The sequence below is a fragment of the Sander vitreus genome, chromosome 5, assembly GCF_031162955.1.
Source record: "Sander vitreus isolate 19-12246 chromosome 5, sanVit1, whole genome shotgun sequence".
Taxonomy (NCBI): Eukaryota; Metazoa; Chordata; class Actinopteri; order Perciformes; family Percidae; genus Sander; species Sander vitreus.
Window position 1 is genome coordinate 26,451,178 of NC_135859.1, and position 50,885 is coordinate 26,502,062.

Below are 50,885 nucleotides of genomic sequence, written 5' to 3' on the forward strand. Positions count from 1 at the left end.
TTGAAGAGGCCTTGAAGAAGGAAAAAACAGCCAAAGCTCAACACAAAGGAGCACTGAAGCAGGAGCGAAAAGAAAAAGACGCTCCTGCCAAGGCTCTGAGGAAGGAGCAAGCTTAGAAATGAAGAGGACAAAAACGTGATTGAGAAGCTCCAGAAGGATCTGGAGGCGTCCTCTTGTCAGCAAGAAAAAGAAATTACAGAGCATGATAAGGTGAATTGTGCTGAAATCAAGGCACTAAAGGATCATACACACAAACATTGATGATAGGCTTACTGGCCTATAGGTAAGGTAGCCATCCACAGATACAGTTAAACTTAAGGATTCCACATTTTAACATGAAAATATAATGAATAAATATATGAATATGTCAGGACAATCAAATTCAATCCCTGCATCTCAATCTTCAGAATCTTCAAAGCGATATTGAATCCAAGGACAACATGGTTTCCTCACTGCAGCAGAAAGTGAACCAGTGGGCCTCAGATCTCAAAGAGGAACAAACTAAAAACTGTTCACTCCAGAGGAATTATGAAGCCGCTGTCTCCCAGCAGCAGAAGGAAGCAGAAGAACTAGACCATCTGACTCATGAGAACCAACAACTCGCTTCTGAAAAAAAAAGGCTGCAAAGTGAACTTGAGGCTGGTGTAAATGAGCGTCAGCTTCATCAGAAACATCTTCAGGAAGCTCAAGAAGCTTGCAGCAGACTTGAGAAGGCCATTAAGAAGGAGAAAGTTTGCTTCTCGACACTATATAACAAGATCCAGATCCAAGAGAAGGAGCTCTCTGAGAAGAGTCTGGCTTTAGAAAAGAGCCTGATTGCTGAAAGATTCTTAAGGTTGTTTGTCAAAAACGAGAAGAAGCATTATGAGCAGGTGGTTTGCTGAGAGAAGCATCTGCGACCTCAGACCGTCTGATGTACGATATGCAGACTTTGAAGATGGAGAATGCAGACGTCAGGGCTAAATTCAACGTTATGGAGACAGAATAAGATCTAAACTCTGCTCTCTCTCTGAGCGCCATAAAGAGATGATGTTAAAGAATAATGATATCATCTCTGAGAATAAGTTCACCATCACTAAGCTCCAGTTCATGGTAGATGGGTTCAAAGAACAGCTGTCAGACAGCAAGGCAAGACAGGCAGAACTTGAAGATGCCTTAAAACAGAACTAGAAACGAAACCCAGAGTTGCAGCAAAGAGTTGATCAGATCACCTCTGCTCTTGAAAAAGTATGGACCAGGTGTGAGAAGCACCGTGTGGAGCTCAAGGAGGCTTTGACAAAGCAGATTGAAACAATGGAGGAGAAGCAGAAGATGGACGTGGCTCTGCAGAAAGCTCACGACAGCTATGCCAGGCTTCAGGAACAACAGCTGGCAGAGTCAAACTATCAGTACAGACACGTCAGTGACACTGAGCTCAGGCTCAACCAGCCTGGATGAGAGCGCAAAGGCTCTACAACACATGCAACAGGAATATACACATCTGGGGAGGAGGCACAGCGACATTAATTCTGACTATCGTGAGCTGCTCAAAACTCACAGTGCCCTCCAAATCAGATATGAGAGGCTCAGCTATGCACAAGGTAACCCACGACCAGAATACAGCTCACCTCAGTTCACAGTAAAACCCACATTTTTTGGTATACACGACATCTATTTCCAGTGGTGTAAGAAGTACTCAGAACTTTTACTTAAGTAAAAGTAGCAATATTACAGTGTAGACATGCTCTGTTACAAGAAAAAGTCATACATTCAAAATCTATGTAGTGGAGTATAAGTATAAAGTAGCATAAAATAGAAATAGTCAAGTAAAGTAAAATACAAGTACCTATTTTTCCCTGTTAGGGGAAGGGAATTTTTTTTGTGGGAGTTTTTCCTCATCCGAGTCAAGGGTCAAAGGACAGAGTGTGTCGTGTGATGTACAGGTTGTAAATTTGTGATTTGTTGTGGGCTGTACATATAAAATTGACTGGAACGTGAAGACTCTCAATCATCCAGGTGACAGGAGATGGAAAGTTTGTTTTTTAACTCTTTTAACACTTACTCAAGAGACTTAATCAGCTTTACAGACAGACCTCAGTCTGGTGCAGCACACCTTCCTTTGAATGTGATATTCTTTGTGTTTGCAGTACTACTATTGTAAGCAATTTCATAAATAAATGTGTTTAAAAATGTGTTAATGTAAAATGTGTAAATAATAAACAACACAGTAGTTCCAACAATCTCACCACAAGGTCCTTCTTTGCTTTTCTGGAGCGTTTTATTATATTACATATATGATTTTTCTGCTGTTTCCAATTTTAAGAATAAACCTTGAATCTCTTGAACATATGCCTGACTCTCTTTTTAGTTCACTTGCACATGGCACAGCGTAAATCTTGATGATTGTTTAAAATGGGTGGAGATTGGTGACCAGCAACCCAAGAAGACGTGGCAAAACAATAGCAGTAGTGTTTCTGCTTGTCTACCATGTAAACAGATTACTGAGTACACACTGAGACATGATGTGGAGTGAAGAGCTTTGGAGAACATGGTTATAGTTTGAGCTTTTGATAAGGTGCAGCAACTTCTATTTTTCACATGAAGGCATACTTACTTAAGGAGTATGTAAATAAGGTTCACAGACCATGTCTGTATTACATGCAAAAATATCACTAAAGACTTTGGTAGTATTGTCTTAATGTTTATTGATCCAGCCCCTCTTATTCTCCTTTGGTTTTAAGAAAAGGTGTTAACAGTCAAGTAGCTTGATATAAGATAATTGGCATGGTCACTGAAACAAAGTCAACACTGTACAACACATTTAAGTCTTACTGTAGGCTTACTTGAACTAACTAATAACCAATAACACAATATTAATCAGAGTGAAACATGTGATTCCTATATAATTAATAAATTAAAAAAAATGAATACTAAACATTTTCTCTTTCATGTTTCAATAGTAAAATTAAGAAACGGTAGAAAGCAAGACTAGTAGTTGTATTCAGAAGTAACCTGCACTACAGTCAAACTGTATAACATGACAGTAAATAATGTAACCACAAGGAGTAGTACAGAAAGTGATGTACTAAAGCTATGGAATACACATTCACAGAAAGATGTGGATGCTAATACAGAATATGTTAGAAATAGTTCAACATCAACACCACTCATGTCTGTGTGTTGCTGAAGTCAGGAGGCAGTTAGCCTAGCTTAGCATTACGACTGAAGGCAGGTAGAAACATCGAGCCTGCCGGGGGAACAGTAAAACAGTATGTGAGCGTTGTTAACTGTTGCTGGAGTGAACAACACTCAAATCACGTTTATTAGTTGCAAACCGATACGTTCAGATTAGCGTTCACCAAAATGAGCACGTTCAGTGAACACTCTTTTAGTGCGTTCATGCACAATACTGTTTATTAGTAAGTTTAAAATGAGTTGGTAGGTACATTTGACAGATCCAGGCTAGCTGTTTCCCCCTGCCTCCAGTCTTTATGCTAAACTAATCAACTCCAGGCTCTAACCCCATACTTAAAGACACAGTAAATAAAAAAATACATTTTACAAGTTCTCATTCTGTGCTAATTGTTCAGTTATTATATGCCAAATACATGTCAAAATGGCTTATCTTGAACTCGGGTTGGTTACAGTATATGAGGATGTCTTGGACTTGATGATCTGTTGCTACTTACAGTGATGAAATCTGGCAGCTGATTGGTCATTTTCCTGACTATTAACTAACGGGGGACTGAACACAGGTGCAGTCACTGAAGTGGAATTAGAGACTGAATTGATATGAGTGCTAGTGCCTACTGCCATTGAAGCAGTGGTTGCTGGGTAAAAGTGGACATCCACTGCCACCGTAGTAAGGCCCAAGGAGACATGGTGAGAAAGGAGCAGGGGAGGGATGCCATGTGAGATGGTGAGGCTGTGGTGGATGGGTGCTACACATGCCTCAGCACTTTGCAGGGTTAACGAGGAGCGCAGGCCCTCCTCACATCTAGATGGTGGAGAGGGGGAAGGTGAACGGGAGGGTAAGGATGACGGGGGAGGCAAGGCATCCTGGCATTGGCTGCAGTTGTCGCCTCTGTTACTGGTCCAATCCTCAGCACACTGCAGCTGGATGCTGGGCTGCGACAAGCTGCAGCCCTTCTCCTCCTCCAGAGAGGTATCAATCTGAAATAGCGTAATGATAATAATGAAAACTTAATGATCATGTATCTGATTTGATAAAATAAAGGGTAACAAGACTGGTGGCATCATGGTAATGGTCATCAATGGACTGTAATTCTAATTACACATCAGAAAACAAAAATGTTGGGGAAAAGTGGCTCGTCCAATTTAGCATTCCACTTGTATAACATTCAGACTAACGATGGGCAGTTAAAACAAAAATGTATAAAAATCATTGCAGCATAACCAAAAGTATCATCATTTGTATTGCCTTTATTCTTCTTAATCTGGCACCTACGTATATGTTGTTTGTAGATTTGGGTGTTATTCTAAGAACAGTTAATGTAGCCCCGAGCCACTAGCCTCATGCAGAGATAGCGAGTGGCTAAATTGGTCAGCTCACTTCTTTCTAACCCCCAGATTTTATTTTATTTTCAACTTGCAGTCTTCAACCCCAACTGACGCTGACTCAGTTGACAGTTGATGTCAGTTGATTTATTAGATTTCTTTTTCTTTGCTACCACAGTGCTACCTTGTTAGTTTAATTTGCTCATGCCCAGAAGACCAGAATTCGCTGTAAATTCAGACAAAAAATATCCCTGGACACATCTTTAACCCAGTCATGTCATATGTTTCTGTGTTATCAAACCTTTGTGTCAAGAATGGGCTCAGGATAAGTCTCTACAGTGACTAAGTGATCGTCTAGAGCGGGCTGTGTGTCCTCCTGAAGATCCTCAAATGTAGGCTCCATCTGCACCGTGACCAGGCTCGGTCCTGGAGGTCGGGCTCGGGTGTCTGATGTGTTGGGGCTCTGCTCAATCACTGCCACACAGTCATCGTCTTCAAAGGCTCTATGCAAGAAACACAGCACTTTGGTTTCCTGCATCTTTTACAAAGAGGCAAAATGGAAAAAAAACTTGCAAGCCATCATCTCATGCAATTTTTTGGTCCTCTATAATAGTGTATTCACCTGTTTTCGTATGTACGTCCTGCAGCTCGATGTTCGGTGTGTCGTATGGGGACCCCTAGATTCCTCTGGACTGTCAAGGACATTTACATTTTAAAGGGATAGGTTGACATTTTGGTAAATATGCTTTTTTCGCTTTCTGGTAGAGAGAAGATTGACACCACTCGCTTAAATAATAATAATATAATATTAAATGTGAAGCTACTGCGAGCAGCTGGTTTAGTCGTAGCTTGACACATAGACTGGAAACAAGGGGGCACATGAATTACAGTAAACACTTATTTTAAAAAATAACCTTTTAATTAGTGAGCATTAGTGGGGCTAGTAGGAAAATTTAGGACAGAGCCAGGCTAGATATTTCCTCCTGTTTCTAGTCTTTGTATTAAGCTTAGCTAACTGTAGCCTTATATTTAAAGGAACACTCCACCAATTTAGCAATGCATCTAGTATAACATTGTTGGACTCACTATGGACAGCAAAAAAAAGAATAAAAATTGATGCAACAGAAACCTGGCGCCTAAATTATATATTTATATTATAATTTATAATAATAATATTATAATAACAGTTCTGCCATTATGGAGTGTTATGCTAGTGAACAGCTAATCCCTCAAGCAGCTAGCCTCAAGCAAAAATGAGGAGAGGGCTACACAGGTCTGGTGAGCTCACTTCTTTTTTTCTCCACACGCCCAGATTTTCAGAGCAGAGCAACAAAATTCTTTATACAACTTCCCTTTCACATATGCAGTAGAATTCCTCAAACGCTGTAAACACACTTTGATTTCTAAAACCTGTGAGGTTCCACTTTACAAACAGACATAAGAGTGGTATTAATTGTCTTATCTAACTCTCCGCCCTAATGCGAATAAGCATATTACCTAAAATGTTAAAACAATGCTTGAAGAATAAGGATTTTCTGAAGTTTACCATGCTCAGAATGTGAAATAGTTGTGCTGACAATTGATGCGGCTGAGGATCTCTGACCTGCTCTGCTTGTTGTTGCAAGTTCGTTCTTCTGGACCACTGAATAGAAGGTAACAGTGATGAAGATGAAGGCCAGAGATACACCCACTCCCACCACGATGGGAATGTCATGTTTCTCCAGCACAGGCAACCATGATGGAGACTGCTGCGTTACTCTAAAGTGTAGAAGACAAAACTAAAGTCAAATCGGTTATGCTTTCTTTTGTTGACACTGTACAAACTCCATCTTCACAATATTTATCACTCCACCATATTTTATTTTGACCTACCTGGGATCATTGCTGGTCATAGGGGATTGGGAGGTGTTCCTCTTCAGCCACTCTTTAAGCTCTGTGTCATTGGATGATTTATCTGACTGAACTGCGTCACCTTGCAGGGTAGTATTTGGCTGTACCTGATCGGACACATTGACCTGATGGACAACAGGAATCTCAGGGTATAACGTTGAAGGATTGGATGTCTGATGTATGGTTGAGATTGAAGGCTGGATTTGAAGAGGGTCTCTGTGTTGGAACGGAAAAGTTTCTGTCTGTGGTAGGGGAGCTTGTGAGTGGAGTAGTGGATGTTGTGTTGGAGATGAAGATATGGTTAAAGTTGGTTTTGCGGGGAAAGGTTGACTGTGAGTTTGTGATTGTTGAGGCTTTGTGACTGGAGAAGGTGGAGGTTGTGTAAAAGGCAGATCATGTGGGATTTTTGATAGCTCAAGATGGAACTTTGGAAAAAGACTTTGAGTAAATGATTGTGGAGGATCAGATTTAGTTATTTGTGAGATGGTTGGTGAAAGCTGCAGGTGTGTTTTCTGGTGGAGACGTTGACCTTGGTGCTCAAGTTTGGTTTGAGAAATCTGAGTTGAGGTTGGCTCACGGTAGGATTGGTAAAATTGACTTTTTGTAACCAGTTGGTTAGTTGGAGTGTTGTGCAATTCAGCTTGTGAAGCAGAAGACTGGGTGATTGAATACAAATCCAACTTGAGAAAGCCAAAGGGTCCAACCACTGGAGGCTTTGACGTCTCAGTGAAGGGTTCTTTGATTTGACCGGCTAAAGACACAGCACGGACGTTAGAGCCCTGAGAATGAGACTCTATCAACAATTCGTCACTGACTTGATTTGATGACTGCAATTTTGTACGTGATGATGTTAATGTCAAATGGGATTGACTTTCACTGAGTAGATACTGAAGGGTTGAACCCAAAACTTCACTGGTGACTACTGATGTCTGGCTGTGTGTTATCGGTGTTTCACTGTCTGAAATCATAAGAGGATCACTAGTCAGTGGCAGTTGGGTTTGGAGATCTACTGACTGGAAGTTCGGGTGTGGAGGAGGTGGTAACATAGGAGGCTGCATCTGTGTGACTAATGGCTGAGTTGGATTAGTTGTTGGCTGATTCAGGCGGTGATATAAAAGATAGCCAAGTGATTGTTGTGGCATCTTTAGCTCAGCCACTGCTCCTCTTGAAAATGTAGACAATGTGGTCACACTGTTAGTTGTTTCATCACAGTGTGATAAGGAGCCTGGAAATAGTCAAAAAATTAGTTATTTACAGGAAAATTGGTTTTATTGCTGTAACATTAAACTCACCAAAGCAACGGCTCAGCAACATTGTACAACAAACAGAGCAGTTTGTAGAGAGTTATCAGGATATAAACAATACAACAGTGTTGCCCGATTAGCTTTCAAGTGAGTGCACTTGAAATGTTGCTTACAAACCCTTAGCTTACACAGGCAATAGCTGTTTTAGCATGTTAGCTTGCTAATGGTAGTGCTTGCTCGGCTACCCCACAGATGCCCTTGGCTTGATCCTTGCCTTGCAGGCCGTATGCTGGCCATCACGAAATAAACGGGATAAACGTGTTGTTGTACACGAATCAATAGATTAAAAACAACGTGACAATTACACAAACTGCCGTGAGACCGTGTTGGATCGAGACAGTTTGAGTGGCAATTTGGCTTTTCTCCTCAAAATAAAGTTGAATTACCCGGGAGCTTTGTTTTCAGCCTGTATGATTGTCTCACTTTTTGCTGTTGTTGCCAAGTTGTACCTATTTTTAGTGATGTTTTTACAAGATCTTGGCAATTACTCTGAGTAATAAGAAAATAGGGTATAAAGTTATCATACCCTATAGAAGGTTTTTTAAAGTACATACATGTGGCCTCCTTATTCTGCGCCTGATAATGTGGACAATGTGTTGTCTCAAGGTGTTGCTCAGCCATAGAGTCACTGGATTGGGACACTGGCAGATCTTTGCCAGTGTCGGTGCTCTAGAAAATAAGAAAAAGACTCTTAATTTCAGGACAGATATAACATTTGACACAATCAGAAATGAACTGAGCTACGAAACAAGTAATACGCATGTGAGAGGCCACAAATATCAGAGCAGTGATGTTACCCATTGACAATGGAAAGTCACCACATGTAAAGTGTGCACAATCAAGACTAATTTACAGCTTCTGGACAGAGACAGCACAAGAAAACCCAACATGGAGCGCACACTGATTTGGAAGTCAAAACAGTGTCACCACATAAGCCACAGCAGAGATTTTTTACAACGTCATTACTCACAGCAGACAAAACCAGTCTTGTCTGCTTGCCTCTAACAGCTGGACGATGTTCAGCTTAGGACAGAGGACAGCATGAAAGACAATTAGCAAGAAAAAGAAACTTGTGCATATGGGGTCAAGAAAGCATCTTGTTGTATAACTATGTACTGTAAGCGTACACCTCAAAGTACATGTAAAAATACCTTATGTAATGACAGCACGCACACTAACACACCCACTCTGATTATATAATAATATAAAATTAATATAATAAGACAATATATGTGCATGTCAATTTTTAGTAATATGAAGTATTTTTCACTCTGCAATTAAAGACGAAATAATAGTGAAATGATAAGCAGATGTCGACATACCTGTGACAGTGAGGATGCTACGTCTCTGATGTCGTCCTGCTCGGTTCTCAGCAGTACAGTAATATTCCCCTATGTCAGAATACTGCACACTGGAAATATGCAGCGCTCCATCTTCTGCACAGACCATTAGATTTCAAGTCATAAATCACATCTAGTTTAAGTATTGGTAGAATAAAGTTCATGTTTGCTGCTGAAAACAACTTCTAATGAGAACCTGGTGAAAAACCTAATGAAAATAAACAGCTCCAATCACACTTTGGACTCACCGTCAATGTGTCTGTGCTCAGTGGGACTGATGGGGGACTGTGTTTCTGCTCTGTCCCTGGTCCAGGTATATGTGATGGGCTGAATCCCTACAGCTCTGCAGGGCAGGACCGTTGAAGCCCCGATCCTGCAGCTCACTTGACCTACAAAGGTCACTATGATGGGACTCACTGAGACGAGGAAAGAGGAAAATGTTGTCATATTTTGCATTGTATGGAAAAAAAGGCATCCTCACTTCCCCTTTATGTGCCATAAGATCAATAAAATAAAATTGGCATAATTTAAACACAATTATATCATTATTGTACCAATTTGAGCAATATAATAAACGTCTATGACATGTGGCAAGCATTTTGTACAAGGAAATACAATTTTGTGCAATTCGACCATTGTTTTGTGCACAAAATGCACTTTAATACAATGTTACATTGTCTTTTTAAAAGGTCTGTAAGGTCCAATGTTGTATAAAGTGGAGAAATGCAATGTATTTGACTTATTTTGCTCCCACAAAGACTATAGAACAGATGTTCCTCTATCAAAATAAGCCAACAATACTGCTTTATATTTATATTCTAAAACCTGTATAATGCAAAATCCCACTTCAGGTTTCTTAGCCAACACTTGAAGTATATTGAAAATTGACAATTGACAGTACAGCATCTTTCTGCCTCCAACATCATATCATGGTTGAGTCCATGTGGTCTGCGTTCCAATTGAAGCCAATAAAGCTATGTGTTTACAATTTGCAGTTGAATACAGACTTTGTTGAGTAGCAATGAGCTCTATGCAGTGAATTGTGTCTTGTTCCTCACACTCAAAGTGTTCACCACAAGATTTAAAGTGAGAACTGTAATGGTTTTTCAATAACTTGAATCTTACTTCAGGCATTTATGCCACAAACGTCAGTTCTTCAGACTTCACCTGGACCTTAATTATTGATTTGAGACGTAGTTAGTACCTTACATTGCACTTAAGTTTGTGGAAAAATTACCAGCAACTCTCAGCATTGCTGTCTTATGGCTGTGGCCCAGAGTGTTGGAGGCCTCGCACGCATACACTCCCTCATCATAGCTCCTGGCTGAGTGGATGTAGAGCGTGGCATTTCTCAATCTGTATGAGAAAGATGTAAATGGTCATATACTACAAGGCAGTTGTCGATGTACTTCATGTGGTTTTGCTAGTGCAGCCACAGTGGTGGTCAAGTATTGTAATTAAATACAATTGTGAGGTACTTATACTTTAATTAAGTATATCCAAGTTATATTACTTTATACTTCCACTCCACTACATTTCAGAGGGAAATATTGTACTTTGTACACCACATTTATTTTACAGCTGTGGTTACTTTGATTTTACCACATACCCTCAGGTGTTTTCAGTTATGTTGCTTATTAGACCCATGTCCTTATAATAATGATAATTGCTCCACACCTAGATTTTTAAACTCTTCTATTACATGATAATAACTTGTGTGTACAAATTATTATCTTGTGTGCATAAGATAAAAAATATATAGCATCTTTTGGGGCCTTGAAGGATCCAAAATCTAACACTCTGAAATGGGCTATTTTGTATAGTAAGTACCTTGACTTTTAATACTTTTAGGTACATTTTAATGGTAATACTTGTGTATTTTAACTCAAGTAGAATTTCGGATTACCTTTACTTAAGTAAAGGATCTGAGTACTTCTTCCACCAAAAAAGAAAAATCTAACGTCTTTCCTTTTCAATAAAGTCACAACACATTAACGTACCCCAAAATGATCTTGCCTCCAGTCTGCTTGGAATGGCCTCTCTTCACCCAGTTGATGGAGGGTAGAGGGTGACCGGACACCTGACACTCCAGCACCACCCGAGTACCCACAGGCACCGTCAACATCTGGGGCCACAGTTTCACTGATGGAGGGGCTGCCAGGAAGAGAAAAAAATTACTCTTATCATACAAACAGATGAAGCAATGTTTGAGTGTCCAGTGACACATTATGGTGGGTCTATTGTAATTTAATACCCAGCACAGTCAGAGTTGCTCTTCTAGAGGTGATAAATCTTTGAAGGTGCATGTTGGAGGCCCTGCAGAAGTAGCTCCCACTGTCATACTCCTGGACACTGCAGAGAATAAAGTCAAGACACGCGCTTGTAGAAACCTTGAAAGCCTGAAATGTGGTGATGAGTTTACATTATTATTAGGAACAATATTGCATATTGTCATGCTCTCAACTACAGTACACCAATGTACAAACTACACGTGTCTTTAAACACATGCACACACACACGCACGCACACACACACACACACACACACACACACACACACACACACACACACACACGCACGCACACACACACACACACACACACACACACACACACCTGTGGAAGAAGAGGTCTCCATTGGGCAGCACGGTCTCATGAACTGACTGAGTGAGAAGTTGGTTGTTTTTAAACCAGGACACCTGTGCGGCTGGTCTGCTGTATGGAGGCCTGCAGGTGACTGTAACGTTTTCTCCTCTCTTCACTGTCAGGTTTACAGGCTGCTGGACGAAACTCCAGTCCATCTCTGGAAACACAACATGTGCGTCACTTACAGTAAATGTACATGTGCCGATCCTACTGTATATGTACTTTCACCATTAAACCACCAGCATCAAGGGTCATGTCCTGTCACTCACTTAAACTCACTCACTGTTATAAAAATGCGACATTAAACAATTTAGTTTACTGCAGACATTGGCACACAGTACCGGCTGGATGGAGGAAGGCTGGCTGTGACTTGATTGACTCTTTCTGGTTGGATGCTTCACAGTGATACGAGCCCTCATCCTCCCTGGTCACGTTCCTGGAGAACACAGCCAGAAATGAGACTTTAAATTCTGTCTGGCAGGAGTATAAAGGCTCCAGACAGCATGGATCACAACTTGTTACAAACGTGATATATAAAACATATTCCTGATCAAACCCAATGCAATATATGCATAATTTTTACAGTGTTAGTTCTTGGTTCATCATTACAATTTGACAATAAAGGATTAATATTCCTCTTGTCCCGTTCAGTGTTGGACCTGAATGTGAGCAGCTGTCCATTGTTCTGGAGGCTGAACGAAGCCGAGCAGTTCGACAGGAGGCAGCCGTCTTTGAACCAGTGCACCATGGGAACAGGGAAACCACGAACAGCACAGTGCATGGAGACCTCTGTTCCTATAGTAACAGTGATGTTGTTAGGGCCTTGGATGATCCGCAGCCTTCTAGGGACCCCTGCAAGGTAGATTGACAATGCTTTAAGATATTAACGCCACTGCAGAAAATATATGTACTTAAGCTTTTTAAGCAGTTTAATGTAGCACTGGGTTTTGAAAAAACTAGAAAAAACATCATTGGGAATGGATCATTTTTCTTGCTTCCAATTAGTTTTTCAGAGATATTTTCAATTAAAGCAGCATTTTTTGTGATACTAGTGATCGGCCATAGTGCAGTAACTGCTTTGAAGAAAGAGGAATTAAACACATTTTTCAGTGACATTGGTGTTTATTTTTGATGAATCCGAAATCTGGTTTAAATTGAAAAATGTAAGTATAAGTAAAAATGTAATAAAAAAAACTCACCCTGCACAGTTAGTTTAGCTGGGTTGCTCTTTTTGTTGATGTTCAGTGAAGGATTGTGTGTGACACAAATGTATATCCCATCATCCTCTAATGTTACGTTGAAAAGATGCAGAGTGCCTGAGATCTTCTTCTGGTTACCCCCTCCATACTCACCCTGAACATGTGAACAACACAATTTGAAGCATACGGTAACAATACATCTGGCCTGGGTCAAAAGGTACAAAAGAAATGTTTCCTACAGGGAAGTAGTATTCGGCGCCCTTCTAATAAGCTGTTCAAATCCATTAAATTGATCAGTCCAAAGCTGCACCAGTGCTCACCTGAATGTGTCTCCCTTTTGTGACCAGTGTCCCATCTTTGAGCCAGGTGATGCTTGCTGGAGGTGAACTTTCCCCTGACACACACTGGAAGAAAACTCCCTCTCCTTCTCTGACTGTCTGGTCCTGTGGACTGAAGAAAACATCCTCCAAACCTGGAACACACAGCATAAAAGGAAATGGACTATGAATCACTCTGTTGGCACTATGCGTGATGTTTAGGGACAGCAAACATTTAGTGGTTGGACTAACTTATAATAAAAAAAAGGTACTTAGACTCACCCATTTGGGATGAGACTGCCAAGCACGGCAGGATGAGTAAGCACAGGTGGGAAGTCATCTGTGGGAGCCTCCAGATGGAGACACAGACATGCATCCTACTGCAGAGCTCCCTGAGAGGCATGAGGAAACCACCATACAGCATCATCCATGGTGTCAGCTGGGAAAACGTGCACACATAAAAGACAAGGCAGAGTTTGAATTCGAAATGTGATCAATTTCAACCCTTGCTGGACTTGCTTTTTGACAGTTCTGTAGTGTCTCGTCCTAATCACGCAACTGACAAAACTAAAAATGAACCCCAAAGCACCCATAGCATGGCTAAGTAATGAACCGTTTAATGCATGTGGTTACATATCAGACACAGAGGTACACAGAGATACAGATGCAAAGAAGAACTGTTGCATCATGTTGAAAATGACATGTTGCATTGTTTTGATGGGTTAGTGTTTTTCATCAGCTCTGCACTGTAGCCACACACCCCGGTGAGCCCAATGTAAATACTTCTATCAGGAAGCAGTGATTTTGGTCAGCAAGTGATTTTGGTCAGAATCATTTTTCACATACTAAATATTACTGGGTTCAAAATAGAGCCAATTTAGGTAAATATAGCACTGTTGCATTTTTTTTTCCTCATATTTCTGATGGGTTATTAATATGGTTATTTTGACCCAGTGTTACACACACAACAACAAGTTTTACATTAAAACTGTCACAAATTAATTTAGTTGTGCATTTGACATTTAGAACTGCAATACACATATTCACAACAATCAGCAAAAGGTAGTGACTACACGAGCTGTAGTAGATAATAACAGTTTTCAACCATACTAGCTATATTTACCAACATTTAACCCAGTGACTTTAAGTCTGCAGCATGATGGGAAAATATGTGAAAATGTTAGATATTCTCCACTGATATGATACGACTTGATCCCTCTTTTTTTCTCATAAACACTCACTGCATTACCACATCTTATACAACAACACCACTGAAGCTGCCGTATGCATAGATTCAGTTTGATCAGTTTCTAACAATGTGTATTCAGCAGATGAGCCCACTCTCTCTCTCTCTCTCTCTCTCTCTCTCTCTCTCTCTCTCTCTCACGTGCTCGCTCTCCCGCTCTCTTGCTCTTAATGCCCCCCCCTCCCTTCATTCCCATTTTGGTTGTGAGTCTGTATCACCACAGCGAGCTCAGCTTTGTCCGCTTTAGTCTCTTGAATTGGCCCAGCCAATTCATAGAGCTCACACTGTGGCCCTCCACTCAATGAAAGTGACATGAAAAGAAGCTTTGTACTATGAAGATCAGTTATTGGTCCTCTGCAATGAAAGCTACCGCCTGATCACATAGGCTTTTATGGTTCTCAATATGGCCGTGTAAGGGCTGATCCTTTATTGTTTTGAACGTGCCACAATTTTTGCGTAGGCCTATGCAATGCTGAATTTGCACAAGTAAATATTATAGATATTGAAACATGCCAAAGACATATTTTGATCTCAATACGCTCATTTATGATTCAAATTGAAAGGGTTAAAATTGAATGTGTAATGATGAAAGTTAAAAGGCTTGGTGTGCTTTGCAAGAATGTGAACGATGCAAAGAGAGCAGGAAAAACTGTATTATCAGCCAAATGTAGCACACATTTTAACTAAAATTTCCAGAAAATTAGTAAAAGAAAATGCAAATTCTCTTATGCACATATTACGAGTTGAGCACATGGCTGGAGACACTAAATAACTAATCTAAAGAACGCCAACCAAACCTCAAACTGTGGAGAACCATGTAGAAAACATGATAATATGGCATCTATGTTTGCTACATGATTTAACTTTTATTTTTTGAATTTCCAGTATTTCCACTCCGGCATTGAAAATGCGTACAAAAACAAGTGGATGGAAACTCACTTATTGTGTAGAAATCTGTTGTCAAAACTTAAACGTTGTCTCCGCTGCAAGGTCTTAAAGGCTTAAATACAATTAGATGTTACAAACTTCAGATTATTTTCAAACAATATGATTTGTTCTTAGACAATATCATCCATCTCTAAATTAGATTAGAATTGTATTATATTACTAGCAATCATACCCAAAATATTGAAGTTTATAGTTATAAATATCACCACATTGTATAATTGTCACCTGGCCCTATATGCATATTATTCTTTTAGAGGACAAAATAAATTCCAGGTTTGAAAATAGGTGTAAAAATAAATAAATAGTGGAAATAGCGAAACCAAACTCCCTTCAGTGATGACATGCTTGAAAGCTATCTAGCTTGTGGCTGGTTATACTCACATAATGTTAAGAGCCTGTGGGTGTGTATTTGTTTGACTCACAACAGATCATTTACACTGTTTAGCATGTCATTACGATGTTTTAGCCCACATACTGACTCATATGCTTTTTCTTTAATTGTCAAAAGCATTTTACAATGTATTTAATTGTCAAAGGCATAATATCGCCAAAGGCATAATATTCATTATTGTCTATTTATCATATTGTATAAAATAATGAGTGGAGATGCTGAATTTGTATCATCACTGAATGCAATCCAGCCTATGGCATTGTCCTGTGTGATACTGGGACAAGATGTAATGCTTATCATGTTGTTGCATTTCTCCAAAAGTTGTTGTAGTCTTCAAATAATGCAGAAATATTCAAATAAAATAAAATGTCACTGTTGGGTCAGTCTCTGGCAGGTACTTATAAGGAAGTGGTTGCCTGTAAACGTGACTAAGATGGGTTCCAGCTCCAGTGAATGAGCTGAATATATCACTTCAGATGAAGTGGTAGTCATCTGGAGATATAATTTCTGTTTGAGCATCCATAACCTGAACCTCATCACCAGCATTAGAGTACTGTTCAACTGAAAAGCTGAAACTATTTTTAATTCTTTAAAAGCAGATCTCCATTCATTTTTTTCTCTCAATATGGAGGTCAAGTGACATAAAAACAATGAATTGAAGGTTTTGCGTTTGATTTTGTCTTGTTTTCACAATTTTCATTTAAATGTGGCACTATTGCATTTATTCTAATTCTAAGTTATTATGTAATTTATTCGGTTTGGATTTGTTAGTAGTACATATTTGAAATACTCTGTCTTTTATTACCTGTAAACCTCATCTGGTAATTATTTTTCTTTGTTTAGTTCTATTGTACAAAGGGTACTCAGAAAAAAACATTTACAAACTATTAGCTTCTATTGGTTTGAAGTGTCTTTAGTCTATCCACACTACTACTACAGTTTAAGCACAGCACCAAAAATGAATTAAGCACGGTATACTGCTTGCATGCATTCAGTAGATAAGCAAGAGAAATATAAATTCAGTGCTGGTTTCTATGAAGTGCATTCCGTGCAATTAAATGAGAGCTGCTTTTGGATGCTTTGCATGGTTGAAAACAAAAAAATATTAACAGCTGAATAAATACAGCACACTACACAGAATGACCAATGGACTACTACTAAACTAAACATTGTATGCTATTTCACAAGATGTTAAATGTTACAACACTTTGTTATCCACTCCAAAGAAAGACTAATGATACTTACTCTTATGTGTCCAAAGATTGCTTCTGTGTTGCTTTGCAATTAGCCCATTCGTCCTCAGTCAGTTTCTGTTTGTCTCTAGTCTGTGGACAACCTTTTTACTCCTGATGCATTTGCAAAGCTTCCAGCTGGGAGAGAGAACAACAAGCAACAGCTGCACGCATGTGCTAGACAATCTACACCTCCCCTTCACTCACTCACTTACTCACACACGCACGCAAGCACGCGCATGCACACACACACACACACACACACACACACACACACACACACACATTCTCATTCAAAGCCAACAGCTGTAATTAAGCACAAAACCACTAATTGTGTACTCTGTTCATTATTTCAGACAGTAAACAGAAGCATAATAAAACACGCTCAATGAATTAAAATGTGAAGCTAAACCTCCAATAATTGTTGTGAGGGAAGAAGCATGACATCATGAAATGTGTATCTTTTCACACGATGTTGGAACCTGGCTGCAGAGATGTAGCCACAAGACGAGCAATCGTGAGGTCAGACACTGATGTTGGGCAATCAGTCAAAGTTTGGTCAAGTTCTTCAACACCAAACTCTGGAAACTATTTCTTTATCGACCTGACTTTGTGCAACAGGAAAGAACCTTTCTCCACACGGTTGCCACAAAGTTGGAAGCACACTGTTGTCTAAAATATGTGCAGCATCATTGTGTGCTGTATCATTAGGATTGACCTTAATTGGAACTTAATTGGAAAAACAACCCCATAAAGGTACACAAAAGCATGTGGACTGGGGCTAAAAAGTGTACATTATTGGAATAAATCTATATTACAGCATCATTAAATGATCTACACCTGAAAAGACGTGTCAATTTTATGTGTAAGCGCTGGTTATAACTGTTTCCTCTTAAATCTAGGTTAATGGAGGAAAATAATGACTGCTGCATCAACACTCAATCAATCTATGGAGAGCATTTCAGGACAAGCATTTAGGAAGGTGGCCCTTTATGTAAAATATGTCTATCCTAACAGGTCACTCAACTCATATCAAAATCATTTTCTTAAAGTACTCTTAAACAAAGCAGTTGTAGTCCACTTGCTTGTTCTTTCTCGGTATCACACAGTCTTCATCAGCAGATGGAGTCTAAATTTTAATGTTTAAACACACAAAAGCAAAAAAGCACCACCATGAAGTTCACATTTGTGGTTCTGAATAACAACTATTGGATGGATTGCTTTGAAATTTGGTAAAGACATTGATGTAGGCCTGCACCCTTTAGGACGACATGTAAAATGGTTGGCCTATGACTTTAGCACCATCATTAGGTCAAAATCTTAATTCACAATACTTTTTAAAATACCTGAAAAACCGATCTTCAGCCTCTTTTGTGTAATTGGCAAATATTAGCAAGCAGCTAACACGCTAACATGCTAAACTAAGATAGTGAACACGTAAACATTACACCTGCAAAACATCAGCATGATAGTATAATCAAACTGAGCATGTTAGCACGCTGACGTTAGCATTTAGCTCAAAGCAGCACTATACCTTACAGCCTCACAGAGCTGCTAGCATGACTGTAGACTAGTCTCGTTTTAACCATAAAGTGACCTTTTTTTGAGACAAAGGGGGAAAGGAGCACATAAAAAAACAGATTCATGCAGTGGCTTCTGTTTCACTTATTTACATGCATGGCTGCAGCTAACATAGTCTTGCCACATGTCTGCTGGGGCCAGATGAAGTCCTTGCAAATGTAAATTGACAATCCATTCAGCATAATCAAATGGAAATTAAAGTACAAATGCACCGATTTATAATCTATGCAGGAAGGGTCATTTTAATTAAGCAGACAAAGACTGGTTTAGCAGGCGAAATGTAACATTGTTGGATTCAGGACATCAAACACATACATCCACCAAAGGAGGTGTAGTATCAGAGTTCTCCCAAATAATCTGTGTTATATAATAAAAAGGTTTTCTTTGTGGTAGACCCATTGACTCTTGTCAATGCTGAGAAAAGGTGCAATATAGAAGTAATTGTTGACATACTGAGATATATAGATTATTATATAGCCTATTATTCTTTCACGCCACATGGATGTAGAATTCTGTCTTCTGACTGCTGGATATCCTCGGCCTTGTCTCGCGTACGCTCTTCAGCGAATCCTCAACACTTGTGAAATGTGTAGATTTTAATTTTTCACATATATTTCTATTTTTTATCCTTTATATTCCTTTTTTCTAATCATTAAAGTCTTTTAGCACCGCCTTAGGAGCATGTCACATTGCATGCCACGAGGAAGTAAAGCCAATCTTAACAAAAAAACAAGAATTTAAGAGATTTATTGTCAACCAGAATTACATACCTGACAGATTAGAAAAAAACATTTAGACCGTAGGGAGAGAACATTTACAGCAGATACAGTCAAAAAAGTGAAAAAATTAGGACACCCATGCTAAAGTTGACTAAAAAGAGAACTAGAGAGTACTATACATCCTGATAAAGTTCCCTTGGCCTTTGGAATTAAAATAGCCCCACATCATCACATACCCTTCACCATACCTAGAGATTGGCATGGGGTACTTTCCATAAAATCATCTCTCAATGCAAATCAAACCAGCTATTAGGCTAACTGAAATAAAACCATGCCAATCTCTAGGTATGGTGAAGGGTATGTGATGATCTGGGGCTATTTTAATCCCAAAGGCCAAGGGAACTTTATCAGGATGCATAGTATCCTGGATCCATGAAATAACTGGCCTTTAAAAATAAAAATCTGCCTGCATCTACAGGAATTTAACATAGGGGTGTACTTACTTATGCCCCCTGTATTTTAAGGAAGAACATTTATTTATTTACGATACATTATTCCTTCACAAAGAAAATTGGTGTCCTTAAAGATTGGATTTGTCCTTTGTAATTAAGGCATTAAGATCAATTTCCTAAAGATGATTTTTTTATTCCTCTTTTTAGTCAACTTTAGCATGGGTGTCCTAGTTTGTTCACATGACTGTATAATTGAAACATTTAAGTGAATAAATGAAATGTGAAATTCTTAGATTTTCCAGAGATTGTTTGTTGCTATAGCCAATAGCATGTTTTTAGAAACCCTGGCCACATTCCTGCTTTCAAATTCATAATAATAATAACATTTACAAATACTTTCCTGATGTATCATAGGGACTCTGATATCCATGTGGAGTTTTATTGAGCTGAAAGATGTCTGCATTTTGGAGTCACAACAGCAGCAGGAGATTCAAAGAGATGAACGGTAAAAGGAAGAGGAGGAAGCCTGGAGTGATGAAGATGGGCTGGGCAGCTCCATGCAGCTTTGCTAAACAGAGGGTCTGCTCAAATGTTTGGTGAGTCTCAGCACTAATACCTGGAAAACATAAGTCTGTTGTTGTGACAAAGACATATAAACAGGATTTGTTTCATAATGTCAAACTTCACCTTACCGTGTTGGGACCATTCCTTCCAGACGTGCAGAAATTCAGTGTCATTTCCCCCCCGAGAAACTGTGTTAAATGTGAAACAAATGGCTATTCAGAACTTCCATTCAAAAAATTGACTACATCCAACAAAGAGATGACTCTCTGCTCTTACCTTTGGAGTGTTCTGTCAGCAGATGTCTTAAATCTCTGAGAGCCTGGGTGAAGTTCTCCAGTCGATGCTGCAGGTGGACGTTTTCTTCTTTCAGTATGTGGATGGTATCCTGGAGCTCATAGGCTGAGCTGCAGCCTGAAAGCTGAGAAATCAACCACAAAACTGTGGTGACTTGCAAGATGGAGAGCATTGCAGTAGCAATTGGATGTCATTCACTCAGTTAGTTAAAGCTGCTAATGTTCACAGTCCTGTTAAATCCACCTGCAGCTCCAGAATGTTTCAAAATCAGGTGGAAGTGGCAACATTATTCAAAAGCTGGCCTATTTCTGTGTCCGAATTGATTAAATAATGTGTAGCTAAATGCTCTTGCCTGCGGACCACTCTAACGGATCAATTGTTCTGTTTTGGATCCCAGAGCCCAAATTAGAAAGACTCAGATAGAGTTGTTTACGGGTTAATACATCTTCATTTCATTTCATGAAAAGCACAAAGGTTCCTTTTGATAAATAATATATTTTCCTATGTACATTTGACCTAATATATATATCTATTTATAATTATAAACCATGTTTTATTTTGATATGCTTGTTATTTACTTTGGTTATTTGAAGTGTTATTATTATTATTATTATTATTATTATTATTATTATTATTATTTCAATTTGTTTTTTTGTTTTTTTTGTTTTTTTTAACTTCTCCGGGAACCATCACCTTATCGTGGTGGAGAGGTTTGTGTGTCCCTATGAACCTGAGGGCTGTGTTGTCTGGAGCTTTGTGCTCCTGGTAGGGTCTCCCAAGGCAAAGTGGTCTCAGGTGAGGGGCCAGACAAAGAATGGTTCAATAATCCTATGAAAAATCGAGGAAGGGATGAAGTGACCCTGCCCGGAGGAAGCCCGGGGCCCCTGTCTGGAGCCAGGCCCAGATGGAGGGCTCGTCAGCGAGCGTCTGGTGGCCGGGTTTGCCACGGAGCCCGGTCGGGCACAGCCCGAAAAAGCTACGTGGCGGACATCCCTCCATCCCATGGGCCCACCACCTGTGGGAGGAACCGCTGGGGTCGGGTGCGCTGCCACATGGGTGGCAGTGAAGGTCAGGGGCCTCGACGGACCAGACCCGGGCAGCAGAGGCTGGCTCTGGGGGACGTGGAATGTCACCTCTCTGTGGGGGGAAGGAGCCGGAACTTGTGCGGAGGTGGAGCGCTACTGGTTAGATCTGGTGGGGCTTACCTCTACGCACAGTCTTGGTTCTGGAACCATACTCCTGGATAGGGGTTGGACTCTTTTCTTCTCCGGAGTTGCCCAGGGTGTGAGGCGCCGGGCGGGTGTGGGGATACTCACAAGCCCCTCGGCTGAGCGCCGCTACGTTGGAGTTTAACCCGGTGGACGAGAGGGTCGCTCCCTACGCCTGCGGGTTGTGGGGGGAAAACTCTGACTGTTGTTTGTGCATATGCACCAAACAAGAGTTCAGAGTATTCGGCCTTCTTGGAGACCTTGAGTGGAGTCCTGCATGGGGCTCCAGTCGGGGACTCCATAGTTCTGCTGGGGGACTTCAACGCGCACGTGGGTAATGATGGAGACACATGGAGAGGCGTGATTGGGAGGAACGGCCTCCCTGATCTAAACCAGAGTGGTTGTTTGTTGTTGGACTTCTGTGCTAGTCATGGATTGTCTATAACGAACACCATGTTCGAACATAGGGATGCTCATAAGTGTACTTGGTACCAGAGCACCCTAGGCCAAAGGTCAATGATCGATTTTATAATCGTTTCATCTGATCTGAGGCCATATGTTTTGGACACTCGGGTGAAGAGAGGGGCGGAGCTGTCAACCGATCACCATCTGGTGGTGAGTTGGGTCAGGGGGTGGGGGAAGACTCTGGACAGACCTGGTAAGCCCAAACGGGTAGTGCGGGTAAATTGGGAACGTCTGGAGGAGGCCCCTGTCCGACAGACTTTCAACTCACACCTCCGGCGGAGCTTTTCGTGCATCCCTGTGGAGGCTGGGGGCATTGAACCCAAGTGGACAATGATTGTTGATACGCCTCTTCAACATTGCGTGGAAGTCTGGGACGGTGCCTAAGGAGTGGCAGACCGGGGTGGTGGTTCCCCTTTTTAAAAAGGGGGACCAGAGGGTGTGTGCCAATTACAGGGGTATCACACTTCTCAGCCTCCCGGTAAAGTCTACTCCAAGGTGCTGGAAAGGAGGGTTCGGTCGATAGTTGAATCTCAGGTTGAAGAGGAACAATGCGGATTCCGTCCTGGTCGTGGAACAACGGACCAGATCTTTACTCTCGCAAGGATCCTGGAGGGAGCTTGGGAGTATGCCCAACCAGTCTACATGTGTTTTGTGGATCTGGAGAAGGCGTATGACCGGGTGCCCCGGGAGATACTGTGGAGGTGCTGCGGGAGTACGGGGTGAGGGGGTCCCTTCTCAGGGCCATCCAATCTCTGTACGACCAAAGCGAGAGCTGTGTCCGGGTTCTCGGCAGTAAGTCGGACTCGCTTTCAGGTGAGAGTTGGCCTCCGCCAGGGCTGCGCTTGTCACCAATCCTGTTTGTAGTATTTATGGACAGGATATCGAGGCGTAGTCGGGTGGAGAGGGGTTGCAGTTCGGTGGGCTGGGGATCTCATCGCTGCTTTTTTGCAGATGATGTGGTCCTCATCGGCCTGTGACCTTCAGCACTCACTGGATCGGTTCGCAGCTGAGTGTGAAGCGGCTGGGATGAGGATCAGCACCTCTAAATCGGAGGCCATGGTTCTCAGCAGGAAACCGATGGAGTGCCTTCTCCAGGTAGGGAATGAGTCCTTACCCCAAGTGAAGGAGTTCAAGTACCTTGGGGTCTTGTTCAGCGAGTGAGGGGACAATGGAGCGGAGATTGGTCGGAGAATCGGCACAGCAGGTGCGGTATTACATTCAATTTATCGCACCGTTAGACGAAAAGAGAGCTGAGCCAGAAGGCAAAGCTCTCAATCTACCGGGTCAGTTTTTGTTCCTACCTCACCTATGGTCATGAAGGCTGGGTCATGACCGAAAGAACAAGATCCAGGGTACAAGCGGCCGAAATGGGTTTCCTCAGGAGGGTAGCTGACGCCTCCCTTAGAGGTAGGGTGAGAAGCTCAGTTATCTGTGAGGAGCTCGGAGTAGAGCCGCTGCTCCTTTGCGTCGAAAGGAGCCAGTTGAGGTGGTTCGGGCATCTGGTAAGGATGCCCCCTGGGCGCCTCTCTAGGGAGGTGTTCCAGGCACGTCCAGCTGGGAGGAGGCCTCGGGGGAGACCCAGGACTAGGTGGAGGGATTATATCTCTAACCTGGCCTGGGAACGCCTCGGGATCCCCCAGTCGGAGCTGGTTAATGTGGCCCGGGAAAGGGAAGTTTGGGGTCCCCTGCTGGAGCTGCTACCCCCGCGACCCGACCCCGGATAAGCGGATGAAGATGGATGGATGGATGGATTTGTTTTTAATTAATTTTTCTACATTTTTTACTATTATTGTTATAATAATAATCATAATAATGATAATAATAATAATATTTATTATTATTATTATTATTATTATTGATGAGATCTGTCCAGAAATGCTGAAAGCTCTGGGTGTGGAGGGGCTGTCTTTGTTGACACGCCTCTTCAACATTGCGTGGAAGTTTGGGACAGTACCTAAGGAGTGGCAGACAGGGGTGGTGGTTCCCCTGTTCAAAAAGGGGGACCAGAGGGTATCACACTTCTCAGCCTCCCTGGTAAAGTCTACTCCAAGGTGCTGGAAAGGAGGGTTTGGCCGATAGTCGAACCTCGGGTTGAAGAGGAACAATGTGGATTCCGTCCTGGTCGTGGAACAATGGACCAGATCTTCACTCTTGCAAGGATCCTGGAGGGAGCTTGGGAGTATGCCCAACCGGTCTACATGTGTTTTGTGGATCTGGAAAAGGCGTATGACCGGGTCCCCCGGTAGATACTGTGGGAGGTGCTGCGGGAGTATGGGGTGAGGGGGTCTCTTCTCAGGGCCATCCAATCTCTGTACGACCAAAGCGAGAGCTGTGTCTGGGTTCTCGGCAGTAAGTCGGACTCGTTTCAGGTGAGAGTTGGCCTCTGCCAGGGCTGCGCTTTGTCACCAATCATGTTTGTAATATTTATGGACAGGATATCAAGGCGTAGTCGGGGTGGGGAGGGGTTGCAGTTCGGTGGGCTGGAGATCTCATCGCTGCTCTTTGCAGATGATGTGGTCCTGATGGCATCATCGGCCTGTGACCTTCAGCACTCACTGGATCGGTTCGCAGCCGAGTATGAAGCGGCTGGGATGAGGATCAGCACCTCTAAATCTGAGGCCATGGTTCTTAGCAGGAAACCGATGGAGTGCCTACTCCAGGTAGGGAATGAGTCCTTACCCCAAGTGAAGGAGTTCAAGTACCTTGGGGTCTTGTTCGCGAGTGAGGGGACAATGGAACGGGAGATTGGTCGGAGAATCGGCGCAGCGGGGGCGGTATTACATTCAATTTATCTCACCGGTGTGACAAAAAGAGAGCTGAGCCAGAAGGCAAAGCTCTCGATCTACCGGTCAGTTTTCGTTCCTACCCTCACCTATGGTCATGAAGGCTGGGTCATGACCGAAAGAAGAAGATCCAGGGTACAAGTGGCCGAAATGGGTTTCCTCAGGAGGGTGGCCGGCGTCTCCCTTAGAGATAGGGTGACAAACACAGTCATCCGTGAGGAGCTCAGAGTAGAGCCGCTGCTCCTTCGCATCGAAAGGAGCCAGTTAAGGTGGTTCGGGCATCTGGTAAGGATGCCCCCTGGGTGCCTCCCTAGGGAGGTGTTCCAGGCACGTCCAGCTGGAAGGAGGCCTCGGGGAAGACCCAGGACTAGGTGGAGGGATTATATCTCCAACCTGGACTGGGAACGCCTCGGGATCCCCCAGTCGGAGCTGGTTAATGTGGCTTGGGAAAGGGAAGTTTGGGGTCCCCTGCTGGAGCTGCTCCCCCCGCGACCCGACACCGGATAAGCGGACGAAGATGGATGGATTTATTATTATTGTCTTCTATTTCTAAGAATAAGTATAAAAAGAGGCTAAAATAAGGTTAAACCCGTTAAAACATTTACAAATGAGTTATTTATACATTATATTATACACATTATACACATTATATATATATATATATATATATAATGTCAGGTTTCGTTGTATGGCACCATTGCAAAACGAAGGTTAGTCCAAATAAAGAAAGCAGTTATTTCTTTGTTTGTTTGCTTGTTGGGTGTGTCTGCGGCGGAAGTGCTTCAGAAAACTTTCATCATCATCCGGGTTACTTCTGGTCACAGAGAGGATCCAAGATGGCGACTCACATGTCGAGGTATAGAAGCTGGAGTCGTGTTCAAAGGTAATGCACGTTTAAAATAAATGCTCTTAAATGGTCGCCAGACTCGAGTCATAAATACATGGAAATAATATTGTTGCAGCGTCATAACTTTTCTACGTCCTCATGGCCCAAGATTAGCTTACACGGTTAGCACGATGCTAACTGTTAGCTGTCAAACTGTCAGGCTGTAACGTTAGTCTTTATATGTCACTGTCAGGATGGCTAATGTGTTACCCATTACTGGGGAAGATTTGTTTCAAATATCTGGTGGAAAAAAAGTTTGGACCTTACCTTCAAGATATTTAATCACAAACAAACCTCGAGATGTCTGTTTTAAACTTCTTCATCGGTGCTATCCAGCAAAACATTACTTGCAAAGACTAAAAAATGGCATTGACATTGACTGCTCTTTCTGTGGAGTAGATCGTGAAATAACCATACACTTATTTTGGAGCTGTCCTTATACTGTCACTTTTTGGAAAGACTTAGCCCAATATATCTGCTGTAATTTTCTGTCAACTTTTCTCTGCTGTACAAAGACGTGCTGTTTGGTTTTTATGATGTCTGCATTCTAGAACAAAAACAGTATTACATCATCAATCTTTTTGATATCTTGGCAAAATTTCACATTCACAAAAGTAAATTCTGATAACAGAAAACCTCTATTTAAAATCTTTATGAATGAATTGCTACAATACGTACAAACTATTCAGCACTCTACAAACCCTGAAGCCTTAAAGACTCTTGATATTTGTAAATTTCTTAATTGCATGAACTGCTAAATTATTTATTGTATTTCTCGTTATATTTTTAGTTTTCTTACTCTTTCATATTTTATATACCTCCTAACTCCTGGTATATATGATTTTTTGGAATTTGACATTGTACTTGAATTGCAATAAAGATTAAAAAAAATAAAAATATTAACCACCAATACTTTAGAGGTTGGCAGATAAGTAAGTTATATTTTTGGTGATTTTCTTGGTCTTTTCATTTTGTTAGACTTTGATTAACACGCTGAGCTGAATGTTTGTTGATAGTTTCAATATTAGGTTACTTATTTGGATCAAAGTTTGAGAAGTGCCAATTCAGCTTTAATTACGTGTTAAATTCAGATTAAATGGCTTTAGTGTTAGCCGGAGTATTTTGGAGTCTGATTCTATTCTATTGCTGTGTTATATATTATGTTATACTATGTTACTTACTACCTTTCACTTACCACGTAAACTTTATCTCATGTCCCATACTTTATCATAATTGGAACATTTTATGCTATATTATGTGTTACACTGATTTTGCAATATTAATTAAACTACTGGCAACTGAGTGTAACTGCTGCACTGTTTAATTCTTTGACACCAACATTTGTTGCGCCACTTAACAATGCATAACAATGTAGAAAGTAGAGATGGGCAACACGTTTAAGGAAAAAAATAATCAAATGAGTGGAGGAACATAATGTTGCTGAGAATAGGTTAAAGAAACCTTGTTGTTGCCTTGTTGTTCTCAAAGGTTTGGGATCGCAGCTTACAGAAAGTACAGCAGTGGCGGCCGATACCCAAATATCTCCCTCTCTGCACCGCTGCCTGGGATCCCCAAGCCAGTGTTTGCATCTGTACATGGTCAGGAAAAATATGAGACCAAGATCACTACTCTAGAAAATGGCCTCAAAGTCGCCTCCCAAAACAAGTTTGGTCAATTCTGCACAGTTGGAAGTAAGTTGCAGCAGTGATATGCAAATTATAATATCCACTTGTCTTCAGGATCTTGTTGAAGTGGATAAAATGTGTTTGTTTTCTTTCTTATTTTTAGTTTTAGTAAATTCTGGATCCAGACATGAAGCAAAGTATCCGAGTGGAATAGCTCACTTCATAGAGAAACTCGCCTTTTCTGTAAGTAAAACAAAGTTAAAGACCACAAAATTAAAGGTCAAGGAAGTTGAGGTGTGTAAAGTAATGTTGTCATTGTTTTTTTTATCTTTAGTCCACAGCTCAGTACGGGAGCAAAGATGAAATTCTCCTCACGTTGGAAAAACACGGAGGGATATGTGACTGCCAAACATCAAGGTATGTAGGCTCTTAGCACAATGCCTGTCTCAATGTTACACAAATGTAATGTTTGTGTATTACTACCTTCCATGTGTGAACTAGGCCTTTCTTCTGTTGGAGAGTATGTGTAAAAAGCTGTTGTTTGTGTAATATATTGTTCATTTTGCTGTGCAGGGATACCACCATGTATGCAGTGTCTGCTGAAGTTAAGGGTCTGGACACAGTGGTCAGTCTTCTCTCTGATGCTGTTCTACAGCCTCGCCTGCTGGGTAAGGCCATTCTTATTTGAAATGACAAATCCATGGGCACTTTGCCAAATGTCTGTCTGTCTCCACTGCCTGTCTGAGATGATCTGTTTGTTTACATGCAGATGACGAAATTGAGATGACCAGAATGGCGGTACGCTTTGAGTTAGAAGATCTAAACATGAGGCCAGACCCTGAACCTTTACTCACTGAGATGGTCCATGCTGTGAGTCACATCATTTGTTTAGATCCTCCAACCCCAGCACTCTGTGAAAGTAAACAAATTGATCCATGACCTTTTAAAGGAACACACCAACTTATTGGGACTTTAGCTTATTCACCGTATCCCCCAGAGTTAGACAAGTCGATACACACCCTTCTCATCTCTGTGCGTGTCGTAACTCTGTCTGATGCCCCCACCGCTAGCCTAGCTTAGCACAGATGCTAGAGGTAACCGGCTCCATCTAGCCTACTGCTCCCAATAAGTGACAAAATAATGCCAACATGTTCCTATTTACATGTTGTGATTTGTATAGTTACAGCTTGTACAAATAACAAGGTCCCATGAGACACCGCCATATTCTAACCGTATACATACTGGGAACTATATTCTCAGAAGGCGAAGCACTGCTACTTGGGCGGGGTGATATTACTCCAACTCTGAGCGAACTCCAGGTGAACTCTCTGCTCCTCACCATGGGGCTTCTCAGGTGCTGCGAGCAAATCACTCCGCCCAAGTAGCAGAAGTAGTAGTGCTTCACCTTCTGAGAATATAGTTCCCAGTATGTATACGGTTAGAAGATGGCTGTGTCTCATGTGACCTTGTTATTTGTACACGCTGTGACTATACAAATCACATGTAACATGTAAATAGGAACATGTTGTTGTTTTGTCACTTATTGGGAGCAGTAGGCTAGATGGAGCCGGTTACCTCCAGGATCTGTACTAAGCGAGGCTAGTGGTGGGTGCGTCAGACAGAGTTACGACACGCACGGAGATGAGAAGGGTATGTATGGACTTATCTAACTCTGGGGGATACGGTGAACAAGCTAAAGTCCCAATAAGTCGGCGTGTTCCTTTAAGCATCAGGGCTGTTATTATGTAGCGCCGCTGTAACTGATCAGGTAATCGATAAGTATGCTGTTGATTAGTTGCTTAATCGTTTAGTATGTGCAATGTCAAAAATAATAAAAAAATATACCAGGCTTTATATCAACTGCAGTACATTTTCTGTCTGAAACTGAATTTATAATAATATGAAACAAAGAAATGCAACCTAATTTAGCTTTCACTGGAAAAATCTTTGTATTTAGTAAAATTATTAATTAATTACCAAAACTATAACCATCATTATAACAGCATCATTTCACACCTATTTTAAATATCGAATCACCAAAGATGCATCATAGTCATTTTGTGCTTTCTGATAGGATAACAGATCAAACCTTGCCCCTGAAAGACAAGAAAAAATAAAACCCTGATTAAATATTTGAAGAGCTTGAATGTTGAATGTCAAAGATACTGTGGTTGTAAAAAACAAATATAATTGTAAGTGTTGTACCGGCTTAATGTAGCTTTATATTTCCTTTAAAGTGCTCATATTGTGCTTTTTCCCTTTTCTTTGTTTTGTTATATATCTTTTTTGTGCACATTATAGGTTTACAGAGTGAAAAAGCCCAAAATCCACCCCAAAGGGATTTACCATCTCCAACAGAAAACACTGTTCACAAAGTGCTCCAAACAGCTCTATTGTAGTCCAGCCTTTACTTCCGTGATAAACGTGCGTCACTTTGTAACACACGTTATAATGCTCGCCTAGCTGCTAGCCTGGCACGCCCTCATACTCTGCTTCTGATTGGGTAGTAGTCCTTACCTAGGTACTGCGCATGTGTGACTCCCAACAAAGATGGACCAGAAGTGAGATGCCTCACTCTGTAGCTAAAACAGAGAGCTCAACACACAGGGTGAAAAGAGGAGCTGCAGCAATGTGCACTACAACAAATATATGGTGTTTTTTGAAAATTAAACCATGTAAACCTATTCTGATATAACCTCTAAATACAATTATGAACCTGAAAATGAGCATAATATGAGCACTTTAACAATATTGTAACGTATGGTAATTGTTTGCTTCCAGGCCGCATATCGAGGAAACACGGTTGGACTGCCTCACTTTTGTCCTGTAGACAACGTGGACAAGATTGACAAGGTGGTGCTTCACAGCTACCTGCGTAACTACTACTGTCCTGAGCGGATGGTGCTGGCTGGAGTGGGCATCGAGCACGAGCAGCTAGTTGAATGTGCCAGGAAATACCTGCTGGATGTGAAGCCGGTGTGGGGAACAAGTGCAGTGGCCAACGTGGACCACTCTGTAGCACAGTACACTGGTGGCATCGTCAAGGTGATTTCTCGGTCATTTTGTTTTATTTCCAGTTGTAAAATGGCGAAAAAGAATAGTAACATCTTCTTCTTTTCATCTGTTAGATTGAGAAGGATATGTCAGATGTGAGCCTTGGCCCCACCCCGATCCCAGAGCTCACCCACATCATGATCGGCCTGGAGAGCTGCTCCTTCCTGGTGGGTGTTTGCAGTGCCTGGCTATCCTGAAGAGCAGGTGTCTGATACATGTTAGCTTCAAGCTTCCAAATAATAATAAAAAAAAAAAAAGCTTTTCTCTTCACAGGAGGAAGACTTCATCCCATTCGCGGTGCTCAACATGATGATGGGTGGAGGAGGCTCCTTTTCTGCAGGAGGACCTGGAAAAGGCATGTTCACCCGCCTCTATCTGAACGTGCTCAACAGGTGAGCGTCTCACAAACCTCAATTCAGCATCATCAGATAATCATAAGTCACTAAAAATAACACCAGCCAGTTTCACTAATTGTCTTATGGTTTTCCTTTTATTGTAGGCATCATTGGATGTACAATGCCACCTCCTACCATCATAGCTATAAGGACAGCGGTCTGCTGTGTATCCATGCCAGTGCAGACCCCAGACAGGTTGGTACAGGTTCAGGACTGCACGGTTCAAATGTCTCATTGTACCTTTGCATCCAAATAGCGTTTTCTTTTTCTTTTTTTATTAACCAATTACTGCTTTACAAAGGGAAGTTTAAATTGTGTCAGATATCCCTCTTTGTTACAAAGTTATGTTTTCAAATTTGCATATGGCTTTCTTGTGTAAATTTTTGTTTGTCTTTGTTGATGTTTGTGTAGAGTTCTTATCATTACATACGTTCATCTCCAGGTGCGAGAAATGGTGGAGATAATAACAAGAGAGTTCATTCAGATGGCTAGCAACGCAGGAGAGGTAATAGCTGTGGCACCTTTAGCAATATTGATTATAGTTAAAGAAACAAAGGTTGTGTACAATTCTTGGAACATTTTTCTCATCCCTGTATATTTAGATGGAGCTGGAGAGGGCCAAGACTCAGCTCAAGTCAATGTTGATGATGAACCTCGAGTCGCGGCCGGTTATTTTTGAAGATGTTGGTCGCCAGGTTCTCGCCACAGGAGAGAGAAAGCTGCCACATGAACTGTGTGATCTAATAAGTGAGTACTAAAGATAATATAGCAGCCATAAAATACCTGTGTAAGAGGAAAAATTACATCATAAATTAAGAACTAGGCAAAGGCTTATTTCGCCCTAGTTGTTTATTCAGATTTTGACCTTTCAACTAATAATTTCCAGGCAACGTGACAGCCAGTGATATTAAGAGAGTAACCACTAAGATGCTGCGCAGTAAGCCCGCAGTAGCAGCTCTGGGAGACCTGACGGAGCTGCCCTCATACGAACACATCCAGGCTGCTCTGTCCAGCAAAGACGGACGTCTGCCCCGCATGTATCGCCTCTTCCGATAGAACCCCGTGGCCATCGAGCCGGGTCGTCACTGGCAAACATCGCTGTAAATAAACTGGACTGGATTACACTAGTGTTCCCTCCCACCACAGAACTCAACACACCTCACTGTGGGAGGGGACTAATACCCGGGCTCTCGACTGAACCTCTGAGAGTGGGGATTTTAAAGAAAAGTTGCATTTTACTCTACAGTAACCGTAGTCTACATACAGTTGGAGCATCTGTATTTGTTGTTTGTGGGCAGGAAAGCCATATTTCATTATTTACCAGGGTGGTTTGCAGGAGTTTGGTTTTAAAGGGACAATTCACTCCAAAGCCAAAATTAGAGTGTTAGTTTCTAATTTGAAAACCTAAATACCAACCTGTTACATTTAAGTCTATGAATGAATGAATGAATATTACACTGTGAAAGTAAAGCAGCATAGAGGCAAGAGAAGGGGCGACTAACGTCCCCAGCAGTGTCTAAACTATTACTTTTTATTGAGCTATTATTTTTCTCTGCTTGCAAACCCTCAGCTCTCTAAAATTCACAGAGCTCCACATCGATCCTTCTCTTTTCATAGTGGATGGATCAGAAAACCGTTTCAAATCTTACAATTTACACAACACAGCACTTCATAGTCTCGCTTCACATGCACAGAAGACTCTACACAACCCGAGGGGTTAACAGATTAATAAAGGCATCCTTGGAAGTTTTTGGATAAATGTGACAAACCTTACAACTGTAGCAAATTTGTCCTCAAGAAGATTGAAATCATGGTTTCTGGCATCATGGTGTCAGATATACTGTAAAGAGATTGAAATCTGTTATTCTTTTTGTATTTTTGTGAGTGTTGATGCCCTTGAAAATAAAAAAATATGATTTACAGGATAAATTAAAGGAATAGTTTGATTTTAGAAAATATACTTATTTGCTTTCTGGCAGAGAGTTAGATGAGAATATCATCTAACTCTAAAATATGAAGCTACAGCCAGTCGCCAGTTAGTTTAGCGTAAAGACTGGAAACGGCTCGCCTGGCACTGTAACAAAACCCGCCCAGGAGCATCTCCAAAGCTCACCTCTGCCATTTCTTATTTGTTTGATCTGTACAAAAACTGAAGCTCCAAAGCAAAATTCAGCCAACAAAGTTTTTTTAAACATTTATTACGAGATGTTACATCATAGGTGACATAAAAATATGCAGATAAAGTTAAGAGGTCTTGAGGAAATCAAAACAAGACCCACAGGCACTTTTCTTTTGTAGTGTACTGCTCTTCATGCTGGGAATGCAAGTTCATTAATGTGGTATACAGTTTATAGTATATATGAGGTTACACAGCAGTGAGATGAGAGGTAAGGCATTGAGTTACAGTCTGTTATAGTATTACTTGGCCTCATAAGAGAAAAAGTAGTGATAGGTGTTAACAGTGTAAATAATCTATTTTATAGGAAGTGAAAAAAGTTAAATAAGCTGTCAAATATATTTGATCTCCCTGAAATTTAACAGTAGCATGTAACAAGTAGTAACAACGTCCTGACTGTAGCGTTCATCGATGTCTAAAATGATAAATTCGACCTCCCTTCCTCAGTCGTATCATATCTCTCCTACAATACATTAAACTTAGAACACAAGTCAAATTAAAAAGTGCACCTCAATGTGCCACCAAAATTGTTTGTTAAAGTGCTCATATTATGCTCATTTTATTATATCAGAATAGGTTTACATGGTTTAATTTTCAAGTTTTGTTGTAGTGCACATTGCTGCAGCTCCTCTTTTCACCCTGTGTGTTGCGCTGTCTGTTTTAGCTACAGAGTGAGGTATCTCACTTCTGTTCCATCTTTGTTGGGAGTTGCACATACACACCTATAATGTGCACAAAAAAGATATACAACTCAAAGGAAAGGGAAAATGCCAAAAAGCATAATATGAGCACTTTAAGCTATTTGATGACAAATGTACAAGGCATTAACACTGATTTAGCATTCAGAAAAAAAATAACATTGCGGTTCATGATGCATTTAAAACACCTACAACTTTATATTTTTAAAAATGAATGCAGTTACACAGAGCCTTTAAGGTTAGTCAGTTCACACAGGAGCATGTGACTGAAGAGTAAACCGTGATGGCAGCCCCCCTTTCCACTTCATGTTGAATAACATGAAGGGGGCTGAATAAATAAAGGCCAGACTGCTGCTGTGGCTGCAAACCTCTCTCTGTGTGTCTGACCTCAAGGTCCCTGCCCTTAAGTCCTGCCAGCCGCTTACCCCACACAGACAGTTCCCAACAATGACCGACAGAGGGCGCACTCTGCTCAGTTACCGACCAGCACTGGGCTCTGTGTAATTAAGACAACTCTGGTTTCCTTTTTGTCCTTTTCTGGTTTTACATTCCACTTTCTGGCACAGTTCAGTCCAGTTGAGTCTGGTCTGGAGAGTTTGTTTTAAGGGTTTAGGAGATGGTGCAGATGGCGCTGCTACTATGGTTCTTCATGGCCTCCCTCCTCTTCAGCTCTCTGGTGATCCTCCTCCTAATTCCCTCCAAGTACAAGCTTCTGTCAAACTGTCCCGCACCGAGGGGAATACTAAACAACACAATCAAACACATTTAGTATGAGACTAGTAGTATGTAGCACCAGACGTATGAGGTCAAAATAAAGAAAAGACAAATTCAGTATTTAAATATGTAGACATTTAAGAATCTAGAAAGATTAGAAGATGAAGATGACGAAAATGCAACTTCAACTTTTAAATATAAACTAATCTTTTTACAAAAACAAACTGTCAATATACTGAATGCATCCTTAACATGATGACAAAGTATTTAAAACAGCAATGGGACTCACTTGTCTCTGCCTGGCCTGAGTTTGACCTGGAAGATGCTGATGACCGGCCGATGGTCTGAGCTCTTGATGCAGGAGCAGCTTGTGTACTTGACCACTTTTATGTCCTCAGCCTGCCTGCTCCTGAACAAGATCCTGTCCTGTGAACACACAGAGAGGTTTCACCCTGCTGAGAGCCACAATAAGATGAGTTAACCTGCCCTGGCCAGTTTAGACTTTAATTAGAGCAGCTGAAAAGTGTATAAGAGTGCCTTCCACCAAATGTCTGGCTTTTTGCGGCTTGATTTTCTTTTTTTTCTTACTGTGTATGAAGGCGTTCTCTGTTTAGAAGTAGTGTCGTAGATATCACAGCCAACGTCAAACTTGTATGTGGGGAGGAAGTGTATTGGTGCCTCTTGGAAGCCTTTAAAGATTGAACCTGGAGGGGAAAAAACACAAACACAACAACATACTTTCCAAAAACCTTCCAAAATGTTTAAAGTTTTTTAAGAGATTTAGCCACTAACATGCAAGCATACCATCTTTCATTTCCTTAGAGAGCTGGTCGTGCTCCAACAGAGGGCCCATATCGCCGCCTACTGTGCGGTTTATGATGGTCTCCACATCCACCCGGTCTTTACTCAGCCGAAAGTTAAAATCTCCAAACCAGAAGACCTGATCGAATCTTGTTGTGACGTCGGCTACAATTACAAATGACATCCTGTGATTATCAACGATATAACTAGCGATTATTCCTACCAACTTCAAAGCTTTAATCCGAAATAAGTAGATGAATAACAATACATTCTGTTCAGCACAAGACCAAAGCTGGGACAAAACAGATGGTCATGGACACAGAAACATTTTTATATTCTAATCACAACAGCTAAAAACCTTTCTGAGAAAAAGAGGGAGCAATTTGTTCAAAGATGTCTGACTGTAACCTAACAGTTACAGTCAATCCTAGTTTTATTAAAAGAAAATGTGTGAATAGGGTAAGGCTATAACATAAATTGTGAATTTCCAAGAATCCAGTGAAGGAAATTTGTCTTTTCGTAATTACTTCAATGCGTAAATTATTATTTATCCCATTGCCGGAATATAACATCAGGAACACTACCATCATAACCGTTTTGATTTTTCACATCTTTAAGACAAGGAAACTTACATGGTGTGGAGCGGTAGGGGTTGGTGTCTGGAAGGCCTTTGGGAAGAGCTAGAGCCTCGACGATTTTGTTGTAATCTAGTACTCTCTCGTAAACTTTGGCATCTCCAGCTGGAATAACAGACACAGAAATTAGAAACAGGTAAAACTGCCTAGCCATCAACGCTGCAGTTTAAATGCAAATATGTAATACAAAGAGCAGACGTAAAAGCAGTTATGGTGAGTGTAATAACTAAAACATGCCTCTCATAGAATGCGTAGGCAATGTTTAATATTCAATGGACATGCCAGTATGCTGTAGAAGTAAAAACGATAATGTTACGGTTTCTTCTCTTGGCGAGGAAAAGACACATTTTCCTTCTATGTTGCCACATCCCACCTAAACTTTAGAACAAATCTCCAACCAGTCCTATCTACAGCCATCCTGACAATAGCCTCTTGTTATAATAAATCACTGCTTCCGTCTGCAGCCTCCCTAATTTTGCGGAAACCTGTTACTCACAGGTAAAATGGGATGTGATGAAGAGGAAGGAAGTGCCAAAAAAGGTAAAGGCGATTCCCACAGCCCCTTTGGTCTTGATCTGAGAGATGATCCTGGTTGTGACTGTGGCGTGCTCCACCTCTGTGTGTGTCAACAGGACAAAATGTTGTGGTCAGTGTCAAGAGGCTTAACAGTGTAATCAGTTAGATTTAAACACAAAACCATGTGCATCTACAGTGTACATCAAAGAAATATGTCACCACATCAAAATGCTTTTATCTGCAGACTCTTTTGGCCAATATAATGAACTAGCATCTAATGCTAACATGCTTATTCAAGGGAATGTACCATCACATAACTGGCGGCTAGATGTGTAACCATGAAACAGATATCTTTCAACCACCTGCACTACGCACACGTTCTGTACGCATGGAGCGATATAGGAGGAGTTTATTACCTGAGCAGAACCAGATGAGGTCTCTTCTGACAAATACAGTGAGATACAAAACGCCATGTGATGCTGCATACAGCATGACGTAGTAAGGTCCCAGAGTCTCCTGAAGACGGGTCTCCCACTCCCTCCTGCACACACATGTACACGCAGAGTCACATACACAGAAGTATAACTGACTTTACAGCACTGATAGTCGTAATAACTCCCTTTTTCTTCCAGTGATGATGTAAACAAAACACAACATACCTGTCAGGACAACCCTCCTGGACCCCAATAATATAAAAGTCTTGTGCAAATGCGGAGTCTGTTGGAAGGAGGAGATCATCTAAGTTGGCTGGAAGCCCCTGAAAATGATAGAAACTTGGTAACAACTCAGTTGGTAGTGGGTAGTAATACAACTTTAAAAATGGTTCTTGGTCTGTGAGACGCTGCAGAGTCATGATTTACTTATTTACCTTCTCTCCCTGCATGTTCCAAGTGGCTATGTAGATGCCCACTCTTCTGTCAGGGAAGTGGCGGTCCAGCTCCTCGGCCCCAAGCAGGGCACCGCTTCCCAGCACGCTGCCCTCCAGAAAGCTCCTGGAAAATACACATTGGAAGGAAAATTAGCGCTTCTAAGGGTAGCCAACTTGCCATGTAGGATGCAGTGTAGGAAAAAGCAAGGCTGTTGTCTCAGATGTTACGTCAATAACTTAAAAGTAAAAACACTATTCCCTTCTGGGCACTGACTGCGTATTGAGACTATAGACTAGACTCATGTTTTGCCGGTCCTGCTGTCAAAAACTGTACTGAACAAGCAGCTCCTCTGATCTTGTGTTAATCCTCCTCCACTCTGCCACCTTCCCTTTTTCTCTTAAGAATATGAGCACTGCACACACAATGTAAAAATGTCTGGAGCTTTGGTTTCAGGACAAATGAACAGTCTCTCGCTGATGCTTTAACACATACTCCTGATAGTGAACCAAGCTCCAGATGCGCTATGCTAATCACCTTCAATCAGAGGGCACAATCAATACTAAAAGGCTTGTAGTGGATATAAGATACTGTATCTAATTATTGTGCAGTGCCTGAGCATAGTACTTTCTTTTGAGCAATTTTCTTTTGTTATAAGGATAAAGTAGTGAAAGCCTGGCCAGACCTCAGACTGACACGGTACTGAAAAAGTAAGCCATATGTGCTATTGCAGCACTGCATTATTGTTGCAATTGATTGAAAGTGATGCACATGAAGTTTTGAATTTGCCTTCTTTTATGTTGTCTCTGACCTATGTGTAAATAAGGGCTTTCGGTACCCTTGAAACAAACCGGCTCCTAATAGCCTTCTCTCTTTCGTGCCGGTAAGAGTAAGCCTTACAAAAGAGCCTTCACATCCAGCAGGAGGATAACTCCAGGTACTTCATCTACATGGTCATGATATGCCTACTGTACCTGTTCCTCACATCCTGGGGCCTGATGGGGCTAAGCACACTGTAGGTGGATCTCATGGAGTTGACAGAGGCACTATCCGACCCCATGTTCTCCAGAAGCCGGCTGTCGCTCAGGTTCCTGTGGAGTCTCTCCCCGAGTTTCTCTCTGGCCATCATGGCATAATCCAAACAATCCCCATCAATCCTATTAGCTGCCCTTAAAGTGGCTGATGCAAAGCTCTTCCCCAGAGCAGGCAGTGTCCCCGTGGGTTGCACCGGAGACAGACGCACCTTGCTGGACCTCGCCCGGTGGTCTGTGGGGTCGCTCTGCTGGCTGGTGGGCCTCCTTTCATACTCGGAGAGACTTCTCCCTCTGTCCCGGAAGACTGGGGATCTCGTTGTAACAGCGGAGAGCTGTCTCACGTTGGAGTCCTGGTCATTCCTGATAGTGGCAGCACCGCTGAGAACAAACCCACCTGAAGCTGGGGCTGTTTGGTCCTCTTTAAGAGAGTCTGTGGAGGAGCCAGTCCCAACTTGGTCACTTAGACTCTCCTGGCTGTTTCTTAGCCTCCTGGTTCTCACGGCCTCCTCCACTGAGACACTTTTTCTGGACTTTGACAGCCTGGGCAGTGCGGGTGGCCGAGGCTGGTATAGACTGATCTCTCCCTCTGCATTTCTATCAGTGAGTTTAAGGGCATCATTGTGTTCCTTGCAGGATTTAGCATCCACTAAAGAGGTATTGAGTGCCCTGCTGTCATTGACAAGTGAATCTCCTTTAGCAGGAGCTTCACAGGACTGATGGAAGAGGCCGTCCTCTCCATTCTCAGTCATCCTCTCGTCATGCCTGAGACCAGCTGTGGTCAGGTGGATGGAGCTTTCTCATTGCTAACTAACATACACATTAACATATAGGGCAGAAAATGATTCAGTCAAATGTTGACCTTAAAACGACTTAGTTCAGCCATGCTAACCATACAAGATACGTTTGTTGTATAATCCGTTTAGTTCCTGCTTATTAGCAATAAATACACTAATGGCAATCGTTACACGTGCAACATTAGTTAGACAATAAACATATAGCTAACGTTAGTTAGTTCAAGAAATACTAGCACCGTGAGTTAATTATGCTAATGTTAGCCTTAGCGGCCTAAGTAGCTAGCTAGAATCCAAGGCTGAGTCGAAATTGTTTTTCCCAATTTCATCGCTTAACTGAAGCTCTGTAATTTCTGCTAACTAGCTAACGTTATCATCCAGCCAACAAGTCACGCTTGAATATAACCAACACTGCTAACTTTAGCTAACGTTAACCATCTAGCTAGCATAGTAGTTACAAGCTAGCTATAACATAGCTGTCATATCATAACAGTAGCTACCGATATCCAGGCTAGCTCAGCTAACGTTACAAGCACACGTTTATAAGATCGTATAAATAATAAGGTAATGTTGGTAGTTTCCGTCTTATGGAGCTGGTTATTTCACTGTTATCATGTTGAAGTAAAGTTACCTGTGGTTTACTGATGTTTTGAGTGGCTAATTAAAGAGTAGCTTAATTACTTCCTTAGCAACGCTTGACAACAGAATTTGTTACCAAGACAAGAGATTCAGGACAGAGAGCAGAGCAGCATAGAGCAAGGGTCACAGCGCCCCCTTTGTGCTAAGTAGTGAAAGTATATGGATTACCTGTTGAGACTGTGTTGGTTCTTTGCCTCTCTGATTAAAATACAGTATGATGTCATACATTGTTTTGTTTTTTTTGCATTAAAATCATGCAGTGCCATGTCAGAGCATAAATGTGATACTGAAATGCATATACCAGCATGGCATCATTTTAGATTTTTGATTATCTAAAAAAAACACTAAACATCATCCTCACACTTAAATCATTATATGAATTAATATATTTCATAATTCATACATTTTAGTCTTGCAAAATGCATATTGGGAAAGTAACATAAAGTGACAAAAGTCTTTTTAGCAAAAAAAAATCTTTATTTTTTCTCTAGTTTTTTCTAAGTAATTTTAAGGGATGCAAGCAGCATATAGACATCTTTTATTTTTTTAAAGGAAACCTTTTTATCATTTTATTTCCATTTTCCTTTTATTTAAACTAATGTTTTCATTTAGGCTATTTAATTGTGACCTCATTATTGACCTCGGTTTTATTTACCCACACATCACTGGTTGTAATACATGAATCAACCTCTTAGTCTCTTACACAACTTTTTTTGTGTGCACTAAAAAACTCATTTTTCATACAAAGGTGTCACTGTTTGTTACATAATACTATTTTTGCCATGATTAACTTTGAGAAAATAATTATTACTATGCTTTTACATGTATGTCTATCACCGGGTGTTATCATGAAACTTACAAAAGTAAACATACAAAAACATGCACTAAAATTAAATAAATGTCAGCACCAAAAAAACAACAGAAAAATGCTGTTGCTGTGAAAACAGCGTATGTCACAATGAATAAACAACATCAAGGTGTGACCTCTGATTGTTAACCCTAAATTGTTCACCCTTTCTGTGCCCCCCTGCACTGTACGAGAAACAGCCACTGAAAGGATTTCTGAGCCCGCTGGTCCATGGATATGTGGACAATCCCTCCATATACTGTACATTTCTATGGCACTGTTGCTGGCTCAGGGGGTTTAGACAAAAGGACCAGTCTGTGGGTCAGGTATAAAAGCAAAGGGTTAAACCAGGTAGGGTACAGTTCAGTGCAAGAGCAGCAGCAGTACCAGCAGCAGCAGCCCACTGACCAGCAAAATGACTTCCACTGGAATGAACATGATGAGCAAGGTAAGCTCTCTGATAGTTTTCATTTTCATAATATCACTAAAAACTAAATAGTATCACCTGCATATTGCCCATTGTGGCTTAAACACATTGCGATGTGTGCTGTTTTTGCCAGAGATACTTTAAAGCTCATATAATCAATGTGTTTTAATAATAATGACTCAAATGACTGTATGTGTAATATGGTAAAAAAAAAAAAAAAAAAAAAAACACGGAGAATTATCACCAAACTCTGCAGTTCCCCTCAGCTAGAAGAACGTTCTTTGAGCTCATTGTTTTTCTTTTCGGGCCTGCAGATTTACTGTTTTGGTTCACTCTCACACCTCTTATGGTGTTATTTTTGGCCACAGCAGGCAGCTGTTTTCATTGAAAGAGCTCGAACAACCCTGCCTGCCCATGCAGCACTAAAAGAGGATTTAGCAGGTTAAGAGCCAAATATTTCCCTCACAAGTTGGTGAAGACCATAAACAGAGCTACAATTATAGTTAATATTGGACATCGTGTGGACAGAAACACAGCTCCAAATAAATGCTAATGTTGCTCCATATCTTCTGCATGTGTAAATAGGCATCTGTGTTGTGCTTGTTTCTGCTACCCCCAACTGGCAATAAAATCAGTTATTGTCGGCTTAAAGCTGCAATTTAAAGTAAACTTAGTAGTAAAATCCAAGCTTTATCCACTCCAGCACTACATCCAAAGAAAGCTGGATTCACATTGAAAGTTTTTCCCGTTTTTCTAAAACATAAACATGTGCAGCTTTAAACTTGATGGCACTTGTGCCTCTAATGTGCCTCACATGTGCTCAACAAAGCCTTTCCTTCTCTCTCTCTCTCTCAGATCATCTTCTACGAGGAGAGGAACTTCCAGGGTCGTTCCTATGAGTGCATGAGCGACTGCCCCGACATGTCCTCCTACATGAGCAGGTGCCACTCCTGCAGGGTGGAGAGAGGCTGCTTCATGGTGTACGACCGCCCCAACTACATGGGAAACCAGTACTTCATGAGGAGGGGCGAGTACAGCGACTACATGAGCATGCTGGGCATGAGCGACACCATCAGGTCCTGCCGCATGATCCCCATGGTAAGATCTTACACCTGGCTAGATTTACTGTAGATGACATCTATAGAAAATACAATTTTTTTTATATCAAGCCTTATAGAACTCATGTTGAAAAGATGAAATGTTCTGTGTTAAACCCACTCATCTTCTGCACCACAGCACAGAGGATCCTACAGGATGAGGATCTACGAGAGGGAGAACTTCGGCGGTCAGATGTATGAGCTGATGGATGACTGTGATAACATCATGGATCGTTACCGCATGTCCAACTGCATGTCCTGCAACGTGATGGATGGCCACTGGCTGATGTACGAGCAGCCCCAGTACAAAGGCAGGATGATGTATGTGAGGCCCGGCGAGTACAGGAACTTCATGCACATGGGCAGTGGCAGCATGAGGTTCATGAGCATGAGGCGCATCACCGACTCCTGCTATTAGACTCTCTTAGCACTGAATAAAACTGTCATAACCTAAACTGCTGGTGTGTTAAGTCTTTTTTTATTCTGAGTATGCATACTTCAGACAGTGTATACCAATCAGAGCTGCCAGACCTCTACTGCTGGCAGTAATGCACAGGGAATCCCCAAAGAGAATGGTTGTTGACAAAGATGAGAAGGTTTCTCATTTTCATTAAATTATTCTCTTCTTATCTCATTTCCTACACACATTCATAATCGACAACTTCCCAATCTCAAGTCTCCAATCTCTTGGCAGATACACGTGCTGGATTGTGGAAAGCAATCTAATACATTACATTGCACCATTTTAGATTGAAGTTTCTAATTAGATTTTTTTGTTGAAATGTATGTTACCTACACACATCATACCGTATATAACTATTTCTGTTCGTTATATAGCCTACCTTTTTTTATTTTGCAATGCAAAAGTCCGGCACCTAACCCCCGAATTTTCATTTTTACACTTTTGTACGTATATAACATCTTAATTAGTGAGCTTTAGAAGTGCTTCTAGGTGAATTTTGTTACCTTTGGAGAAAGCCAGGCTAGCTGTTTCCCCCTGTTTCTATTCTTTGTGCTAAGCTAAGCTAACCGGCTTGTGACAGTGCCTCCCAGTGCAATACAGAATCAACTTAAAAATGATTTTTATAGTCTTTAAAACACTTAATGGTTTGACAGCCTTGTATATTACTGACTTAAGTTCAGTCAGAGTTGTAAGGTCATCAGATGTTGTCATGGTGAGGATGTTCTAGTTGGTTTGTTGTTTTGCCTGGCCTAGCTCTCTGTCCCTGTCCCCAGCTCCTCGCTCACTTCCCCCAGGCCATGTACTCTCCTCTCACTCCCCAGACCTGCTGTCCTCGGACCATCCACTAGATGCCCTCACCCTGACATCCCCCACCGGCCCTTTTGCACACAATCCTAAATTGCTATGTTGCAAAGTTGCCATGTGCTTATATGTTCTTCAGTAAGTGCCCCAGCCACTTTGCCTGCCTATCTGTTATCTGCCTATATGTCTGTTTGCCTTCCTTCATTTTGACAATATATCACTGAACTGTCCCTGTCCACCTCAACTGTTTGCGTTTGGGTCCATCCCGCCTTGCACTCACAAGCTGTGGCAGGTGGTGGTGTTCTAACTGTACATAGAATAAGATCCATATCTTCTTCTTCTTTTTAGGTGAGATGTAGTAGAAAGAATGACTGTGAAGGTAGATTTCCATGTGTTCTGTGCAATGAGGCTGTTCACCATCTGTGAAGCCTTTTCATTTGCAGATGAGAAGTAGTGTTGCATACTCCTGCCTCCTGGTTATAAAATAAGGCTTGTGTCAGCTGAAATTGTTGTACTGAGCTGGAGGAAGTTTAGTCTAATTCTGAGTGGAATTCAAACCGTTGTGTCTAGAGTTTACATAGTAAACTTGGACATTGTCACATAAACACTAGAATAACTGCGTTTTCTCTTATTATATTAACACAACTCCAATTTGACTTCAGGCTTGTTTAGAGTTTTTATGAGATGTAAGTATTGTCTTTGGAGCGTCTGGGTTTGTTTCTGCTTGACTGCATGTTTCCTTCAGTCCTAATAGGAAGACAATAATAGAGCAGTCACACAGGTAAACACACAACCAGAATCTCGTCACATATATATCACATATTACACACATGCAAATATTACACACATGCAAATGAAAAAGAACTGGGTTTCAAATGAACATTTAAAGTAGCCATGCTAGTGGCGATGGCAATATCGGTCCACCACTTTAATCCAAACTGAAACATTTCAACAACTATTGGATGGATTTGCTGTCAAACTTTGTACAGACATTCATGGTTCATATGACAGATTGCTATTGCATTTGGTACAGACATTCATGTTTCCTGCAGAAAGAATTGAAATAACTTTGATCCTCTGAATTTTCACGTTTCTTAATCAGTGAAATATCTCAGCCTTTACCGGATGGCTTGCTTGGCACAAAACTTTGAACTATTAGATGGATTATCTATAAATGTGGTACACATATTCATGTTTCCCTCAGAATAAATTGTTATAAATGTGGTGATCTTGTGACTTTCCATCTGGCACTATTATCAGGTCAAAATTTTAATTTGTCCAATACTTTGGATTATATACCTGCAAAGCTATGACATTCCCATCAGCCCCAGCTATTTTTTTGTGATTTCAACATCAAGATATATCTTAATTAAACTTTAATTAAAATATATCTACATATGAAATATATATGTATAAATTACTGCCTATCTCCTACAAGATAGGTACATACATATAGCTTTTTGTCACATGCCTCAAAAGAGGATTATAAAAGCACGTCTCTCTATCTTTTTTCTTTTCTTTCTGACTCTTCCTTTCTTTCTCTTTCCTCTCTCTTCTTCCTCCAAAGAACAGCCAATCCAGGGAGCGAGTAGGGAATCGATGCCCTGATACGAGATTCAGCCTAATGAGGATCAGAAACATCTTAATAAAGACGCATAATCCACCACTTAATCCCTCATTACAGAATCATCTGCATTCACTGGTCCTGCTCCATACCGCCGCAGTGACGGCACATTAAGGTCCATTGTTCTTCCTCGCCTCATCTTTCACCCAGAGCTACGTCTCCTTTTGTCTCCCCTCGGTGTCAGTTATATTTGATCCGCTCTCATTAGACTTTCAGACGAGATGAGTAGAAGGGCCTGAAAATAGTGCTTTTGTATGCACTTCTATGTTATCTCTTGTCTGAAATGGAAAATGAGACATATGCTTAATAAGTAGGAGATGGACTGGGACCTGCCGTCCGACAGAGAGAGATAGAAGCGTATTGTGTGGAGAAAGTGCTGTGACCGATACTGTCAGAGGGCACACTTTCCAGGCAATGTCTGTGTCAGTGATTATAGACTTCAGAGAGTGTGAAAATTACTAAAAAATAAAGTGGGACAAATGGATTAAAGTGTAATGCTGAGCCCTGGAAACATTTAAGTGCTGCATTTACACAAAAGTTGTGAAAGTTTTACCGAAGTTTAAAAACAAAGTATATTCAAGTTAATATAACCATACAGTCTGACAGTATTCTTAGAACACACGGTACATCCATCATAGTTGAGGGATTAATCTAGTCATGAACCCATTTCTCTGGTCTTTGCAAAATGAAGAGATTACGTATAATCTCTTCATTTCTTGAGCATCTACCTTTTAGTAAAGCAACATGCTAGTTCGGTCCTGTGGATGCATATAGTTAGTATCAAAATTCCAATTGAAGTTAGCCCCATCCAGACACACTCCAATTTAGACTAACAAAGGAGGGTAATATAGAATTATGTGTCGAGCTAGGAGGAGAAATCTCTTTGCCTTTAGCTGTGAGATGATCCTTGTGAGGGTTGGATAATTAGCCCCATGAAGGTGTGGAGAAGGCTGATTCTTTAACCCACCCTACCCCTCCCTCTGCTGTGTACTGAGGTGAGTAGGAGGTGGAGGTGGATAAAGCAAAACAAATAAAACTCATTAAAGGTACCCGCATGGCTACAAATCCCCCTCTGCATTATTCTAACGCACCGCAGACATCATTAGCTCTGGTCAAAGGAGCCGCCGTTATGAACGCAGATCAAAGCCCACAATAGTTCATTGTCTTTTAACCAGAGGCAGGATTCTCAAAATCAGAGCTCTCTTTTTGGCAGATTTTCATGGCAGAAAATCACTCTACATAGCAAGTGTAAATCTTGAGATAAAAAAGCCTAAATGATTTTTCTGAAGATGCTCCCGTGGCATTCTCTTGTTGTGAGCAATGGAGTTAATATTTGATGCTGGAAAAATAGATGAGGGGTTCTTTTGAAGTTCTATGAAAAAAGTTTGGTAAATACTAAATGAAAGATGTTTTCATGTTTAATGACAACTTCAAGCATCAAGAGGCCTGATTTTTCCCCCTAATTTTTTAGTCAAACTAGTTGTGGCTATGTGTGGCCAGTTGACCACTTTGCTCGACATGGTTAACCAGCATGTTAGTATGCAGATGTTTGCATTTTGATCATAGCACTGTTGTGATTTTTCCATGTCTTGTCGATTTTGTGTCGTAACTTGACACTGTGTATGTGTTGCTGCGTCCTTTATCGTTTTTGTACCACAAACGACGACCATAATTCAACTAAATCAAAATGTAAATATGAAACTTGAATCTTCAGCTTCGTTTTTGCATAATTGTTTTGAGAATATCATGTTTATGAGAATGATGCCAGATGCCAAACATCACTGGAATATTGTGAAAATGAATTGCTTCTGTTATCACAAACCTATCCATGATATCAAATGCTCAACTACTGTGGATCTCATTCTCATTTAAATGGCTGGACTGGACAAACATGTACCGACAGTTTATCAGTTTGAGATTGAAACAGTGCATTACAGAGGCTGAATCCTCCCCAGAGGTGATGTTTTGCACCAACATGCTGGGTGTAATCCACACCAATCTCCTGCCTCATTTCACACACATTTCCATCAGTTATCCTCTGGGTCCCATCCCATCCCCTCAACCCTACTGAGCTTGCATGTCTAAGGGCCGTGTCATTTTTCTCCTCAGGTATGATGGCCTCAACGCGCCCTGACAACTTGATCTCATCTGTGCAAATTACTCCATTTACATCTCACGTTTCCCTCCTGCTTACACACAGGGACTGACTTTAAAAAAACTGTTTACATTAGACAGAAACAGAGGCAGGTGCAGGTTTTTTTTCCTCGGGGCAGCTTACAGCTGTGACGAGTGTAACTGCTATCAGACAGAGAGAGAGAGAGCATGTGCCAACAAATACTGTACTAATCACACATGATAGCATCTGCAGCCAACAGACAGCAAGCACACGTTACAGGCCTTAGACTCTCGAGCAGCGGGCTGAATGGATGACTGCAGCCAGCCGTGACCACATCAGGCACATAAAAACACACAGATCAAACAAAAATGGGAATAAACATGCAGTTATACCACACACCCCTGTCCACTGATTAGGTTAAGGTGGCTTTGTTTCTTATGAAGAAGAGATTACAGCTCATGCCTGCATTTACTGACTACACAATGTGTTCTGCCTTAAGTACAGAAACAGATGAGAGTTTGGCAACATTGGAAAAAGTACTGAGATTATTTAAGTGAGTACAATGGTGGAGAAAAGGTTGTGTGGCTCAGGTCTTATCTTTTTGGCAGCACCTGGAAGTTGCTTGACGTCCTCCTACATCCATATTCTTAATATATGTTTACAATCTATCCAGATTTTACATATTGTAATTTTTCTATTTTGGTCTATTCTGTACACACAACATCTGGAGGAGCGATCCCTCCTCAGTTGCTCTTCCTGAGGTTTTTGTCAATTCGTTTCCTGTTTAAGGGTTTTTTGGGGAGTTATTCCTTATCAAACGTCAAAGGACAGAGGGTGTCAAATGCTGTACCTATGTTAAAGCCCCTTAAGGCAAATTTGTGATTTGTTATAGCCTATTGGGTTATATAGCCTACATAAAAATATAATTGGATTGACTTGACTTGAAGGCATTGGTGGAAGTAACAAATTACATTTAATTATACGAATAGTAATACATACTAAATGTAGTAATACATACTAAATGTCATTCAAGAAACGAAAGTCGATTTTTGTATTTTTAAGTTTTTTCAAAAAACGTTGATAGACTATCTCCTCCTGTTACTAGCCATCACTGATAATAACTCAGCTCTGTAGGAAGAATGTGGGCTTTGGCACTGCATGTTTTTTTTCCCTCTGTGTGTTTGTCCTCGGCTGCTTCTCTCTTTGTTTGTTGCAGTTGGACTTGTGAAAAAGAAAAAAACACTGGAATTCAGTCGGCTCGTAACACCAGATAACCAGGAAGTTGTGGATGGAGAGTGGATGTGGCAGTAATGGGAAAGAGCCAGGCCTTTTGTGTACCATTGTCCCCCCCCAACACACACACACACACACACACACACACACACACACGCACACACGCACACACACACACACACACACACACACACACACACACACACACGCACACACACAAACTTTCTCACACACACACACACACACACACACACACACACACACACACACACGCACATCCATGCACTCATCCTAGCGTTAGTGTGGCCTCTGGCCTCTGGCCTTGTGATGGAGTGGCAGGTCGAGTGTGGTCATCAGCACTAACATGGATAACACTCCTGGCTATGACAACATATGAGAAATGTTTCTAAAGACAGTCAAGCTGCAAATGATGATTACAGTTTTTTTTGAAAGGTGGATTTCTCATGGATGAAATTAGTTATTTGCTTAGATATTTCAGTCTTTGGTCCAGACTGAAATATATCAGCAACTAGCCACTATTGTATGTATTTCTATGAAATTTGTTTTTGTAGGCTAATATGTACTTTTCCTACCCTATGTTGGTTACTTTCCATGCACCTTGTATTGGTATGTATTTGTCCTCATACTGTCACGGTTGTGTTCCAGTTGGACTGTGTGTAGAACTTATGTATTTATGTGTCTTGTATGTGAACCAAAACAGAAAGGTTGTGGACTGTGAAACTAGAGATGCTAAAATGTGTCATAGAGCTGAGTGAAACTGCGGGTCATGATGCTCCCTCTCACATTAATGTAGTACTTTCATCCATTGCTAATGTAAAACTACTGATTATAGCAGCTTCAAGTCTTTATTCGCTGCCCTAGCTGAGTAGCACAACATTTGATGAGTAAATACTTTGCATGACACTCATGATGGACTATTTTCTGATGCTCACTTTTGCGAGATTTATTGTTCTGTCTATTATGTTTCTATTACCGAACTTTATCAAATGAGGAACTGAAGTAATTGAGGGAACTCTTTACAACCTGTGAGTCTGCTTTCCTTAACCGCTGGCCTTTGTCACATTACCCACTCAGCAAGTTGAGAAGGTAAACACGTAGAACACCAGTAGCTAAGTTCACTTGCTGATAAAGTGTCTCTGCTTTAAAGATGTTTATCCACAGTGGAACCAGATATTTCCCATTAATACTGCATCTTTTTCACAATAGAGAGCCCAAATTAAGAGTGAAGTATGTTTTAGTATCTTGATAGAATATCAATAACCACTGAAGTTGCACTTTAGTAACACATTTAAATATGGAAGGCCTTAGACTGTGGTCAGGCTTTTAATTTATATGCTAAAAGATCAGCCTTAACCAATAAATCTACAGCCGAGCTCCATGTCAGAGGCGGCTGACTGGACCTCAGGCAGTTGTTGTGTGAAGGCGATGATGAGGCTCTGATGTGACCAGTGACCTCTGACCCCTGTCCTTAGCCCAGGCCTTTTAATATAACGCCAGCAGATCAGCTCCATATGGTGGGTCAGAGAGGAGAGCCTGGATGAAGCAACTTTAGAGTAATTTAATTATAAGTGACCCTACGTCTGAATCAGTAGAACATCAACACATCATGCACCTCTCTGCTGCTTGCCAGCCCAGCAGCTTCACAAAAACACAAAGACTGGAAAGATTTTCTCCCACCCCAATGTGTGAAACCTGGGAAATGTTATTTGACCTGAAAAGGAAAATGACTTTAAGATGAGTAACAATTATATTTTGTTGGATCTGGAATAGTGTTGATAGGATTTAAAAAACATCTTTTACTATGTTGATTAATGAAAATCATCATATGTTCTCATACATACAAGACTATTTCCACTGTTTTTAATGTAGATATATACAATTATTATCATCAATAGTTTTCAACGACACAGTAAGTGCTGCACTTAAGTACAAGATTATTGTACTTTACTTGATGATTTTCCTTTTATGCTACTTCATACTTCTGCTCCACTACATTTCAGAGTGAAAAATTGAACTTTTTGACACCATTATATTTATCTGACAGCTGTACAGCTGTAAATGTTTTTATTTTATATATTACTAGTTATTTGTAAACTTACATGTCACTATTTGTTACTTATTGTTTTATTTAAATAATAAGTATATCCTTTGCAGTTACATTTTTGACAGTTTTAAGGTAAATCTTTAGTTTGTTGTGTCCAACACTGGGACAAAATAACCACATTTTAGTTTGGGTAATTAACTCAACGTTGATATGAAGAAAAAAACCCACTTACTATAACACTGGGACGCATTGTATTGGGTAAAGTTAACTCAGTATTGTGTCAGTGCTATATTAACCCAAACTAGGT

General features: G+C 41.0%; 4 protein-coding genes across 9 annotated transcripts; 2 read left to right on the forward strand and 2 right to left on the reverse strand.

The window, feature by feature from the left end:
- Window positions 1-2,288: 2,288 nt before the first annotated feature.
- LOC144518540 (protein sax-3) lies at window positions 2,289-17,138 on the reverse strand. 3 transcript variants are annotated; one of them, XM_078251292.1, is made up of 15 exons: window positions 17,023-17,138; window positions 13,475-13,631; window positions 13,196-13,347; window positions 12,876-13,029; window positions 12,336-12,528; window positions 12,018-12,112; window positions 11,647-11,833; window positions 11,286-11,383; window positions 11,032-11,185; window positions 10,269-10,387; window positions 9,280-9,447; window positions 9,014-9,127; window positions 8,246-8,360; window positions 6,370-7,612; window positions 6,170-6,255 (listed from the first exon to the last, which is right to left on the reverse strand). In XM_078251292.1, exons 2-13 carry the CDS (start codon window positions 13,617-13,619, stop codon window positions 8,317-8,319), a joined length of 1,623 nt encoding a protein of 540 aa, XP_078107418.1. In that variant the 5' UTR covers window positions 13,620-13,631; window positions 17,023-17,138; the 3' UTR covers window positions 6,170-6,255; window positions 6,370-7,612; window positions 8,246-8,316. The 3 variants fall into 3 exon arrangements, with proteins under 3 accessions (XP_078107417.1, XP_078107416.1, XP_078107418.1); XM_078251291.1 differs by lacking the exons at window positions 8,246-8,360; window positions 9,014-9,127; window positions 9,280-9,447; ... (8 more) ...; window positions 13,475-13,631; window positions 17,023-17,138 and adding exons at window positions 2,289-4,152; window positions 4,799-5,000; window positions 5,120-5,189 and having other exon boundaries at window positions 6,101-6,255; window positions 6,370-7,606; XM_078251290.1 differs by lacking the exons at window positions 8,246-8,360; window positions 9,014-9,127; window positions 9,280-9,447; ... (8 more) ...; window positions 13,475-13,631; window positions 17,023-17,138 and adding exons at window positions 2,289-4,152; window positions 4,799-5,000; window positions 5,120-5,189 and having other exon boundaries at window positions 6,044-6,255; window positions 6,370-7,606.
- An 8,746-nt stretch (window positions 17,139-25,884) lies between these two features.
- Window positions 25,885-32,969, forward strand: pmpca (peptidase, mitochondrial processing subunit alpha). Of its 2 annotated transcripts, none has more exons than XM_078251293.1 (13): window positions 25,885-25,958; window positions 27,450-27,652; window positions 27,750-27,829; window positions 27,921-28,003; window positions 28,160-28,254; window positions 28,356-28,456; window positions 30,368-30,631; window positions 30,715-30,807; window positions 30,899-31,032; window positions 31,140-31,230; window positions 31,478-31,540; window positions 31,638-31,782; window positions 31,922-32,969. In XM_078251293.1, the coding sequence occupies exons 1-13, from the start codon at window positions 25,912-25,914 to the stop codon at window positions 32,089-32,091; spliced, it is 1,569 nt and encodes a 522-aa protein (XP_078107419.1). In that variant the 5' UTR covers window positions 25,885-25,911; the 3' UTR covers window positions 32,092-32,969. The 2 variants fall into 2 exon arrangements, with proteins under 2 accessions (XP_078107419.1, XP_078107420.1); XM_078251294.1 differs by having other exon boundaries at window positions 30,914-31,032.
- Window positions 32,970-33,216: 247 nt separating this feature from the next.
- inpp5e (inositol polyphosphate-5-phosphatase E) lies at window positions 33,217-39,993 on the reverse strand. 3 transcript variants are annotated; one of them, XM_078251296.1, is made up of 11 exons: window positions 39,898-39,980; window positions 38,416-39,282; window positions 37,444-37,567; window positions 37,235-37,332; window positions 36,992-37,116; window positions 36,556-36,675; window positions 36,057-36,164; window positions 35,428-35,589; window positions 35,212-35,327; window positions 34,913-35,049; window positions 33,217-34,651 (listed from the first exon to the last, which is right to left on the reverse strand). In XM_078251296.1, exons 2-11 carry the CDS (start codon window positions 39,222-39,224, stop codon window positions 34,519-34,521), a joined length of 1,932 nt encoding a protein of 643 aa, XP_078107422.1. In that variant the 5' UTR covers window positions 39,225-39,282; window positions 39,898-39,980; the 3' UTR covers window positions 33,217-34,518. The 3 variants fall into 3 exon arrangements, with proteins under 3 accessions (XP_078107422.1, XP_078107421.1, XP_078107423.1); XM_078251295.1 differs by having other exon boundaries at window positions 38,416-39,991; XM_078251297.1 differs by lacking the exon at window positions 33,217-34,651 and having other exon boundaries at window positions 34,919-35,078; window positions 38,416-39,993.
- A 2,100-nt stretch (window positions 39,994-42,093) lies between these two features.
- Window positions 42,094-42,715, forward strand: LOC144517673 (gamma-crystallin M2-like). Its single transcript, XM_078249802.1, has 2 exons — window positions 42,094-42,277; window positions 42,416-42,715. The coding sequence occupies exons 1-2, from the start codon at window positions 42,101-42,103 to the stop codon at window positions 42,692-42,694; spliced, it is 456 nt and encodes a 151-aa protein (XP_078105928.1). The 5' UTR covers window positions 42,094-42,100; the 3' UTR covers window positions 42,695-42,715.
- The last annotated feature ends 8,170 nt before the right edge of the window (window positions 42,716-50,885 follow it).

Bases quoted from the DNA above. Each gene is read 5' to 3' on its own strand.
- LOC144517673 (XM_078249802.1), top strand. From the start codon at position 42,101: ATGTCCTCCTACATGAGCAGGTGCCACTCCTGCAGGGTGGAGAGAGGC. The intron at 42,278-42,415 runs GTAAGATCTTAC...TCTGCACCACAG, and splicing joins CCTGCCGCATGATCCCCATG to CACAGAGGATCCTACAGGAT.
- inpp5e (XM_078251295.1), bottom strand. From the start codon at position 39,224: ATGACTGAGAATGGAGAGGACGGCCTCTTCCATCAGTCCTGTGAAGCT. The intron at 37,117-37,234 runs GTATGTTGTGTT...ATGTGTGTGCAG, and splicing joins CAGGAGGGTTGTCCTGACAG to GAGGGAGTGGGAGACCCGTC. The intron at 35,590-36,056 runs GTAAGTTTCCTT...TTGTAATTGTAG, and splicing joins CCCCTACCGCTCCACACCAT to CCGACGTCACAACAAGATTC.
- LOC144518540 (XM_078251290.1), bottom strand. From the start codon at position 7,529: ATGCCACAACAATCACTTGGCTATCTTTTATATCACCGCCTGAATCAG. The intron at 6,256-6,369 runs GTAGGTCAAAAT...TCTACACTTTAG, and splicing joins ATGACCAGCAATGATCCCAG to AGTAACGCAGCAGTCTCCAT. The intron at 5,190-6,043 runs GTAAACTTCAGA...TGTCCTTGACAG, and splicing joins TATTTCACATTCTGAGCATG to TCCAGAGGAATCTAGGGGTC.
- pmpca (XM_078251293.1), top strand. From the start codon at position 25,912: ATGGCGACTCACATGTCGAGGTATAGAAGCTGGAGTCGTGTTCAAAG. The intron at 31,541-31,637 runs GTAATAGCTGTG...CTGTATATTTAG, and splicing joins TGGCTAGCAACGCAGGAGAG to ATGGAGCTGGAGAGGGCCAA. The intron at 31,783-31,921 runs GTGAGTACTAAA...AATAATTTCCAG, and splicing joins TGAACTGTGTGATCTAATAA to GCAACGTGACAGCCAGTGAT.